Source organism: Anser anser (genome assembly GCF_964211835.1).
Source record: "Anser anser genome assembly, chromosome: 3".
NCBI classification, from domain to species: domain Eukaryota; kingdom Metazoa; phylum Chordata; class Aves; order Anseriformes; family Anatidae; genus Anser; species Anser anser.
Window position 1 is genome coordinate 39,102,380 of NC_139722.1, and position 59,066 is coordinate 39,161,445.

General features: G+C 41.2%; 1 long non-coding RNA gene across 8 annotated transcripts; it reads left to right on the forward strand.

The window, feature by feature from the left end:
• Positions 1–3,086: 3,086 nt before the first annotated feature.
• LOC310895978 lies at positions 3,087–12,379 on the forward strand. 8 transcript variants are annotated; one of them, XR_014581093.1, is made up of 6 exons: positions 3,099–3,659; positions 4,078–4,241; positions 4,410–4,845; positions 5,960–6,214; positions 11,019–11,132; positions 11,773–12,379. It is a non-coding gene; the product is annotated as an uncharacterized lncRNA (long non-coding RNA). The 8 variants fall into 8 exon arrangements; XR_014581086.1 differs by having other exon boundaries at positions 3,087–3,659; positions 4,078–4,262; positions 4,407–6,214; XR_014581087.1 differs by having other exon boundaries at positions 3,087–3,659; positions 4,078–4,262; positions 4,410–6,214.
• Positions 12,380–59,066: the final 46,687 nt, after the last annotated feature.

A 59,066-nucleotide genomic window follows, 5' to 3' on the forward strand; every position in this document is an offset into this window, starting at 1 on the left:
CTAGGAAGATGGAGGAATGTGGATGTTGCGATAACATCTTCAATTTGTGAAAGGCTCCCTCATCCTCCCTTGTCTGCTTTGTCAGAAAGTCAAGTGGCTTGGAGTTTCCAGAGACAGCCTGCAGGTAAGATTTATAAAAGTAACTGACCTCCTAAATCTGGTCTTTGGTGCTCTGTGGTAATAAGCTTCTGCAGGATTTGGGCATCTATCCCCCTGTCTATTTACTCATTTTTGGCATCCCTTTCTTTTTGCTCTCAGAACTGCAGTACTGGTACCCAAAATGTTGTACCAGAATTTCTTTAAGAGAGTGCCAAAATCCTGACCTTTTATGTTGTCTACATTTGCCTTTCTGTTCAAACCTAGCTTGTTTTGGATGGACGAGGTTATTCTTTGGTCTGATCTGGTCTGTAGCACTATGCTAATTTGTTACAAACTGAGTTTTTCATACATTTGCACATTTCAGAATTTCTGCTAAAGCCTATAACTATTACAGCTCTAATTATTCTGTCATTTGAATGCTTTTATTTCCATTTTGGCATAATTGGCTATGTGATTGTAAAATAGATACTTTATGACAGTATTTTCCTTGACAGGCTCCTCTGACCCTCTACCAAGAAAATAACGTTTATCTTTTCCTCATTACTGCAATTACATCAGGAAGCAGTAGCTCACTGAACAATATAAAAGTCACTGAGTGTTGTTCTCTAGAAAACCATTTATCCCTTTTTCCATGGCCGGGCAGAAGTTAGTAGCTTGCTTGAAGGGATTTAAATTTTACCCTAGTGAAAAGCCATGGTGGCAAATCATCCTGATGTACAGAACTTGCTAACCTGCTGTTGCTCCTACCTGGCAGTCTTGTGACAGAGGACTGACCTGCCATCAGATCACAAGCTGGTGACATCAGTGCCACCAAGTCCATTGGCAGTGTTTGAAGATCTGACCCACAGTGAAGTACATCAGTGGTGATAGGTCAGGAAAGGAGCTGGGTTCTCTGAACTGTGTGTTTACTGATCGGAAAGCCATTTCTCTCCTCACACAATTATTTTCTCTGTTTGTTTTAAAAGAGTCTGTGGGAAGTAGGTAGGTTCTGATCATAGGACCAAGGGCTAATGAAGAGGCTGTGCCATTGACAGCTTTGCCTGTGTGGGAACTGCGGAGTTTCTCGCCCTTTTGTTCTTCATTGGGAGGGATCAAATCCCACCCCACTGGCTCCAAGGTATTTTCCTGAAGTAGGAAAGGACAGTGAGCAATTTCGGGAAACGTGGCCCGGAGAAACACTTGCATCAGATCTTTCTCCTGCCATGGCTGACAAGCACATTTTCTGAGTAAGTACATGGGATTCATTGCACCATGTCATCATAAAGTAAACATAAAACTGGCCAAAGAAATTGCATCCTGAAATTGCCTATTTCTTCCTGGTGATTACAAAAGCAATGTAAAGTTACAGGTACTAACTCAGACCTCTTCACGGTAGACACCTCACATTAGATGCTGAGATGCCCCCCTTGCTATGGACACACTGCCCCGTGATGGATGTCCAGGTGAGGATCATTGCTGTGTTTTTTCTGTTCTCCCAACAATCCCTGTATTCACAGGTCCCCTGGACAGACTGTTAGGAAGTGCTGCTTCGACTTATAATGCTGGCTGAAATAAATGTTATTCATGGGAGCAGTAACATACAGTGAGTGATTTAAAAGGCAGTAATTGCTCATCTGTAAATTCTGGGGAATCACTCTCTTACTGAAAATGCTCTGAAGATCCCAAGCAAAATCTATTTTTTTTTCTCTCAACTGGAAACAGATTTGGCTGATAAATGTATAATCGCTGTGCCATGCTAAAAGATGCTTTAGCTGTCAGGAATATTGTGATAGCAGAGGCAGGAATTCAACGCAATGTCTTAAATATAGAGCCCATTTTCCTACCTAATCTGAGGGCCAGATATAAAAGGGGAAAGATTTGAAGCAGCTCATATTTGTGCTCATAAGTTGAATCCTGCTTGCATTGTTCATCATACGAGGGGATTAAAAAGCAATGTTACCACTCACCTAGGGAACACAAGCAGGGATTTCTGGCACTGGCAGAACTCTGAGAAATTTTGGTTGTGGTGCAATTTCAGTCTTTTAAGTATAAGTGCTTACCATTTCTGGCAGGAGCAGAACAGCTGGGAAACTATGACCTAAGAAATGTTATGGGATTTGGTGAAGCCATGTTGGCTGTGTTGAATCACCTCCCTACGTTCAGTGTGACTTTTTGTGGCTTCCAGGAGGATCTGTTCCATGATCTTCCCAGGCACAGAGGTGAGGCTCACAGGTCTGTAGTTCCTCGGGTCCTCCTTTCTACCCTTTTTAAAAATGGGAGCGATGTTTCCCTTTTTTCCAGTGTGGACTTCACCTGACTGCCAGGACTTTTCAAATCAGATGGAGAGAGGCCTGGAAACTTCATCAGCCTTCTCCCTCAAGACTCCGTGATGCATGTCATCGGGCCCCACAGACTTGTACATGTTCAGGTTCACCAGGTGGTCTCAAATTCAACCTTCACTTTCAGTGGTGGGGACTGCACTCCCCCAGACCCTGCCTTGAGGTTCATGGACTTGAGAGATGTGGGAAGAGTGTTTGCCAGTGAAGGCTGAGGCAATGCATCACCTGTGCCAAACAGCTGGGACTCCGAGGCTTAGGGGAACGTTTGACATCCTGCGATGTGATAGAGCTACCCTCTGGCACAACTGCAGAGCAAAGCAAGCTCTTGCAGACATTTCAGAGAAAAATGCACATATGAGTATGTAGGAGGAGAAGCAAACGCAAGAGTGGCATGCTTGGCTTCTTGCCAGGCAGGGCGGGAAGAGCCTGGCCCAGGCAATGGACACGACAGTAAATGCAGTACCTGAACCTGAACTGGAAAAGGACATCAGGTCTTTGGACTGAAAAAAAAAAAATATGCCTGTTCAATACATAAAGTATTTTCGTTAAGAAATTGTTGGCTACAGTGTAGCAGAAAATTGCCTAAATTAAATCATATGGAGCAAGTGACCCTGCAGTCTGCTGATAAATTATAATGCTCTGGTGTCTGGTCTGGGAAATAAACTAATTTCCATTCTTGCAAGGGTTGGAGACAGACATATGTATAACAGAAATACGTCTATTAGCAACCACAGAGGAAGCTATATATCTATTAGAAGAGCTGTCTGCAGGTTGCCTGAAGTACTGCTAGCTGTCTGAGCAGCAGAGCAAGATGGGGACCAGCCCTGTGCAGCAGGGACACTCCCACCCATTGGTATACCAGCACCACAGCTCTCACCACGGCAGGGGTGCATCGCTGAGCAGCAGAGCCAGGGTGTCCTGGCACTCCCACCTGGGAACAATTTGTGAAGCTCGGCTCCTGGGTAGCTTAAAGGGGAGATCAGGCAGCTGCTTGACTGCCCATCTTCTCTGCACTACATCAACCCCAGGCAGAGATCCCCTCTTCTGAAACCCTCCTGCAGTGCTTTTGGCAAAGGTTTGGGCATGTGGTGTACTGTGCGAGTGGTCCCTGAGCAGCAGCACTGCTGAAGCCTTGTTTTCGTGTGGGCTCCAGCTTGTGCCTGAGCTCCTGTGTGGATGAGGCATGCCAAGGAGGAACCCAGGTCATGGTCCATACAGGCAGCCACAGTCTCTCTTCCTTGTGTGAGTTCAGGAAGAGTTAGAGATGTGGTAGCTTTGACGTTATAACCACCCCATGAAATCTTGAAATCAGGGTATTGGGAGTGGGACAGGCAGACAGGGAAATTTATGCATATTTGTGTAAACAGCATATTTATGTAAGTTTTTATTTTTTATTAATTTATTATTTATTTTATTTATATTTATATTTATATTTTATTTTTATTAAATAAAATGTTAATTTTTATTTAAATTTAATAAATAAATATAAATAAAGAATAAATAAATAAAACTTATTAAAATTTTAATTTTTTATTAAATACTTTATTTATATTTTATATATATTTTTATTATATATTTTTATTTTTTATTTTTATTTTTTATTTATGCGTATTTATGTAAACAGCATATTTATGTAAGTTTCCTGTCCTTTGGAAAGCAGGCTAGAAATGGTGATTCCTGGGTTTGTTGCAGTTTCTGATCTTTACAAGACGATTTCAATCCAAGATCCCCATTCTGATTCCAGCTGTGGCACTGGAAAATGAAATACTTCCATTGGTTTTATTGGAGCGAGCCTAGATTTTCACAAAAGCAACAAAAATCATGGTCTGTCCCTTCTATTTCTTGGTAACTCTTTTCTATCTTTTACCATTTTTTAAACTATTTTACATTTTTTTCATAAAACCAAATAAACATTTTAAGATAATTTGAATTATTCTTTTACTGATGCAAAAGTAAAATTATGGTGGGATTTTTGCTGCTTTCATCCAGCAGATATGAACAGAAGGAGCTCTCTCTATTACTGGAAACCTTACAATATGATGCCACCTTCAGGGTCAAGAGGACATCTGTGGGCATTTACATGACAGCCAACAGCAATGTGACTTTTATTGTAATGCAATTGCATCTTCGTTTGGAAAGGAAAATAGCGGTCTCCTGTTCACTGGGATCAAACATCAGATCTCAGGAGGAGTATTTCGCAGACACAAGGCCTGGCAGTGGTTACTTAAAAAAAGAGATGACTGCTACAGACATCAAGACTGTTTTTGAAAGAACATTGTATCCTTGGCAAGATGGTATTGGGCATAATGCTGCCACATTCTTTTTTTTTTTTTTTTTTTTTTTTTTTTTAAGATTTCAGATAACATATTTACTAGAGAAACAAAAAGATTCAGTAGTGAGAAGACTGCAGAATCTTTAGCAATTTAAGGTATTTATTAAGTCTTTGAATATATTGTCATCACATCAGGTTTTGTCATGAGACATGCATGAAAATAAATTATTTGAAGAATGTTTAGCTAAATGGTTCACTTCCCTTTAAGATTTAAAAATAGGTTTTGTACCAAAGGAAAGCAAAAGGTGAATTATTCATCTATATTTATCGGTTCATATTAAAATATTAATACAGACACCTGAAAAGTAGTTCTAACCTTTGATAATCGGTCAAGGTATATGGAAGCATCCTGAAAAGTTCTGCAATTTTGAAGCTGAAGCATTCAAAATTACTGGTGTGTTTTGAATGTTTACTCCCCTATATTGAAGGCACGACTGATCAAAACGTGCTACATCTGAACTGAAAGGTTGCCAATCTCTAGGTACATCAAAGAGAAACCTTGAGACATTTCAAACAAAGCAAAAATCACATGAATTCACAGTGGATGATTTTTTTTTTTTCCCTTGATAAGCCATGCATTGCTTCAGTAATTCTGACCTTTGTGCTAAGGTTCTTTGATGAGGTACAGCAATAGGGGGTATGGCTATGTTAAGTGGTAGGCCCATGCCTCTAGTTTCTCAGGGAAATCAAGGTAACTTCTTGTTTGCAGTCCTTCAAAAATAACACTAATTTCCTCAGTCTTGCTGCTTCTACTAAACCAGTACATCTTTAAAAACAGGGACAAATGAAAAAAAAAAAAAAAGGCAGATCCATCTTATCTCCAGTTCAATCCACATGCAAGATCACTGGGAGCGGTGGTAGGCAGGGATGGGCTGATGAAACATTGCAACAAGCTCACATTCAAGCAGGAACATGTGTATAGTCCTCTCCTTAAAAACCACATACTCTCCTTGAAATCTCCAGAGGTATTGCTGCCACCTCAGAAAATGAACGGCCATGTGGTTGCTAGCAAATGTATGGTATTCACAGAATCATCAATGGCTGGACTGCAAGTCCTAATTACTGAGAAATCTTCAGGGGCTGCATCTACTTTATCAAACGGTTCCTCACAGCAGGAATGAGTCAGGGCAATGAAGCAGCTGATGATGAGTCCTCACATCCACAGCGCTGGTGATTCTTGTGTTTTTTTTTTTTCTTTCCCTTGGACTAGATTCTGTCTAGTTCTCTGGAGGAACAGTAGCCCCCTTGCATGTGGCTTGAAGCTGTCCATGGCTTTGGTTGATGCTTTGGACTCTTGTGTCCCCCCAACAAGTGGGAATACCCCTGGAGCTTCTAGGCTGGTGCCTCCAAAAGACATCTGCTGCAATTGCACCCAAACTGCACCACTGTGTGGGAAGCTGACAGCTGGGGAAATTTCTTCAAAAAAGCATTACGACAGTGAGCGAAGGCCTTGGTGTTAACACAGGTATGGATAACCTTGAAAACATTTACAATGTCATCTAGAAAATATTTATTGGCATGACCTTAAGATGTTTTAAATAGCTTGAGAACAAGACTGCACATCAGAGACCTAGTTTATCTTTGTGGATATTCTCCTGGCAGCAAAGGGGTTTATTTTTAAGATTGTTTGGACCCTGGGTAACTACTGAAGGTAACGGCTATGTATGGCATATATGAAGTTGTCTAGCTACACCAAAGTAAAAACTACTTGTGTTTGGTCTTCACAAGGTTTTTAGATGGTAAGATGGTAAACTTCAATTCGAGATATAACTAGGAAAAATAAAGCATTTTTTTATATTGGTGATTTGGTCTGCATATTTTACAGTGCTCTAACACAGGCTGTTTGCTAATAAAAACAACCACTTATACAGGTTTCACTTTATCACCTTAATGATTCAGATTGTAACTTAGATTGTTAGGGGAAAAACAAAATTAAGGTAGTTTCCCTTGCCAGGATAAATTCTGACTCAGCGATATAAGCTACATTAAATGCAGCTATTCCCACTGATTTCACTCAATCTCGCCTAAGTTTCTCATATATATCTTAGCTGAGATAAAGTATTTCCACGAGAAATGAACTGGGTCGATGTGAAACAAATAGTCATTAGTGAAGTTTATCAGTCACTCTGTCACGGTTAAACCTATGGATTAAAAAGAGAAAAGGAGATGGATAAAGACTGATCTTTAATGTTGGTGCTTGTTTATAAAAATAAGGGAGACTAACCTAAACTCATGTCAGACGAAGGGTTTATATGCTCTCATAAGATGATACAAATATTTATAAACTTAAATTTATTCAACTTGTGCAGTAATATTTTATGTGCAGCCAAGTGGCATTCAGTCAAATCCAACATGTTGTTGATTACCATGTTTTTAATCATCTGCTGGAAAATTGGTTGTAAGTATTTCTGAGATTTGGTACCACAACACTGATCCTACCTTATGGTTCATACACATTTCCAAAAATAATAAAGCTATTGCATTTTTTTTTTAAATCCATACAACACTGGAAAGCTAAACAGGACAATGCAGTAATGAATTATGATCACTCTGAAGTAGTTTTTGTAAAAAGCTAAAAACAAGTCTTCAACTTCTGCCAAAAACTAAATCAATGATCTTAAGTCACTGATGAAACTTAGGACTGTTTTCCTGTTATCCATTTATGTGAATTGATGGAGTATTTAAAGTGCAATTGCCTTTTAATGTGCAGAAATAGACTTCTGCAGGGTTTGGTAACCAGAGAGGAACCTTCTGATACTTATTTCAGAGAACCTATGAGATCTCCATCCCTGGAGGTATTCAAGATGTGCTGTAGCTGACCCTGCTTTGAGACTGGGTCTTGGACCAAGCAATCTCCAGAGAGATTCCAATCTTCCAACCTTCTTTTTTTTCTTTTTTATTTATTTATTATTCTGTGATTCTGTTTATTACGAGTTCTAAGATGTCTGATCAAAGTTTGAGGCTGCTAAACTTTAACCCATAGCCAAAATAGTGATTAATTCCCTTTACAGAAAACCTTATAAAAAAAGCCACAACTTTAATCAGTCCATCTTTTTTTTTCTTTTTTTTTTCTTTTTTTTTTCCTCCTCTATTCTGATACTTGCTATCAACATCTCTCCCTTTAAGTGGGATAATGTCTTTCAAAATAAATCTCATTTGGGATATTTCCTTTGGTCAAGGAGTCATTTCAGAAGGTTAGTTTTCTTCTTGTGCTGGTACCTAGTAAGAACAGTTGTGGAGAAGGTGATAGAAAATGCAAGTAAAGGAAAGGAGTGCTGTGGAAACTAGATACCTGTATTTTGGAGGAGCTGAGATTTTGATTTGATTTTTGTTTTCCTGCTGATTTGGACTAAAACTTTGCATTTCAAAATTGAGAAGAAAAGGGAAAAGTTTTTTTTTTTTTTTTCCATGTCAATCAAAATGTTTCATTTCTGCTTTGTTCTTTTAATTATAACCTTATACATAGCATATGCTTAACCAGACTTAGAAAACAAACAAACCAATAAAACCACAACTTAAAGCATAAGGAAAGAAAGAAAAATGCAGAATTCTGCAAATATTGGAATAATGTGACTTAATATTGGTGAACACTTTCCCCTTTTCTCCCTTCAAATCAGAATTTTGATAAAATTACCAAATTGTTATTAAGCATATTCAAGTCAGCTACGTTTGTGTTTTCCAACAAATCCGCCTTTTGACCATATCTAAGATACAGTGCAGAGGGAGAACTTGGGAGACATGGTCTTTGGGGATAACTTGGCTGTAGTTTCACCATGTTACCTAGTAAAGTGCCTCACCCCTGATATCTGCTTCCTTATTCATAAAATATGGATAACAGCAGCTGCCTCTGTGAAAGCTCTCAAGTAATGCGTTAGAAACCACCATATGTAAAAAGAGGTTCTTCCACCACCACAGTCAACCTTTGCTTTATATCAGAAACTTTGGAAGCAAACACTTTTCTTAAGAGAAGTCCACCTTTGAGAGCTGAGAGAGATCAGTCAATGTTTTAAAAAAGAGATACCTGAATTTATATGTTTAAATATATTTTGAATGTGTGCAGACAGACTACTTCCAGATGAGATTTTTCTCCATTAACATCAGTGAGTGCAGCTAAAAAAGGAATTATTTATATAGACTATCTAAATAGTTATTCCTTTAAAAACACACCAACAAACAGGTATATTTAGTTAATATTTGAGTGAGAATTTTGTCTTTTGTGATGTCTCTACAGGTCTAAAATAATATAAATGTGGGATCTTTCTGGCCCTAGTAGTGCAGAGAATGAGTTTCGTAGAGTAAGGTACAGAGGTGACTGGTGGGACAAACTGCAGCAGAACTGGTCACAACGCTTCTTCATGAAATATTGTCTTATTTCAGGTATCATTGGAAGGTACTGGAAAAGTCCAGACAGACTGCCTAAATTGATGTGCTTCTTCCCCAGTGCCTAGCTGTGAGCACCCAAACTGAGGAACGAGATTATCCCCCACAGTGAATGTTTTTCCGTCATTTTTATCCTTCTGCCTTCCCAATTCAGTTCCAGCTGTCTCCGTGTTATCTGTCCACTGCTCCTAGATCTCCTCATGTCACCAGAAGACCATTAGGCTTTGGTGATTCCCCTCAGCTCGTTACTCCCCTGCCCTTCTGGCTGCTTTGTCCATCCTGCAGTGCAGGAGCCTCTTTCTGAACTCATCATACTCCTAGACCCTCAGATACAAGGGATCACAAAATTTGTGATTACCTTTCTTTCCATTATTGTTCTTCAGGAGTTTGACCTTATCCCTCTATTATATGGTGACTGACAGTTATCCAGCACTTCAGGCATTTACACGACCGTGGGCACGTGGTGCATGCAGGCTCCAGCAATCACAAACATGGTGCTTTCCATATTTGTTAAATACCATCTCACCTCTTACTATAGCAAAGAGTTGCCTGGTAATTATCACAGAATCACAGAATTGTAGGGGTTGGAAGGGACCTCAGGAGATCATCGGGTCCAACCCCCCTGCCAAAGGAGGTCCCCTAGAGCAGGTTGCCCAGATAGGTGTCCAGAAGGGTATGAAAGAATTGCTTATTCTCTTTCCTGGTAACAAGCACGGCAGCTTAAGAACTTAAGAGATGCTTTACTGGGTCATTTTACCTAGTATCATGTCTCCAGCAGCAGAAAATAGTGAATCCTCGGGGAAAGATAACAGAGCAAGGCGAATGTACTGGCAGTTGCCCCCAGGATTTTCTTTGAGCAATAGCAGTCCTAGGCTCCTCATAAGCTAAGAGGACATAGATGGTTTGCAATGATGTTTCAAGGCTTTTTTTTTTTCTTCCATGAGCTCATTTATACTTTTCACCTTTTTGACTATGACAATGGTATAATTGCACACTGTACAGAAGAAGTACTTTTGTTGAAACCTTCTGATAGATGAATTTGCAGGATGTGCCTGTGTTCTTATATTAGGAAAAATAGTAAATGAATTATTCCTGTTCACTTCACCTATGCTACTGTTGATTTGTCTGAATACTGAATGAATTTTGTCACCCTGTACTTGTCTCTCACATCTCCTTTCACTCCTCCATCTTCTAAAACACAGTCGTCATTTACCACACAGTTTGGCTGGCTTATACAATTTTACAAAATTGCAAATCTTAATCAATCGTTATTTGTATATTTATCTCATAAGTCACAAGCAGTCTGGTTGAAGTAAAAAGTTTAAACAATGTCAGAATTTGGGTAAAGTGTAAACAGAGCTATCTGAGAATAAGTATGTGTATTTTGTTCCTCACTGAACCTGTATTTCACCTGCTTGTCTTCTAAGACTGCCATTATTTTCAGTTTCTTTTAAAACCATCTAGAAACACTCTTCTTCGTGCTATTATTATTATTATTATTATTATTTAGTATTGCTCTGGATTTCAGCTGCCATGATTAGAACTGCAAATTTGTCTTGCAGCAACCTCATATGCAGAACTTCAGTACTCAATATATAGTTATTTTGAAGTGCAAAGTTCAGGCTTTTTCTGGAAAGATTTTAGCATATGTATTTACAATATAATCAGTTCACTGCAGCTGTCCTGCAGTTTTATAAAAGTGAGATTGTCTCACTGTGCACTAATGGAAGAATTCTTGCTGACATTATATTGACTGTAAAGAATGTGCAAACCCATGTGAAGGATTATTTATACTTTGCCATGTGCTATTAATAGCAGAACTGGGTAGCATTTGGTTTTAACAATATATGAAATCACTGTCCCTCTCAAATCAAACATGTCTTCTATAGGTAATGGCAACAATAGCACAGCTGGACTTCTGCACAGCCTGAATCCCTGTGCTGGCTCTTCTGTGATTCTGAATGGTCACAACAGAAGATATCTACTGTGCTGCAGTCAGAAAGGTCAGGGGAGACTTCAGCTCACCCAGGTGTTTTCTGGTGGCCCTCAAACAGGCATCTAGCTCTGGGATGACTTAGCTCTCTTGCTCTTTACAATCCACTAATTACACTGACAAGCCTTCCATCCGCAGTGCTGGGAACAGCCTCAGGGCACATGCAGGCACCTAAATTCAGGCAGAGCAATCTTGAACCAAATCCTCACTTAGCTGTGGCCAGTGTGCAAGGTCTGCCTCTGAGCTACTGCCAGTGGAGAAAAGCAAGCATTTTTAGTGTGAAGTGACTGTAGATTGCTGACATCTAGATTGGAAAGTGAGCAATTGTGCTCTAGAAATACTTGGTGGATTCCGCGCCCCCCAACCCTCCCCCCCCCCCTTCTAGTTATACGAGGGATTTGGAATATGTTTCTTATAAAACATACAAACATTGAATCAGATGAATCATACATCAAGTTTCTAAGATTTATGTATTTATTTATTTAGTATTCTTTAAGACATACAGTATGCTTAGCAGAGATCTCTAAAATGAACAGAACTGTAAGACTGCTATGTGTCTCTTCTAACACGTATAGGTGGAATATTTGGAGCCTGTAACTTTTTTCTGTATTGAGATGCCTGTTCTCTGTTTCTTTTCAATGTATTTGCAGGTAAAGAGTGCAGTCCGGATACCATCTGATGCTGTTTGGCAGAAAGAATTAGAAAAAGAGCTTTGTATCTTTGACTTTAATCATCTTGGCAGTAGGTCCACAGGTGTTCTGTAATTCTACAATACTGCAACCGAGAGATCATAAAGTGTGAGAAGAGGAAAAGGCAGCAGAAAAAAAAAAAAAGAAAAAAAAAGGAAACAATCTTCTGAATCAGCCTATTTTAACAGCACTAATTCAATGCTTGTGATTTCTTTTTCTTATGTTAATAAACACATAAAAAGCAAGCTACCTATATGCATAAAATCTCGTTGCCAGTGATGGAGAAGAAATGATCCTTCCTGGGAGCTTTTATTAGCAAAGACATTAAGCAGTTCCTTAGCAGGAAGGCTCAGGCAGTGTATGAGCACTGTGCTACAGAACTTGCAAGATAAACTTTCCTGTTTACATTTTTACTATTACAACCTAACCATGACTGTTGTCATGCATGCAGGTTTAATAAAAATTAACAATAACTTTTGTAGCCCAAGGCCTGAAATGACAGTCTGTAAAGAGATACCTTTATTAGTTTTCCATGAGTCATAACATTTATGTGGGGTTTAATCTGTTATTTTCTTTTTCAACCAAAAAGGCTTCCACAAAGTAATCTTTTATTAGTATAGGTTGTAACATGAAAGAAAAGGACATTCTGCCTGACTTTCAATTTGTCTGTATCAGGAAAAATAAGGAAAAAAAGAAGTTGTTTGCATTAGGAGTGACAGCAGATGACATCCATTTAATCATGAGATAAATAAACTAAATGCAACCTCAAAACACTCTCGGAGGGTGGTGAAACACAGAAAGCCTCAGGGAATAAAATTAACTGTCCTTTATAACAGTCACCCTTTTAACAAGAGACCATAGGCTCTGTTTTGTTTTGTTTTGTTTTGTTTGTTTGTTTGTTTGTTTTTTCCCCCTGCATTTTCTTGCTCAAAGACTCCATTTGTTTCACCTTGGACATAGCCCTGCTGGATGTCAAATGTGAAATCCCAATGCCATTGTCCAGATGATGGTGGCAGCATCATGTACTGTTGTCCCAATCTTTAAACGGGTTTGTAGCAACCAGCCTCTGCCATTAACAGTAGGATTTTGAACAGCCTTATCTGGCACCATCCCGCCTGCTGTCTGCTTACCTACATCAGTGCTGCCAGGATCAATGTGGCAGGGAGAGTTGTCTATGGACAGATATTCATATTATTTCTTCTCTAGACCTTTGTATGGGACAGCAGAGGTGGAAGGTGCCATTTGGGATGTAAGATCCTTCACCATATGATCTAAAATGCTCTTCAGAGAGCTTTATGTCAAAACAGATGTTGTGGTTTCCAATTCCTTTATCAGGCTGCAGCAAGTACACCAATATACGGAAGTGTATTTTTTATAAGAATAATTTTCAAACTATCATTCAAAGCCTTAACTTCTCTGTCTGTTGCTACTTAGTCCCAGTTAACCTGTTACAAGACTTAACCCAGATGTCCTTCAGGTGATAAATTCTTTAAGCAGCACAGTTTTTAGCCTAGAAAAAGCAAACCCAAACTTAAAAGACTTTGACCTTCCTTTCAATGAATGATTGAAACATAACAGCACACCTGGACCTTGATGCTGTGGCTGGTAAAATCAACAGCACTCCTCTTATTGGAGCAAAATCAGGACATTACCTTGTTACTCAGAGGGGAAAAAGAAGTTGAAACAGAATTATGCCAGGTGATGTCACCTAAGAGTCATATTCTCAAACATATCCCTTTATGTTCCACCTGAATTAGAAGTACCTGCTCCCACTGACCAAATAACTCATCTTCTGTTAGCGGGAAAGAGACTGCAGTTCTAAAATCAGTCTTGCAAATAAGTACATATTCATAAAAGAATATCAGAGCTCTGCCTTTAAAAGGCAAGCACACAGAGAGCTAAAAATTGCTGTGAAAGATAACAAGGAGACTTCAGTAAAGACAGCTCAGTGGCCTCCAAAGTAAATGAGATACAGGCAGGACAGTGCTGCATGACACATCCCAGCCACCGCTCCAGGCGTGCAGCTGGCAGGCTTCCCAACAAGGCACCAAAGCAGCTGCAGGGGGCTTCTCTCTTACAGAACCACTCCAAGCAGCAACTTGTAGGCAGATGGTATCACTGCCGAAAGCTGTGAAAGACCCTCTATTGGATACAAGCACACCAGGGAACACGAGCACTTATTTCAGGGGACGGGTACCTTTTTTGGGGTAAGCAGCATCCCTCCCCACTCTTACCTTGCCAAACCCCAGGAGAAATGTATGGTAAAGGTATTACCCAGGGGAAATGCATGGCTTGGTAGCCTGGGCACCGCAGGTGCTGCTGCTGCATTGACGTGGGTTTTATGTATTTTGATGCAGAAATTAAATAAAGCCAGAGCTGATGAATATCTCTGTGGTCTCCTACTAGATGACTCTAGGCAAATGTTTGTCATTGCAGAAACCTAATCATGGGTACCACAGGCAAATGTTGGTGCTGCATAACTGCTTGCAATGATGCAAGCTTCGCTGTTTCTCCCCCAAATTAGCAGGAGTTCAGTTTGAGTTATGGTCTTGTGTATAGGCATTAAAACAATTAGCACCCTTCTGCTCAAATATCCATGAGCCAGCCTCCACGCCAGGCCTGCACACTGGAGCATTTAAGAGAGATGCAGTGTATTTACCAAACAGAACATGATCTCTTCATCTCCTGACCGATCTGATGACAACTTTGCTATTGCTGCCAATGTTTTAAAAATCTGTTGGTTTTCTTTGCATTAAGAGGTTTAAACAGGAATAGTTATCTAAGCCCCTGATTTGCTCTTTAAAAATTAACAGGAAAATACTGTAAAGGGAAAATAACTCTTTTCTGCCTTCTCTAATGTGCTGCCAAAGGCAGTGACTTGTCATTGACCTAGTAGAGCTGTCACCAAGACCTATTCTCACCCCACTCCTTGCAGAAATATTTAAATTACAGAACATGAAACTTTCGAGACCTCTCAAAAGGCAGTGGCTTTAGATCCAGTGAGAGAGAAAAGGTTATAAATTGCCTTGTCTCATTAGTATCTTGTCTTCAGCTGTTTACACAGAGCTAGGAGAATCTTCTTTACGCAGGGCAGACAGTGCCGTGAGCATATCATTCTCTCTCATGCTTACAGTCCAGTCATGGACTCATCTGGAGGAAAATGGGACATTTCTCCATGCCTCCTCCTCCTCCTCCTGTCAGAGGGCTCAGTGGTGACTTCTCACAAGCAGCTGTCATTTTCTTTCTATGGGGGCCCGTGGAGGAGACAGATCTCTGCTTCATTAGTCATATTTACCACATAGCATTGTTTTTCCAATGACTTAAGATCACCTTGCCTATGAAATAAAAAAAAAAAAAAGCCTGAATTATTAACTGTGCAAGAAGTGTGGGCTGAAGCATGTGTTTTTTCCTCCTACAGTAGTTAAAGGAAGTAATTCTCCAATCAATAGAGTGCTAAATATATTGAATCGGTGCTGATTTTTTATTTCTTCCAAAGAACTGTGAATACTTTTATTTTAAGAGCAACTAAAACAAACACATTAACATACATCTAAAGCTTCAAGTCCAACTTATCCTCATTGGCAATGTGGTATAAACAATTATTAAGGATGCCAGAAATGTTGTTTCTTGTTCTAATGTGCATGTGTTTAATCCAAAGCCCAAGGATAGTTTCATCAAGTAAAACGGGGCTACTTCTGCAGAAAACTGAGCAGGTGCATAAATTACAGAGTTGGAATAAAATCCATTTCCTACGTGTTCTGGGATTATGATGTGGCTCCTCCATTAATCTTCATTATTAATTAGCATATAGGAAGAATTCCCTTCCAGAGGTTTGTCAAATTAGTGTTTCACTGACTTCCTGCTATGTGAGTTATGTTTGTGTACTTCAACAGCAATGTGATACACAATGGGAATAAAGAAGACAGGATCAGGATCCAGTATGTCCTTTATTTGATTTAAATTTTATTTTCAGACTTTTGATTCAAAGATTTGTTAAAATTTGGCAAAAAGAGCCCAGAGAATGTAAGCTTGAACAGCAAGGCTAGGACCAACTCTAGTGGCTTCTACAGGTGAGGAGACAAAGATTATGCTTAAACATTATTTCTCGAAAATCATTCCTGAATGGTGGATTGACAAAAAGCAAATGAAAGTGAATCGGAGGAAAGAAGAGATGAAGTGAAGAGACTGAATATGTCAATGTATTTGATATGTAGGGCTGTATAAATTGATCGCCTAAGGTGAAATACACCTTACTCCATTAAATCCGTATGGTATGGCACATAGTATTCAGTCCATCGATGCTTGGTTGTAGGCACTAGCTGGGACTATGGCCCTTTGTAACCAAAGGCTGAGGATCCTCTACCACACCACCACCCAGGCAGGTCCTGTGCAAAGCATGGCAGCAACCAACAAAGGGGCTGCAGGGAAATAAGCAGACCTAGTTTTGGAGACATTTGGACCTCAGCCTCTAGCACCCGTCAAGATGCAATGCAGTGCTGCAGGAGACTGCTTGTGTGGAAAATCTTGGTGAGTCTACTCACGAAAGTGGGCAGAGGGAGGCATACTGCGAGCCAGGACCCGCACTTGGTGGCACCCACACTCACCAGCACCCCACACGGGACTTCAGTCTTGAGGGGCCCATAGGAAATACATGTGGCTAGTTGCTAATCCTCTTCCTTACCATGACACTTACAGACATATGTGAAGCTGAACAGCTCCCACAGTCCTTTATCTGTCTAGTCTCTGCATGGATACCCAGCCCCACTCTGCTATCTATGGATTTGGCTCCATATGACTTGCTCCACAGCATAAGTCCCCATGGATTTTGGCCCCGTGTCTCCAAACAAGAAGTTCATCAGCTGTCTACTGACGCAGATATCTTTTACCTTCGGCAGTTTTCCAGATTCCACATTCTGGAGCACAGCTTTAAGGAAGAGACTAGAGCGAACAAACAGTCTGTTCTTCTCATATGTTTCTTGGGAGACATGAGTTTCTAATCCCACAGATTTGGGCTGGTCTTCCCTTCTGGTTTGATTGGCTGTAGAGGACCAGAGCACTACTGGGACCACCGGAGGGCAGGGCAGGACGTGCAAACACAGAGCAATGGATCTGCCTCTGCCTTCATGGTGTACCTCTGGAGATCCTCCAGGAAAGTCATTGGTGTTACGTCTGGTTTTACGTCTTTGCAATGAAAAAATGCATATCAAATACACCGAGTGTGACCCAACCTTGTATGGTCACATACACCAGGAGTAAGGACACATTTCTGCTGAGGGCGTTTTTCTAACTATAGCACTCATTGGGAGCTGCTGACAAAGATGTGTGCTCCTGAGACTATATTTTTGTCTCATTGTTCATTGCAAGGAAGATGCCATCTATTTAGGAGGCCAGCTGGAAAGGCAGGCTGCTGGCAGGGGGACAGATATGTTGGTGTCATTCCAACCCCTGCACCTCCATTCTTTCTGTGGCTGTGGACACTTTGTTGGTTAGGCGGTACACATGGTGCTTTCATACACCACCGACGAGTTGTAAGGAAAAGCCATAAATTGTATAAGTAAAAGAAATTTAAAAACCTGATTCTGAATCCAAGCAAGACCGAGGTTTTATTTCTTTTTTGCAGCAATAGTTCAGTTTCTATCCTTGCTCTGCTACAAAACTGGACAAATGTTTATGACAGTCACAAAAAAGAAAACTGGGGCAGGCTGCACCAGGACGTCTGAGAAGCTGTTAATATGATTTTATGTTGTTATTCTGAAGGGCATTTTCTGCTGCTCTCAGCACAATGTTGTGACTGGCCTTTGCAAGATGGAAAACATGATGTATTCTTACTTCATCCTAAATAACAGTGCAGCCAGCATAAGAACAAATCCCAGGAAGGGCAAGCAACTCGCAGTTTTTGTACGTGCAAGGAAATTCAAGCCTTAGACCTACAAGAGGGCCAAAATGCCACCTAGCAAAAATGTCACCTAGCTTCAAAGTGTCACCTGGCTTTGAAGTAGGAAATGGCAACTCTGGTAAAAGCAGCTTCCTCTGGGAATAGCAGGAGGAATGGCCCAGCAGGGTGAGTAAGGAAGATAGGGTCCCATGGGACAAGTGGGGACACTGTGGTCCTGCAGGACAAGCAGGGATGGCGTGGCCACCAGGGGAGTAGAAAGGCCAGGGTGGTGGAGAGATGGCGTGTTCTCTGTCACAGGACTTACAGCTCTTTCAAGAAGCAGAGCTCTGAAAGTGCAGCTTCCTTGAGATGGTACACCACAATGGAAAAATGCAATTTAACATTGCATGGCCCAAAATAAAATGTTTAGGTCAGTCAGACACTGTGATTCAGCTAAAAGTGGTTGCAAATAAAATATTATATGGAAGGGAAGGGAAGGGAAGGGAAGGGAAGGGAAGGGAAGGGAAGGGAAGGGAAGGGAAGGGAAGGAAAGAGAAAAGAAAAGAAAAGAAAAGAAAAGAAAAGAAAAGAAAAGAAAAGAAAAGAAAAGAAAAGAAAAGAAAAGAAAAGAAAAGAAAAGAAAAGAAAAGAAAAGAAAAGAAAAGAAAAGAAAAGAAAAGAAAAGAAAAGAAAAGAAAAGAAAAGAAAAGAAAAGAAAAGAGAAACGAAAAGAAACGAAAAGAAAAGAAAAGAAAAGAAAAGAAAAGAAAAGAAAAGAAAAGAAAAGAAAAGAAAAGAAAAGAAAAGAAAAGAAAAGAAAAGAAAAGAAAAGAAAAGAAAAGAAAAGAAAAGAAAAGAAAAGAAAAGAAAAGAAAAGAAAAGAAAAGAAAAGAAAAGAAAAGAAAAGAAAGAAAAGAAAGAAAGGAAAAGAAAGGAAAAGAAAGAAAGGAAAAGAAAGGAAAAGAAAGAAAAGAAAGAAAGAAAAAAGAATAATGAATAAAAAATATCTTGATAAACCTACTTTTCTTATTCTCTCATCCTTCTATACATGTGTGTGTATTTAATAAAGATTGCAGCAAGAATCCACCTTGTGCACATCACTGATTTCTCCTCTTACTGCAGGCAGCCCTGCTAGTTGCTGAACTTTGGCCATCTGCTTGAGCCTAAGGGGCAGTGATATTAAATTAACCGTAGTCTGACATTTCTTTGATAACTGACATTTGCACAGGCAAGTCTGCCATGCGCATGTGCACACGAGGAAATTAAAGTGTAAGGTAAATAAGATTATTGTTGCGTGTTTCTTCTCAAAAGCATATTGCAAGTCATTATCTCTCCCTCTAATGACTGAAATTCTGTGTGCAAAGCCAAGTAATTTAATTTACATATCTCAAATGCATGCCATTTTTTTGTTGTTGCAGGGCCTGTACCGCATGCCTTGTGAATGAAATCATTTCATCGTCAAGAGCTGGCACAGCTGCGGGCAGATAACTCCTCTTGTCACGTTGGAAGAGAACAGATATGCACCAGAAAGTGTTGCTCGTCCTGTCCTTCCAGAGCACTCTGGGCTATTTTCGGGGAATGCTTCTGCCACTCTGCAGTCTCTGCTTCCTCCAAAAGAAAACCCTGCTCTAGATTGAACTCAGTTATTGATCTCATCGCATTCCCACCCAAGCTGACGGGAGTTTTTCTGTCTTCGGCGGTGGCAGCAAGATTAGGGCCACCATAACTGGATGAATTTCAAATGCATGGTTAGGAATCAGCAAGATGCTGAAACATCCTGTCCCTGTATCCACTGACAAGTGGCATAAGGCTGCTGGGTGAGTAGCTACCTCAAAAAAAGTGCTATATTCAGATAAAGAAGATGAGTTGATTGAAGTACCTAAACTGGTGGGTCAGGGACAAACACTGCATTCAATGTGGGTATGGCTGAGGATATCAGCATGGGATGCCAATGATTAGGAGCCCAGTCTGGTATGTCAATTCAAAGACAGGTGTCTACACAATATCCAGGTATGCACTGGGGAGCAGCTACGTACTTCTCACAGCTTTCCTGTGCTGTGAGTTTATCATAAAGATATTATTCTTTTTCTATACATAATGATGTTGAGATATCAAGTTTTAAGTACGGGGAGCAAAAAGTATTTGACAAGCACATACTGCACTTATTCTGTCATAGACTCCATCTATAAGGAAAGAGGAATAAGTAGGATTTTTTTTATTGTTATTATTTTTTCCCCAGTGCTCAAACACACAGCCTTGAGATCAGAAAAGATTGTATCGTCCACATCATTAGGCACCACAACAGTGAGAATTTAGCACTTCAGAAATGACTTTTCAGTCTGGCCTTATTGTCTCCAAGGAATTCCTCAACGTATAATTTTTCTGCAGTTGTCTCTTCCTATGTAGAAGAGAAAAGAATTTCTCTCTTTGCTGCAAGTTGCACTCCCTTCACTATCAGCTGATAAATGGTCTCAGATTTTATTATTTCTTCTTTTTTTGCTCCCAGGGTAACACCTCCTATCATCAGTGCCACCTGTGATTTCTCCACTGTTTACAGAGTTTTATTTCCTCCAGATTTAGTTCCAACTGAGGGAAGTGTATATGTATCTTTTCATCACCCGAGCCCATTAATCTCTTCTGGAACAATAAGTCTCACTGAGACCTGCTGTGGTGAGTAAGGGAGAGCGGTTTGAGGGGCTTGCTAGATTTTGGCCCTCGTGTTCTTTCCGCTCTCATCAGAAGGAGCTACAGGTGGTCAGGTCTTAATTCTGAAGCAGGACAAACTACTTGGCATATATGCTAGTATGCAGGGAAAAGATTTCACTTTGATAAAGACCTGCCGCTGATTTATCAGGATTTTTATGCCTTTGGTGTGATTTGCTAAAACTCTAGCCCAAAGATGGATTTCCAGATTACAGGAAATGTGAATACAAATCACCACTTGCACTGAGCAGTTCTGCCTGAGAGCAAGCCCTGACTCTGGGGAGAACAGAAAATGCACGTCCCAAAATGGGAGAGTCAGATCCTGGAGCAGCAGGCCTCTCTTTCTGATGCTGAAGTTGCTCAGGATGCTCAATCAATGATTGTCTCCTCAGATCCAGCGGCCACAAGGAGCACAAAGATGCAGGATAGGTGCGGTGTGGGGCAGCAGAGAGACAGGAGATGGGGGAGGCAGCAGCACCCACGGCAGCCTCAACAAGCACAGCTCCTTGCTGAAGTGTGTGACAGTGTTGTGCTGGTCTCAGCACCTGTGAGAAGTTACAGGGGGAAGGCAGGTTCAGCTGGAGAAGGAAAATCAGGTCTTGGTGAAGGACTGCACAACCTGAGTTGAAAGATCCAAACCTAAAAATCTTTTAAGCCCCTGAGGAATCAAGGGCTCAAGTTTGGTAATCCATGTATTTCAGGGCAAGTCACATGGCTGTGCGTTAGACAGCCCACTTTTTGAAGGAAAGGTAAATCAAGGAGACACCTTGATTACTTTATTACTGCTAGCACTTTATTACTGCTCCCACCACTACCTCACTGCTCCCACCAGTGAGGTGCAGTTGTCACAGGGCAGGAGAAAGCATCACTAGGAGTGGCCATGAGTAGCTGAAATACACCTTGGGTTTGGGGTCCCTTTTTCCTCAGAACTTACATGAGATCAGAAAACTGGAGAATTCATCAGAAGGCACCTGTCATCTCTGGACCACACAGCTGCTTGTTCTTGGACTGAGCAACATGCAGCAGAGTTTTACAACTTTGATACTGGAGTAAAATTAATTTTCTCCATTATAAAAGCTCTTCATTATTCAAATGAATAAAAGAAATGGAAAATCTGATGATCTGAAGCATAAGCAATTAGTAGCACTCCCATTTCCTCTCCCTGTTCTTCGAGGTGATGCTTAATACATAAATTATGAGTGTTTTTCTGGAGTGGAAAATGGGAAATTTTCTACAGTCTCAGTGCAAGTGGGTTTAAAAAAATCATCAAAAGATAGTAAGAAAGCTAACAGTAGATATTAGATATTAGTAGATAGTAGATATTCTGTGTGATGGATGATGTGGTGACTGACTGACAGCTCTCTCTGTGTTACGTGATCACACCCTTTACAAATAAGCTTTCCAAAATGGTGAGAATCTCAGGTTTTCAATGGCAGGTTCAGATGTAGGGTCTCCTTTGCTAATGATGACATCAGAGATACTTCTGATTTCTTAACATTAGAAGGAAGCAGATTCAGCTGAGCTGCCTTAGCATTATTTGATATGCTTTATATCTGCTTGTTAACATCTGGGATGATAACAGTTAAATAGCAGTTCCACCCAGTGTGAGCAACAGGATTAGCTTCTGAAGCCTGCTCAGTAACATCAAATGCTCTGTTAGTGTTTCTTTTTTATTATTATTATTTTTTGGTCATTTGGGAAGGTTGTGCAACAAGCTGGTGATGTTATTACCCAGTGTCTGAAAAATATTAATTAATATTGCATTTTAAGTTTCCGTGTCATTTGGACTGACACATCCAATTTCAATAAAATTTGGTCTTCATTTTCACCATGAAAATTTCATTTCCTGTGCTCACAGTATATGCCAGCCCATATTCTCTGCTTCACATTCTTAAACAGCAACAACAAAAAAATGGATAATGAAAATGTCATGTTCTTCTCACTATTCTTGCAATCACAACTACTTCCTTGAGGTTTTACTCTTAACTAAAAGTCTTTTTCCTTCAGTTATGAAATATTGTAACTTCCTGGGTATAAAAGGTGAATAATTTACTCTTGCTTGGAAAGAAATTTGGCCCCTCAACAGCAGAAATCTATTGCTTCGGCAAGGTTTTGGCTGATAGCTTTTTTCAGCTCCAAAAGCAGAAAAACTTCTAGTAAGTGTTGTGCTGTTTTTGGACAGAAAACAAGAAGAAACACATCCAGGTTTTAATCTGATTACTCAAACTAAGAAATGAAAACACATTTTAAAATTGTGAAAGGTGTTGACATTGTTGGTCACAAGTGCAGCTGCCCTGAGGAGTTTGGGGTTTGCATTGTATGGGGCAAAATGGGCACTGATGTCACAGTGTGTGATAAGCATTGTACAGTTACATTTTTGCACTAGTGATAAAATATTGCCTTTGCCTAAACCAGGCTGGATGTAGCTCTTAACCGTGGAAATCCTGGCAGCTCATTGCATTGTACACGAGATGAATTCAAAGCCAAGTGCAAAACAAAAACATCTGCTTATTCATCAGTCTGGTCCTGCAGAAACGATCTTACTGTATATCTCTGGGAGAGAATAGCCTCATTACGGAACCAAGCTGAAGATCTTCCCATAATCAGAGAGCCCTGATTCTCCCAGAGCTTTAAATTTTACCACTTCTTCTTCTGTGCTCATTAAACATTAAGGAAAAAAAAATTCAATGAACTAATAAATAGGAGTCTTTCTTTTAGGTGACCATCTGGTTCAGGTGGATAATTATCTTCTGACATCTGTTCAGAGCATGGACTGTATGGCAGTATTTAAATTGGTGATCTTAAGCCATTTTCTAGTGGACAAAAATATCTGAAGTAGCAACAACTTTCTGGGGGTCTTCAGGTCAAATAACGTGTCTTGTTTGGAAAGCATCCAGCAGCATTTGAATTCTAATGCTGCTAAATGGTAATGAACAAGCCAAATCTGCTTACTGGCAATTCAACTTGTCAAGAGATGTGCTGTATTCACCTATAACCTTGAGAATGCACAGTGAGGATGTTAAAAGGAAAGATTTCTGCATTCCACATCTCCATCCTATTGCCTGCAGCATTGACCATGCCCCTCCAAGAGTCTACAACAATTTTCCTTCTCTTCCAAAGACGAATGACAAAAAAAATTTGCACAAAGACATGTTAGCATCTGCTTGGGTTTTCCAACCAAACATAGTTGAGCACGCCTCAATTGTGAAATTGCAACAGTGACTCCCATATGGTCTCGTGTTAACTGTCAGTGACAGGAGTGAAAAATGCGCTGTATTTGTCAAGAGCTTTCTGATGAAATGCTCTTCACTGAAAATGCCACGTTGCTGAGAGTGAAAGTGGGAACAGGAGAGGGTCTTTATTTGATAAATACACCCAATTTAGAATGTTTTGGTTGAGAAGTTTCAACATGTCTTGCTTTAATACTTTCTAATATTTTTTTCTAGTCCAAAACAGCTTTCAAATTGGAGGTGGTCTATACTAAAAAGGAATAAAAATGATCAAAGTAGAAAGGCAAATCTAAACTCTTTGAATGACCTAATCTGAAATTGTTTTTAGAATATGATTTCATCCCAAATTACAGCAGAGGTATAAAACAGGTACCTGAGCAAACCCTTCTAAGTAAATCTATGATGAGTTTCTGGAGTTGTGTGGCTCCTGCCTCGGTGTTGTTCCCTGAGGGGGCTTCCCTGTAAATCCCCTGTAGGCAAGTGCTCAGTGATGAGCTCAGCCTTCACCTTCGGGCAAATGTGTCAGCACATCTGGGATGTCTTTTGTCCAGAGTACAGAAAACACCACCTCTTTCTTTGATGCTTTCCGAGAACTTACTGAGGAGGGTTAAGTAACAAAACCTTATAGCGTATGGAGCTCTAATCTAGAAGATGACATCTTTGCAGCCTGTCTGATCACACTTAGATAGTGTTGTCTGTACCACACTTCTTTTTTGTTCTCCCCTGAATCAGAAATATAGGTTTCTGCTCATTTTCACCCAGTCTAGAATTTCTACATTGGTCATTCAGCCTTGCTCACAAAACAGAGGCTAGGAGAAGCATTCTTTGACAGGTAGCAAATGAAGATGCTTCTGATCTCTCCTGAAATGATTCATAAAAAGATATATAATCTAGTAGCAGGGCTGAAAACGTAAGGGACGTGGTTGCCTACCTGGACATATAATGGTTGCTGTTGCCCAGCTAGAACACAACACAGCTGCTTTTGCAGGGAATCCATGCTGTGCAAGGCAAAGAGCTTGGAGGCAAAGCCTCCCGGGGCCAAATGAGTGGTTCTTCTTCAGATCTAAATGGTTGCTTCTCCATATAGGCTGAGTAGTCAGTGACCTTTGCATGTCATGAGCTGCCCAAGCATCGCAATGAGTGGCAAGGCATGGCTTCAGCAGTAATCCTCCTATGCACAACAGGCAGCAGACCCCCGAGTATTTGTCTGTTGAGAGTCGTGGCGAGGGAAGAAGTAGGCCTAGAGGTCCAAATGGAGGATGGCAGACCTCAAAGCAGTCTTTACTGCTAAAAACATGCTGGCAAGGAGTGAGAAGCAAATAAAAGCATGCTTCAAACATATTCTCTGGGAAAGGAGAGCAGGAGGAATGTGATTTTAAGGAGGAAAAGCTCTAGGTCTGTTTCAATCAGGCACCAGCTCTCAGAAACTCAAAATTCCCCTTCAACCTAGAGGAAAGAAGTTTTACAATCCCACGACGTACATGAATTCAGGGTCTGGACCACTGCCCCCCTGCTCCACATCTGTGCTAGATTGCTCCCTTGCTTTGACTTTGCTCACATAGTGCTTCAAGGTGGACAATGCCCTGGGAGAGGTTTGCCCCCTCAGTCACTCCTGCCCCAAGGCATGTAGTATATACCCTCAGCCTCATGCTATTAAAACTTCTCTCTTTTGGGCTGCAAGGCCACCTTCCTAATATTTTGGACACAAATATAAACCCTTCCCCTGTCCCACAGAGGAAATAATAATTGTATCTTAGGGTGCTGGGTTCACATACAGCCCAGAGAAGCTGCAAGAAAATGCTGGGAATAGTCACAGAGACACAGAGCGACAGAGGTTGGCAGGCAGGCATTGCTGCAAATTCTCTGGTCCACCCCTCTGCTCAAGCAGGATCACCTAGAGCAGGTTGCCCAGGACCATGTCCATTTGGGTTTCAAAGATCTTCAAGGATGGATATTCCACAACTTCTCTGGGCAGCCTATGCCAGTGTTTGGCCACCCTCACAGTAACAACATTTTTTTCTGTTAAGATAGAATTTCCCATGTTTCAGTTTGTGTGCATTGCTTCTTGTCCTGGCACAGGGCACTGCTGAAAAGAGCTTGTCTGTCCTCTTTGCACCCTTCCTTCAGGTGTTTACATACATTTACCAGATTGTCCTGAGCCTTCTCTTCTTCAAGTCCCAGCTCTTTCAGCCTCTCCTCATATGGAGGACACTCCAGTCCAGACCTTCATACTTGATGAAGATGGGGATCTTTTTTTCTGCCCCTGCTTCAGGAGGTAAATACTGCTGCCTGACTTTGGCCAGTTACTGAGCGATGAACTACCCCTCTCTCCATACAACAATTCCATGTTGTGTGCAGGAACTCCTGAGATCATATTCATGATCTGGGCTAAAAATCAGTGAGGAATTTTACCACCCTCCTCAGATTACAATGCAGTAAAGCTACCCCTGTTCTTTCTCACATACTTTATATGTGAGTATGAGAAGAAGGTTTTGTTCTGGTGCACATACAATCTCTGTGGTTCCCTGTGCTATCTTATTAGAAACATATCCTTTTTCAATTACTTTGAACTATTTAAGAAAAAATAAAAAGAAGAAGAAAAATCCATGCATGGTTTAAAGTTAGAGTAGAGAGCAAGTTGATATCATTGGAGGAAAAAAAAATTGAAAGAACTGGCTAGAAATAGTACACATTATTCTTACTTTAGGTGTTATGTGACTCCTTACATTCTCCTTACTGTTTCTCAGTACCCACTCTATCACAGTGTGCAACATTTATTAATGATAATTTCAGAATATAATCTCTCTGTCTCACTATTCAAGAATGAGGAAATGGAATTTATCAAGTTTCTGGTATTTTACCTCTTAACCAGTATGTTCACCTGCAGGGGGAAGGAGGGAGAAGACAAGAAGTTTTTAAGGTCTAGCTGTGTGTGCATAGCCATTAGGATCTAGGGTGCATGTAAACCAACTTACACAACATCGCAGACAGTGCTGCAAAACAGTATTTACTGAAAGAAAATTCAAGGCTTTTGCATAAGTCTGTTGGCAAAACTTCTCCCTAGAGAAATGTATACAACAGCTCAGCTTCGTTTTTGCCTAGTTGTGAGTCCATAAGCTACCATGACAATTTTGTAATGTGGATTTCATGGACTGAAACCCTGGATGTATTTAACCATCATTAGAGATTTAAATAAAACCAGTATCTCTTTCTTCTTTAAGGTTTATGGAAATCCCATTTTATTGCCCAGCAGAACAGAATTTATCATGCTAAATCAGCGTAGCTCTTGACTGTGTTCATAGTGGCACTTCGTTTGTCAGGGCTGTGAAATACTGCATTTTAAGGACAGTAACCATGCTATTACAATGTTGTTACTGTTCAAATTCTGCCCAAGGTCCATTTAAGCTTATAGCATGATTTTGTGATCTAGCAACATAATAACAGTTAGTACAAAGTACTTATCTGAAAGCAAAAAATGACATTAACAAAACATGCAGGTGTCTCAATTATATTCCATCCTATGTACTTTAACTTTTATTGCAGAGGTTTTGTAATCTGGTTATCCTCGTAAATGTATTCATAACAGAATCTACAGTTAATTATTTGCTAAGGTAACTTTCATCTGTTTTTACCATGTTATCACAAGTATCTAATGTCTTTTCAAATCAAGCTCACAGATTTAACCTGACAAATCAGATTTTATGCAATTAAGCAACATAGATATGTAGATAAATGTTATACTATATGCAGTAAAACTACAAAACTTCTTTCTTAAATCCTAGGGATTTATTTTGCAATGATTTAGTCATGGTAGATTGAGAAGGTGTAGGTCATTTTCAGATGGCTAAACATAAACACATATATTTTCATCACAGTGATAACCTCCTGTCTGAGCCTCATTACACAAAGCATTTGCCTATGCTTTTCTATCTCACTTTAATTGGAGGCAACTGTTCCAGCTGGACTGGCTGTCTTATACAGAAGATGATGACGTTGTTAACAGGATACAGGTTCCTCAAACCATCTGTCTCTAATGGCAAGATGCAGGGCCATCTTCAGCATCTTCCTATTGGCTGGGTTTTTCAATGGCAATGAAGATAACATTTCTGGTCGTGTTTCATCTGATCTGGTAGCCAAACACACTCAAGCTTCTCTGATAACTCCAATGTTCTTACAAAGAGGTTTAATTAATGACCTAACTTTTCTCAGTCTGTGATATCTTGTCAGTATTACACTTCCATAGAGACATGTAAAGGTAATAAAATAAAAATTGTGGTATCCAAAGGTGTTCTCATGTAGCTCATGCAGTAATTGTTCCTCTGAGCTCAGACCACTGAATTTTGAACTCCTGCTTTTCTTTTGCAATGTATGTGCTGCTGTGCTTACCTGGGATCCTGGTACAAACCTAACAGCAGTCTCAGAGCATCAGCACTCACAACTTCAAAAAACACAGGTCAGAAACCAGAATAACATGAGACTGACTTAAAAATAGAATTAACAGTAGCAGTTGACACGGACCAGCAATTTTCTACCTTCTTTAGTTTCTACTGCCCAACTTTTGACTTATTTTTGAATTTGGAAAGTCAGTGTGGGTTGCTTGCAAAGAAATTGCAGCTCTGGCTTTTGTGAAGCTTCTTTGACTTCCAACTTTTGTTGTCTTCTTCACACTCCTGTTCCAATGGACACTGTGTGAAACCTTGCTCCAGCTGCCAGCATCCTGGCAGATGTCCTCCACTCCCCTTGTACACTGACAGCTCGCTCCAGCCTGCTGGAGGCAGGTTTTCCTCCCCACTGGTTAATTAATATGCGCTTAATATTGTGATCTTCTGAAATAAATTTGCTTTTCCTTCAGGATAACAAACATCATATCCCTAAACCACTGCCTGTTCCTCAGTCACTTCAGAATGGCCCTTCTGTAGCCCATGGGGGCTGAGAGTAGGTGGCCTCGCTTCAGCAGCGTCAGCTTCCTCCATCAGGAGGACCAGGAGAGCCTTGGCAAAAAGGGAAGCCTGGGAAATGGGGGATTATGGCAAAGTCCTAATACCATTATCAGTAGTCTTGAAGGAATACATTATCAGCCATTTTTTTCTTGAAAGAAATAACACACTAATTGGGATTTTTATTAGCTTGCTTGATACATTGGCTCCTTTGCTGGAAATAGAGCAGTGGGTGCAATTAACATGTTCTTGGCTGTTGTTGGTTTCTTTCTCTTTATAGTTGTCTTGAAGAACATCAGAATTAAGAATGAAAAATTACTAAAATACAAAGCTCTAAAAGCTGTATGTAGCTTCAGCTTTCTTGCAGACTCTAAATGAAGTAAGAAACAGCTTAAGGAGACAGCTGACACTGTTGAGGTTGCTCTGGTACAAGACATGTAGTAGGAATGTTATGCTCCTAAAGAACTAATCCCATGAACAGACTTGTGAGGAACCTCTATTCTGTATTTTCTCCTGGAGGAAGTGTTTCATTGTGAAAGAGACAAGTAAGCTAAACCATAGGTATAGCAGCCTAAGTGAAAGACTGGCAATTTGGGTCAGGAGATGTGGGAGATGATGCCACGGGGTGGGTGACAACTGGATGCTGGCAAGGGCATAGGCAGATGACAGACGGAGGCAAATGGAAAGGGCTGAGGGAGAGTGAGGAGCTTTCCACAGGTTTATGTTGACATGAAACCATCTCCTTAGGGTGCTAGGGAGTGATTTGTTCCATAGCGTACATCTAAGTAGAGAAAAACACACTGTTTTCCAGGATTTGCAGTGGAAATTTGGAAAGCATTGTACTCCTAAAAGGACAAGTTTCACGCTGTTAAGATCAATTCAAATCACATGCTGGGGAATGTAATCACTATCCTAAAGAAATATGTTTCCCAGCAAAGGCTAGTTTATAGGCAGTGTACATTTAAAGATGCTCCTGATTAAAAAATATTGGACTTTGGTCTATGTGCTTCTCAAACTTTGAGAACGCTTTGAGAATCCTAGGGCCAGGAAAAGGAAAAATGAAGGCCTGTGGTCGTCACAAGACTGCATAATTGTTTTCTATCGTGTTTTCTGAGATTCCGGTTTCAATTCCTGTAGCTGAAGGATGTGTGAGTTATCTGAGAGCTGGAAGCAGTGCGTAACCAGCATCTCACTCATGGCATCACAAAGGCTTAGCAGAGACTATTGTGTCTTAGTAAAAGCTGAAAGCAAAAGAATTCAGTATGGCAGCACCATAAATGGTGAACAGATAAAATATCACAGTTACCTACAGAAGCAATTACTGAAATTTTGTTACTGTTGTTGTTGTTTCATAAATCAATGAACTATTTTCATTCTAAACAAAAGAGAAACTTAAGGACTTGATTATTTTTTAAAGGTATTGAAGTAGCAGGTGTTAGCACAATTTCCATCTGTGTGCGTATACATTTTTAACAAAAGTGAAATCTCACTGCTCTTGAAAGGAAATGTATTGCAATCAGACCATACAGGCACTTTTTAATCCTGTGCAATCAGTTGAAAGAACAAACATGATCGCAGAAGTCAAACAATTTGTGTCATTATGCTGTTTAGAACTGTCTCTTCTGAAAGGCCAAAAAAAAAAAAAAAGAAAAAAGAAAATATTAAGTACTCTAAAATGATATCAATTTAGTATAATGTGGAAATTAGGGGTGAGGTTTTGAGCAATTTATTAATTAAAACTGTTTTGAGGTGGAAACTGATCAGTTTATGTGCAGTATTAAACAATTCCTTTCCATGGGACTATCCCAGAATGCTCTTTCCTGTCCTGAAGGTTTTCTTTGTGCTTAGCTTTGAAAGTAGCACCAAAAAAAACAAACAAACAAACAAACAAAGAAAAAAAAACCACCATGAATTATACTCTTTATAGTTAATACCATATCTGGTCTCTGAGACTGTATATGTGCCACAATTAAAGCCCCTTGTTTAAATTCTAACTTGCTTGGGTGTTACATGAAATGGCTCTGGCCAAGTATTTGGACTCAGAGATATGAGCAAGCTGTCATGCAATGATGTAGATGAAAAATGACTAGTTATACAAATTTAAATTACCTCACACTTGCCCCAGAATAAATGCATGTCCAGACACCTGCCACTAATCAGATGCCACTAATCAGAAGCCACTAAGCAGTTACTCCACAGTAAACTGTCGTTATGCTGAAACCCACAGAAATACAGGCGCTTGCTCTTGCAGATATATTTCTTGAAAAACAACAACTTGTCCAGTAATTTTAGGTTTTCTCTACAGCTAAGAGACAGGTCTCAGTGTTTCCTACCTCAGTAAATACTAATTGCTGAATAAATTCTATCTGAAAATAAACACAAGCTTGAAAGATCTGTAATTTGCTTAGAGTACAGTAACAAAAATAGTATCTTACATTCATGCACAACTGGATGCAGTGCAGACACAGCAATTGTCCTTAGGTCTGAAAGAAATAGAGTTACTATCTTTGAGGCATACAAAAGCAGCTACCCTGGAGGCATGGCTCTTGTGGAGTGTGCAATAACTCCAACAGCAATCGGAAAGTCCACGGTGAAACCATCTGGACCAGCTGGAAACCAGTAAAGTGACAGTCCTGGAAAGAAACTGGGAAGGGGGAAGCACACCATAAGAGGAAGATCTGTCACTTGAGTCCCACAGGAAGCAATTAATGATCTTTAGTGAAGGTGCTTGGCTGCAAAATACATGGGGAGTCCATGTAGTTGTGTGGACCCAACTCAGAGGTTAATATGGTGGTACCCTAGAAGGAGAAAGAACAAGGCTGATGGACACCTTTGGTTGGAAACAAAGTCCTCCGTTTTCCCTAGTTAGTATTCTTCAAGGAGTAATATGTAGCTGTGAGATGTGCTGAAGAAAAGCAACCTCAATGCTCAGCAAGGAGACACTGGTCACAGACCTGCCTGGGAGGCTCATACCTGCTATACAGTAAGGAGGGAAATACACCAGGTGGGGAAGAGAGACCTTACTGCTGCCGGGTCTGTTTTCCTCGTGAGTGTGCTGTCAAACTGCAGGCACAACCTGAAAGGCACTGGGACACCTCCAGCCCATCAAGCATCGCCTGCCACAAGGCACTGTCTGCTGAGGGGCTAGTAAATGGAGAGGTTGGCCCCAAACACTGCCAACGTGACCACCTCCTTGGTGAGTGACGCTGAAGGAATGGGACAGATAGTCATGACCTTTTTCATTTTTCCTCCTGAAAGAGGTTGCTGAGAAAGATTTGTGTCTCTGACAGCATCACCTAGAGCCACCTGGTGACCGGGGCAGGATGGCTGCAGGGATTTTTGTTGTACCTGAGTGAAGATAAAAGGGAACAACATCATCATATGTACCTATCACAAATCAACAAAACAGGCAAAGGTGGTTCTGGTCTGGGAAACCAGCCAAAACTGGTCACAAGGCTGGCAGCGGAAGATTTCAGTTTGTTGGTTGGTTCATTTTTGTTTGGAGAGCAGATGAGAATTTTCAAGAGTAGAAGATATTTTCCATGAAAGTGATTTTACATGATAAAATTTCTTAGGTTAAGGAATCAGTTGAGAGAGAGCAACAAAATAAGCTACGGACTGCAAAAAGCAGACTAAGAAACTAAGAAACTGGTGGGAAGAATGCTAGAGAAAATCAATGGCTTTAAAGATAAAGAAGTACAGAAGACTGAGAACCATTAAAAAAAAAAAGTGGCAAGTTATCCCATTGCAAAGAAAAAGTAGGAGAATTAAAAGCAGACCACTATAGTCATCTCAAGAGCTCTTTAAAGACTTGAAAATCAAAAAGCTGTCTTGAAAAATATGGGAGAAAGAGTGGAGGGCTAGTAAAAGGTGTAGGCAGAGTTGAAATCAAAGAAGATAAGAATAAAAGTAGTGTGCAGACTGCAGGAAAATAAAGGGAACCAAGAAAGAGATGTGCTAACTGGATTACGAGAAAAAGAAAGACAAAATGTAGTCTAGGTCTACCATCAAACTGAAAAAAAAAAAAAGCAAGCAGCAATTCATGCAAAAAATACATAAATGTTACATGATCTCTTGGCCTCAGCTTTGTGGAAAAGGGTTAATTGAAATTATTTAATTATTGACATTCATTTAAGAAGGGTATACAGGAACAGGAAAGAAGAGAGAGAGAACTAGTTTTTGACAAGACGTATATTCAGGCTGTCTGATGAAGAGTAGTGGAAGAGGGAAAACAGGCTTACCTTTAAAAAGGAGAAAAAAGATGAACCCAGAAAATTACGTACCCATCAGCTCAACTTCGATCCACTGAAAGAATAGATCTAGGAGATAATAGGGAATGAAAAGAGCCAGCACTGACTTGTAAATAATGCATCCTGTCGTGCAAGCCTACTTCTTTTCTTTGGCAGGGTAGATGGCCTTGAGGCTGAAAGGGGCTGATATGATTCATTTTGATTTTAGCGAGGCTCTTGGTGCTATTTTATCTGAGGTTCTTCTAGCCTAAGTAGGGAAATATCCTGTAGATGCAATCACTAAAAGTGGGTGCAGGGCTGATTGATGAAGTCCTCTTCACGGGGGTTAATCAAGGATTCACTGTCACACTTCAAGGGCATTGAAGTGTGGTCCTACAAGGGTCAGAGTCATTAGCAGCCTCAAGATTGTGCTTAATAGCTGTGATGATGGAACAGAGAGCGTGATCATCAGATTTGAGAATGACACCAACCTGAGGAAAGAGAAACTGCAAGGAAGGACAGGAATGTAAAGTGGTTTTCAGTGAGGTAAAGCTCAATAAAGTCAAGTACAAAGTGCTAAATTCAGTCGGAAGACTTTCATGTATAATGGGACATATCTGGCTGACTGTCAGCACTGCAGGAAAGAATCATACCCAGCTATAGAATGAAGTGATTAAAAAAATGGGGATTTTATTCAAGGATATATAAAAAAATTATTAGTAAGATTAGATCATACTCGTGGCTGTAGAAATCTAAAGCAGAGGTCAGCGTCTTCTCAGAGTGTTATAGAGTGCATTACATCTGAAGGGTGTTATCTGGTGGAGCAATAAGGAAATGAGAAAGGGTCCAGAAGAGACCACCAAGGACGTGAAGAAGTTTACAGGCATGATTTATGTGGGAAAGAGGAAGGAAATTAGATCGTTTTGTGATGGAAAATTGAACAGACAGATGAATGAGAAAACAGTATGCAGTGATGTAATCTGCTGGAAAGGGAAAGGTATGCTCAGGTGTTCTCTTCACAACACAACAGAAATCTTTTTATTTATTATCTGTTAGAAGATTTAGGATGGATATTAGGAAAAACATTCTAGCAGGAAGGTGAAGGATTGGGCACAAGCTAACTTGGGAACTTACAGAAACTACTGCTGTATAGGTTTTAAGAACACATTAGCTAAATATGTGCTGGGAGCTGGCAAAGATAAAATCAACCCTGCCTCAAAGCAGACTGTAATGGACCTAGGGGACTTCTGACTGACTTTTCTGCAGCTGCCCTCCCTTTCCAGTGCTTTTGCCAGGTTGTCCCTCTGCCTAAGGTATCTGCAGTGGCTGTGTCTTTATCCCTACTGTCTTCTCTAGGCTTCCTAGCTTCATTGGCTCCCATTGCTCCAGAAAACAAACAAACAAACAAACAAACAAAAATGGCAGTTGATGAGTAAAGCTATGGTAGGAAGTGCACAGCACCATTCCAAGCCTTGACCATCTTCAGACATGTACAATTACCCCTCCACACCAAAGGCAGGTGCAGGATCTTCATGCATAACATCTGAACTGATGAAAGTACACAAATATTTATGCACATTAAACATCTCCACTCTTCTTTATTTCTTCAAGAATCTTGGAAGGCACATCAATGCAGCAGGTGGCAGGTGGAGCTATAAATGACGGATATCAATGGGGAAAGGGGGTAGCTGCCTTCTTCATTCAACAGTCCTTGGGTCTGCATAAACTCAGAGCCTCCTGCAGCCAAAGGCAGGATGCTCTCTGGCAGATCAAAAACACTGGAGTTAGAAATAGCAGAGAAGCCTGAAAGCTGGCTGCCAGGGCTGCAGTTATGGCCCTGGTATTAAAGCTTCAAATACCAGACAATTTGAAGTCAAGTTTTCTGCAGTCTGTGGTTTTCTTCTTTGAATTATATAAATAACTACAGAAAGGTATATCTTGGAGTTCTCTACGGACTGGCTGACATCACAATTTAATGTGCTGATTAATATCATTTCTCTATTTCCTCCTGTTATTGATCTCACAGTAACAAAATGCAGAGGGAGAGACAGCCCATAGGTATCTTTTACAGTTACCCCACCACAGCAGTATCTCAACTCTTTTCGCTATAATAGCTGTGCGTGTGCACATTCATCCCGGCAGGAAAATAGTTCTCCTGTGTTTAAAAAATAGTTCTAAGAAATTCAACAAACAAAATGCTTTAATGCAGTGATAAGATTGTGTTGTGATAGTGTATGCCTTTTCACTGTGTGTTCTTTTTTTTTTTTAAAGAACTACTTAGACATTTGACATCTGAGAAATAGAAACACCGCTTTAGAGGACACATTGCTACAACCCTAACTCTCCTCAGCCATGTCCCAGTATAACCACAGAAGACATATTTGTGCTTTCTCTTGCGCAGGGTTGAACACGATTTACCTTCATTTGCCTTATGTTCAGCCATTTAGTCCTTCAAAAAAGTCTGCCCATGCTAAACTGCATGAGCCCTTGACCCCATCAGTCTTACACACATTATGTCACACCATTACTGTACTTCCCATCGGTAAACCCACAGAGTGCTTTCAAATAATTCTCAGCGGTTATAGCTGGTGTTAATGGCATAGGAAGGAAGTAAAGTTAAGGCAGCATGGCTGTGCATTGCAGTGCAATATTTCTCAGTTTTCCAATATTTTTTGTGTTGCTGAGTTCAGTATTCTGGAAAGACAAGACTTATCACTGGGTGCTGATGAGCTCAAAAGGATTTATGAAAAAAAAAATAAATACATGGCCTCTGAAATGATGGAGTTTAAGTAACATAGACCCAAGATGAATGTTCACAGGACATACGCACTCTGTGATGCACTGCAGCATTTCAATGCTATGGCTAAGTCAGCGTGCTTTATTTCTCAGTGATACAAGAAGCTTATCTCAAAGTGGCTGCGCAGACATGGTTATTACCTGCAGCCAGGTATGTTAATATCACCCCAAGCAAAGAGTCAGAGTTTAACAAGCTCTTCACACGTACCGTAAGGCTACAGCCACCTCCTTATAGAAATATATTAGCAATTCTCTTCAGGTGTATTTCATGGCTGAATTTACAATAAAAAAAAGGATTGACACTTTAGAGGAGTTGCCATGAGAGCACCCCAAGACTGTCCCTCAGTGTTATTCACCAAAGCCAGTTGCCTGGCTGGAGACTCTTCGGTCCCACTGGGCAAGTGGGTCAGTATGGAAGCAGAGGATGCTTGGAAGTTCATATAGAAAGCCATGCTCAGAGTACCTCTGCTATCTGATGAAAAGAAATAAAGTCCTCCTTCCCTGCAGTTCAGAGGAAGTCTAGACAAGGGACTGATGGCCCCTACAAAATCTGGGGCTCAAACCTTATGTTTTGGCAAAACATCTTAAAGAGCACAGATATTTTCTTGAAAGGAAGAGCAGTCCTGAATTTGATGAGTTCCATTTCCCTGAACCTCTGCTTGTGGAGTGCTCATTGCACACGGACACTTGTGCTGTCAGATTTAACTTGCTGAAACATTTGTACAGTTAGCTTTAAGCTCAGGCACATAAGCTGTCCTGCCAGGAGTGGTGCATTTGATGAGAGATGGAATAGTATTTGACAGCAGAAGGGTTGAATTCCCCAAATCCTCAGCCAAGACTCCTGCAGAACGGCAATGAGATGAGACAGGACGTGTGCACCTTCTACAGGGAAGGTGTCTGCAAGCATAATTGCATTGTCTTGGTGTCTGCAATACTGACAGACATTGGAGCTGAATACCCCCTGTTTTCCCTGGTGGATTATGTACAGTGTAGTACCATGTTCAGCACTGCAAACAGAGAGCTGTTTTTTGTGGTTTTTTTTTTTCTTCTTTTTTTGAAAGCAGGTACTAAGAACTATTCAGAAAATCCCAGCACGTGGACTATATAAAAATTAGAAAAATAAACAAACAAACAAACAACAAAAACAAACAATTAAATCCCAGAAGGAATGAATGAAAGGATGAAAGATAGAAAGAAAGCATGAAAGATGAGAAATAAAGGATGAAAGAAAGAAAGGATGAAAGGATGGAAGAAAGAAAGGAGGAAAGGAAGGAAGGAAGGAAGGAAGGAAGGAAGGAAGGAAGGAAGGAAGGAAGGAAGGAAGGAGCAAAGGAGCACAAATGCGATTAACTCAGCAAGAACAAAATCAGGCCAAATTCATAGAGTATGTTCAGAAAACTCTACATTTTTATCATTTGAGAGGAATGGCAAAAAATCATCCTGTTTGATTCCAGTATTTGAAAAAGGAAAACAAAAAAATCAGAATCAATGCCTGGTGAATTGCTGGGCTCTCAAAGTGCTAGTACATTGTGCAGGTGCACTTACTCTGCACAAACATGTGTACTGCACAACTGATGTGGTCCTGTCTGCCCCTGGTGTCTTTGCACTGCCAGTGGCCACTCTGCCTGTCCAGTTCTTCACACCCCCTCTGCCTCCTCACTGTCGATCAGGCTTTTGGTCTCTGCAGCTATCACTCCTCTCTGACATTAGCTACAGTCTCATTTTTCTCTTATATGCTCAAATCCTACTCCTTTTCTTCTACCCTGCTCTCCCTTGTACAAGGAAGACCCTCAGCTTCTCTGGCCCTCCATCCCTGGCCCAATCTAATCCTGATCTTACCTCCATTTTAGTCTTTTTAAGAGGTGTTTATGGGGAGGTCTGCCTCTGAACTCATAACTAAGAAGAGTCTAGCAAGAGTTACACTAAAGCAATTGGAGAAAAAGGCTTTAGGAACAGAGAGGAAAATGCCCACATTCTATCTCTGGGGATGCCAGCCAAAACAGACCTGGCTGCTTTTCGTCCCATGTGAAATATTTCCACATCGGTATTACGGGCTAGATAGCCTTCCATCTACCCTTTTTAGGCTGAAAGACACACTTCAGGCACTTTTTGGTCTGCTTTGTCTTGTAAATCTCTGAAGCAACTTGTATTTTATGTTCTTTATTGCTCTTCTGACCTGCCTGCTGAAGTTTCCTGAAAATCTCCGGGTTCTCTCTTTCATGACTTCTGCATCACAAATCCAACTTTTATAAGCTCTGTTTGACCCAGACCTCTCTGCAGCTATCTTCAGTGAACTGCGACTGGTACAAAACTAACCTGTCACATTTTAGCATGGCTCCAGTTTCATCTGACTCCTTTTCAAAGTGTATTTGTTCCTTCCTAATTTATATATTTGTTTGCTCTATGTAAAAATCAGACTTTTCTTCTGTCCAGCCTGGGTGTTACCAAGAGAGTAGAACAGAGCAGGAGAAGTGCATCTGCTCCAGCCCTGAGCAGCTGGAAACCACAACTACCAGAGAAGCCTAATTTTGCTTTGGTAGCTTTGAGCTCAAAGTAGATCATGTTTATGTTGCCTGTGGGAGAGAAATATGCGTTCTGATGAGAACTGTGAGCCTGCTGGGAAAGGACAGACCCATCAAGCACTGAAAAGTCATTTCTATGGAGGGTATGCAGATTAGGATTTTCTCCAGGCTTGACCAAATTTTGAGCTGATTTTCTCAGGGAAGTGAAAGCCTTAGAAACCATCCTTGAAAATTTTCAAAAATCTAATCCAGCATTTTGGTGAAAAAATTGTCTGCATTTTTTCTGCAGCTACAGGAAGAAGAGAATGTATTTTTTTTCTAAACTGTACTTTTGACTTGGCTGAACTTCTTTTGCTGACATTTCCATATTTTAAAATCCTTCAACATTTCTAGCAATAACCAAGTGCCTAAATTTTTGTAAGGAAGATGAAGATGAGATGAAGATTTTCCCTCTTCTCTGAGGAGACAACAAATCATTTGAGAGGGGCTTTTTCCTGGAGTGATGACCAATATTCAACTTCATGGCTATATGTGTTGGAGTAGCTTCTAAGCAGAGCCCCCTTCAGGGTGTTTTGGCTTGTGCTCACACCTCCCTGAAGTGCTTGGTGGCATTCCACTTGCTGGAATGAGCTTGGCACTGGCTTTTCAACACTGACATGCCACAGCGTGGGAGGCTTCCAGAAGTAATGTGCCATTTGCTTGGATAAGAAGTACACCACATGTTACAGAATATTGTTTTCCCCATTTCATTTGTCTTACTCTTCCACTTGGTGTTTTAAATGAATTGAAATAAAAGTATTTTCTAGAATATAAACATATTACTAACATATCAACTACTTTCACAATAACAGCAAAAATAATAGAGGTATTTGTGTAGAAATCAGCATGTTCTTGTGGCTTTGCACACATCGAACAGTTGGCTGCCTTACCTGCTGTTGGTCCAGCTGTGTGACATCTTGGAAGGAGGGGAAAGCGCGTGGGTTTCCTCGCTGAGATCCTTCACTGGCCTCATTGCTCCCAGTACTGCATGTGGAGTGGTCGCAGGTAGTCCCGTCAGAGCAAATGGACTCCAGGTTGGGCACAGAGAGCTGGGGGATTCAGCTACAGTCACACGAGAAGTCCTGAAAATTGCAGATCTCTACCTGCCAAAAATCAGTATAACTGTAAGGAGAATTGTTCCGATATACAACCAATGCTAAAACTGAGGCAAGCAGAAATCTCTTCCATGCCGTAGAGCCAAGGAACCTTCTCAAATGCAAGTCCAGATGAGCGCTAGAGCAGAGCAGCTGAAGCAGCTCCGTGGTAAAGCTGCAGGTGGAGCCCCAGGTAATGAGCTTGAGTGCCTGGAACAGGAGTGCAGAATGTACCTGTCTGCAGCCTTCACTGGTCACATCAAGTACAGCTCTAAAGATGAAAAGCCCCATCTCTAGGTCATGGCAGGCTGGGGGACTTTCTTCTTCTTCTTCTTCCTCTTTTTTTTTTTTTTTAATTCATTTTTAATGTTTTTTGTTTAAGTCCTTAGTACAGAATTCCACCTGAAAGTCTGGAAGATCTAAAGTGAAGTGCAGACTAATTACTCATGGCACCCTGTAAAGTATTGTGAAAATATAATATCCATAGAGAAAGAAATCAAATTAATGAAAGATTAATGTTGTTACAGGCAGCTCTATTATATGATGTATCTACTTGCTTTTATTGAAAGCCTACAAATATCTGAAAGAAAAGAATAATGAATCATTCATGAATTCTTTTAAAAGGTTCGATGATGAGCCTATGACCCATACTGGTGAGCTTACGTTTTTATTTTCAGAGTTTTGCTTTTTACAGATTTTAATTGCCAGTGTGACATTGAAGGGCAGAGAGAGTCAGAAACCGGCTTTGTTTCTCCCATTACTCTTTACCAGTGAAACACTGAGAAGTTACAAAGTTCTTGACAAAACTTGTAAGTGATTCTGCCTCACAATTCGTCACAGTGTCTTGCTGCTAAAAGATCTTTGCTATCTAGCTTCTCCTCAGTGAAAGTTTTCACAACTCAGTATCTAAATGCAGGAGAGCACATCCCACCCTCTGTATTGGTAAAGATCTTGTTAAGCTCACTACTCTCTTCTGGCAGCCCTTAGTCGTCTGTATGGGAGTAGAGTAAAGAGGCTCAGCCTCTGCTACTGATGTTGCAGCACATATCCACATATTGTACCCTACATAATTCCAGAAAATAAACAAACAAAACCAGCTGCATTCCACTCATAGGAACAGACAAGATGTCAGATATCTTTTTCATCTAACTGGGGTCAGCAGTTTTGGTATTCCTAGGCTACATGATGTGTGACTGATGGAGATGCAACTGAAAGGGCTAAAGTTTGGAGCCTGAGAGAGGATTCTTTCAGGAAGGGGACATGGGAGAAGAGGGAGGAGGATGGACAAGGAGGGAATTTGGGGCAATCAAAGTGCATGCATAAGTCACTTAAAAGAATATCTTTCATCATGACTTACATCTATAAATATATTTTATCCATATTCCAGCTGCCAGTGACATTTCTCACTTCATTTACACAACAGGGAAAAAAAATACACATTTTCAAATCGCCTGGAATGTGCTCACTGAAGAACTTTATTTTATTTGTATAAAGAAAAAGTCATGGAGTTTATATCCAGATACAGATTTCCTTTAATGGTTTAAAGTGTCAAATTCTGGTGTGTTTCCCGGTCCATACCTGGCAATAAGCAGAGATCATTTTCAACAAGTAGAAAGCCCCAAATATGAGGAATGGGATTTATAAAAAGTTTATACAACACATTTTCTTAAACCCCTGGACAAAATGGTGCATAACATAAACAGACACAGCCAGTGAAGTGCGCCTCCTCCTGTGACAGGGACCCTCAGCCAGCCTGCAGAGCCCGCGCTGCACAGCCGTAGGGAATGTGTTTTGCTGTTCAGCCACGGACACCGGAATAACCTCTGCTTTGTTAGAAAGCTCACTCCATCTTAAACATCTTCATGGACTAGCCTAAAAGATTCAGCTGACAGAGTCACAACGCGGCCAACAACGTGGCAAGCCTTCAGACTTCAGCCGTGCCACCACACGACCTGCTGCTCCCAGCAGGGCAGGTGCCCCAGAGGGACTGCTAGGAGCGTAGGCACCGGGGAATGCGTTGTCATCGTTTGTCTCCAACCTGATCATTGACAGTGTCCTGCAGTGCTTTTGAATCTCTTGTTGTTTTTTCTTTTCTTTTTTTTTCATTTAATTTTATTTACTTATTTGTAGCATTTCCTGTTGTAATAGAGTTCTGGAGCAATACTGTGCTTAAGAAAACTGTTTGTCGTGAAATTCCAGGACTTAGGTCCTACCACACTGGGAAAGATCATGAAAACAGCATCTGGATTTTACTCCTCTCTTACAGCAGGGGAGTGTTTGCCCAGTGTGATCTCTACAGGCACATCAGGAGAACAGAATTGGTTCATCTGAAGAACAGAAAGTATGAAAGAGGGAGAAAAATCAAATCCAATAAAAGCTCTAAAGACCTGTGTCCCCTACCCAGAACAGGTCTAATTCATCTCCAGTTCACCCAGCACTGGGCTTTCCCTGCTGGCGGATGCTTCGCCCATAGGTACTAGGTCTCATTTTCTGTGTTATATTTCTTAGCCTGCCAAAGCAGCCAGCCAGCAAGTGAGTGCTCGATCTCTGCTCCTCTGGTTTGTCCTTTCAGGATGAATAAGCAGGAGACAGTTGTAAGCTATTGTCCCCCTTATGTAAATACATGTACCGAACTTCTGCTTGAATTATCTTCTTGCAAATCCATAGTAAGCATCGTGTTAAGAACCAGGTGGAGCATATCAGATCGTAAAATGTTACTGAGCCAGCTTTCATATTATGTATGAAAGGTCATGCCCAAGCATTTTATTATTCTGTAATATTCTCCAAGATGTCATATGAATTCATCAGTCTTTTATTGCAAGTCATTAATTCAATTGCAGAAAATGATGAACTGCATTTATTTAGAATATTTCTGGAATAGACAAAGACGTTTTTCACCTGCATTGTTAACAACCTTATGTTTATTGAAATACACTCAAACTCAGAGCAAACATCTGAGTGGAACTTTATTTTTCAGGAAAACATTTTTTTCCCTATAAACTAATAAATTCAATTGTTTTGGGTAAAATTTGCCTGCTCAATATACAATTGCTTCCTTTCTCCTATTTCTATGAAAATGAAGGCATCATCAAATTTGTAACTGGGTCAAACTGACTGGAAAAATAGTATGTGATATTTCTAGAAGAGGTTAGATTACAAATTAGTTAAGAGTGTCTTGAAATTTTATTTACAGAGAGAAATATAAACTAGATACTTTTTACTCAGGAAAGAAGAACTGGAGTTTATCATAAGTAATGGCTGTTTAATATTCCTTATGCATCACAGAACTGTAAATTGGGATCTGCGTGTATCTATTTATCTGTCAACCTATCTTCAGATGGCAAAATCAATCTAAGAGAGGACACCCACAGTTACATTGTACACAAAGAGAAATAATGTCTATGATCCCACTTGACTAGGGAAAGAATTCAGGATTTTGGCTCTGCAGAATGGGTTCATACAGATAGAAGGAGACAAGGGGCTGCTGTAGGCCTGCACCTCCTGGCCCACACACGGCATATCCAGCTGCACCTCCATGCAGCCCCTGGTAGGAGGTGCCATCACCTTTTTCAGCAGCCCACCACAACGTGCCAGCTTCCCATGCCCTTTGACCTAGGGCCAGGTTCTTCAAATGGTGCACCCTCCCTTTAGACTCTGGTGGTTTGGGGAGGTAGGCACCTAAGCACCTTAATCATCTCCCCCATGGGGATTTTGGATTGAGAAGAAACAGGGCTTGTCACATGCATCAGAGAATGAAGACTGGCTGAGGGAATTGGGGTTGTTCAGCCTGGAGAAGAGAAGGCTCCAGGGAGACCTTACAGCAGCATTGTAGGCCCTAAAGGGGGCCTACAGGAAAGCTGGGGAGGGATGCTTTGTCAGGGAGTGGAGTGATAGGACAAGGAGTAATGGCTTTAAACTAAAAGAGGGTAGATTCAGATTAGCTATATGGAAGAAATTCTTTACTCCGAGGGTGGTGAGGCCCTGTCACAGGTTGCCCAGAGAAGCTGTGGATGCCCCGTCCCTGGAGGTGTTCAAGGCCAGGCTGGATGGGGCTTTGGGCAACCTGGGCTGGTGGGAAGTGTCCCTGCCCATGGCAGGGGGGTGGAATTAGGTGGTCTGTAAGGTCCCTTCCTACTCGAACTATTTGATGATTCCATGAAATTCATCTTTGATCCCTGTGTTTGCTATCTACTTGTCTTGCAGCAGTGGTGGCTGGAGAAGGCTGGAGCAGGCTCTGCGTCAGGCAAGTCCTCTGTGGGGATCACCACTGTTATATATTGTCCCCAAGGAGCACAGAAAGGATTAATCTCATCCATGTTCGTTTAGATTCACACTGTTCAGTCAGACAAAGCCATTCTCACCTGTCAGTGTTGATTTAACTTGGTTTGATACTTTGACATGCTCCTGTGAGCAGCTGATGCTTGGGGTTTCTAAGGGAACCTGGTGACTTTTTGGGGTGGGCACTGCAAACAGTGGCAGCTCTCAGGTTGTAGCCCTGGGGACTCCTGTGTTCAGCTGCAGGAGTGTTGAGGGCTCCTCACCTGCTAAGTGATGGGTTTCTCCAGGCTTTCTTAAAAACCAAAGCTCATGGGAGTCCCTCAGATAACCAAAAGCTGCCTTTGCAGTTTTTTGGAGGCTGCAGCAGTTGCTGAGTGTGCACCCATACCCCATCTCCTCCCCTGCCATTGGGGAGGGGGTCAGGAAAGGAGAGGAAATCATGTACAAAACACTCGGGTGGTAGATAGCAGCCTATGTCAGGTTCTGGACACCAGGTCTTGCATCTCTCCCATGAGAGAAACACGAGCTTCTAGGGCCTCCCCCACAAAAGAAGCTTTCTAGTACTTGACCCACAGCAGGACAAACCTGGTTTTGTTACCTACTGCAAAGCACATCCTAGAGGCGAAGCTGGCCTTAGAGGAGTTTATCAAACTTAAGAGGTTGAAAATTGTCATGCTTATTAATCATTTATAATTGTAAACATTACCTTCCCCCGATACATTGTTTCCCTGCTCCCTGTAAAATTCCTCTCTCTTAGGCAATGTTATTCTCGATATTTCTTTACTCTACTGGGAAATTCCGTGCTTACTTCATTTAATAGCTCTCTTACACTCCTTTCCAGTAGATAGTCTTCCATCTGATTTCTCATGGGACGATGCCATGTATTTTAGCCCCTTGAAGCAGCTAGAAATGGCAGGCACCATTTCAAAACAAAAACAACAACAAAACAACAAAAACCCCAACAATAACAACAACAACAAACACAAGATTTGACCCAGGCAAAAGGAAGAGAGAATCTGTTCCAAATATCAGGTGAAGAAATGAAGCAAGATTTCTTCCTGCTTGAAGGTTGCATATCAAGCTAGAATATTTGTTCCCATTGGAGTGACAGCTCTGACACCTTCCACGGCTTCAGAGCTGTTGGGATGACCTGCTCTTGCCCACCCAGGAGAAGCTGGTGGATGTCATACCAATTGGTGTTTGCCCAGTTACTGGCCATGAACCTTCTGCAATAGCTTTACCATCTTCTTCCCAGCAGCTGTACAAGAGTGGGCAGCAGTCCCACAATCAAATGTGTCCAAGCACCTATCCTGGCCCTGGTGAAAAGGAGGACAGTTCCTGACCTCTTGCTACCAGAAGAGCTCTGTAAGCTGCTGTTAGCATTATCAACAAAGACAAAACACTAGCTCTGAAAATTGGAACGTGTATCTTCTTGGCTTTCCCAAAACCAGGGATTTTGAGCATTTCTGCTGTTTAAAGTTTGTAAAACTTTCTTTGGGTGTTGAGGTAGAAAATCTTACTGCAGTGCAAGGTATTATTTTTCTCTCTCTTGATCTTGCCAGACAGCATATAACTGCCAGTGAAGAGCCCACACAGTTTTATTAGCTCGTTGTCTTTATTTTAATACCATTTTTGGCCTCCTCCTTTCTAAGAAGCCAGACTTAACTTCACAATTCCCAAATAATTACTGTGTATACAAACTCAGGTGGATGTTCTTGCAGAAATTTAACTCCTCCTGCTTATTTGTAAGATGCAGGAATGAGGTCCTTTTTGACAGCATATGAAAGGCCAAATCTGTTAACATTTTGTTATGAAGTGTGTTTAGTGAAAGTAAATATAAAAGCTGACTGAAGCAGTATGCTTGATATTATTTATTACTATTCTCTGAAAAGAAAGGAAGAACTTAGGTCTCCCTGGAGATTCAATTGACATGAAATGATTTCAGCAAAAGGTGTTAAAGAGTGGGTCCACTTTGAATGGGAAGCTTGAGAAAAACTGGCAATATGGTTTTTATAGCTTCATCACTTCGTCCTCCATCCAAAATGTTGACAAACTGCACACCTCTACTGTTACACAGGGGAAGGAGAGTGAAAGCACTGTGAGAGACGTACTGAATGGGGAGAGGATTCCCTGGGCAGTTGTAAAGGGAGACAGTTTCTCCCTCACAAGTCCTGGGGGACCAACACTCTATTTTCCTGTTGCAGAAAGGACAGTTGACTGCAAACAAAACCCAGTGAAAATTCTTCCCTTTAGAAATATCTGTCCATAGCCTTCTCACCATAACTGCAAGGAGGATGATGCTTAGGGTGAATGGCTAAACAGAGGACCATAACTTCTCTGGCTCCAGGAATGCCTAAGGATCAGTGTGACAGGCTGCTGTGTTCATAATGAGGAGCATTCTCCTTATGGTACCACAGGTTGCAGTGCATGCTCTGGTGGCTGGAAAGTATTTCTGTGAAGTTGCAAGTCACACTGGCCTGCTCTTCTGTTCCATCCTTCTATAGTGCTCATTAAGCTAAGCTCTTCTCCCTGCAGGGAAAGCATAGTTCACAGAATTTGGAAGCTAAAAAATGCAATTTACTATGCAGAGCAATTTGAAACATATTCTGATGTCAGACAGAATAACAGGGGTGGTGTTACCTGGCAAACAGACAAAAAAACAACACATGTTTAGGTGGGATTTTCTCAAACTAACAGCAAAATATATATATATATATGTGTGTATATATATATGCATGAAGAGCTAAAAGATTTTCCTTCATCAAGAAAAATAACCTATGGGTTTTTATTTAATAATAAAGGGTGAAGAACCTCTGCCAGAAACATAAATGTTTGCCAGTGAGATACCATTTAATGCACCTATTAGTACTATATGCTGTTATTAGCTTGCACATAGACAAGGACCAGGAAGAGTTACTGAAGAAAGTGCAGCTGTTAAAAAATTTAGAAGAACTGGGCATATCAAAAGATGTGGTGCAGAAAGCAAGATTCACTGAATGCAATTACAATTTTGCTGTCCTATTCATTTAGAAAACAACCTGTCTCTGGCTACTTTGAAAGTTACGTCTGATAATTAAATTCTACTTTTGTATTTCCAAAATATTAGGATTATGTTCTTTATTTCATAAAATTAACATCTTTATATATTTTTTCCAAACGTTCTCCTCAAAAGAGGAGAATGTAACCATTCCTTCATCTCAGGAATACACGGACATCAAGATAGCACTAGAAACCTGCTAATAACTAAAACTTCTCATACAGATTCATAACCATCTGAATATTGGAACAAAAATCTCCACTTCTACAGACTGTGTAGGAAATATGTAAAATATGGTACTTAAACAAATACTTAGAGTTCCAGTGCTTTTTTGTATAACTAATATTTTTGGTGCAGTCACTTTTTCTCTTTACTTCTAAAACAGTGTGAGTGATGCCAGAATGTTGTGAATCTCTAATTTCTATTAAAGTCAGGAGTTCTGAATACAAAATGTGTTTTCAACATCACTCCAAGCAACTTTTTGTATCTGATTAACTATGTGATTCAAATTACCAAATCTTAGGAGCCTAAGTTTCCCATCTAGTCAGTAGAGAGGTAAATGTTTCCAGAGAACTAATTAGAGCAACTAAGTAAACAGTATGAATGGTTCCCCAATGTCATCAGCTCAATTAATGAAGAAAAATTGCTTTTCAAGAAATATGTTTCTGGATCGATTTATAAACTAAACATTTAGTATTTCCACTTTGTAGTTATTCATGAGGTTATTTATTTGTACCTCAGCATATGCTTTCCTCTAGACCTAACAAGTAAGGTAGAGAAAGCAAGTTGATATTAAAAAAAAAAAAAAACACCAAACAACAACAAAAAAACACCAACAAAAAGCACACACAGGAGAAAGAAACCTTGACTGAAACTATTTAAATGCACAGTATGGGCACTGTGACCTTATTCTCTTCTTGATGAGATCCAAGATTGCTTTATTAGTTAGACCTGAAAATTAGTAGTTATGGGTACTTCAGAGAGCATAAATTTGTAGCACTGTTTTAAACTGCAAGTAATGAATAACTTCATTTGGGAGTGCTTGGTAGCTTTATCCTTGTTCATTAATTAGGGAAAGGAACCGCTCTCCTGTCGACATGAGTGCAATCAGAAACATAATCCCCTATGAAAAACACTGGGAGGTGCAGGAGTAAAAACTCAGTGAAACTGGAGCACAGCATCTGGGGTGCCAAGTGCAGATGGAGAAAAAAAGAAAAAACAAAAAAACACAAAACATGGTTAAAAACATCTGGGCAGATAGTTTCAAGCCACCAGGTGGTTAATAGTCTGAACGGTTCCATTTTTTGGCTTACTATGAAGGTTTGAGATCAGTCAGGATTGGGAGCTTATAAAGAGAGGCAGAGACTGCACAGAAAGAACAAAACAAAGAAACAAACAAGCAAACAAACTCCAAAGCCATTCAGAGGGATCTCAACAGGCTGGAGAAATGGGCTGACAGGAGCCTCATGAAATTTAACAAAGGTAAGTGCAAAGTCCTTCACCTGGAGGAGAATAACCCCATGAACCAGTACAGGCTGAGGGCTGACTGACTGGAAACCACTTCTACAGAAAGGGACCAAGGGCCCTGGTGGGAACCAAGATGACCACAAGCCAGCATTGCACCCTGATGGCACATATGGTCTACAGCATCCTTAGCTGTATGAGGGGGACTCTTCCCAGAAGATGGAGGGAGGTAGTCCTTCGTCTCTGCTCAGCACTGGTGAGACACATCTGGAGTGCTGGGTTCAATTCTGGGCTCCCCGGTACAAGAAAGACACGGATATGAGAGGTCAAAAAGGTAGTGAGGGGAATGGAGTGTCTTTCATGATGAGAGAGCTGGGACTGTTGAGAAGAGCAAGCTGCGTAAAAATACCTGATGGTAGGCAATGAAAAAGAGGGAGCCAGACTCTTTTCAACAATGCCCAGTGGCAGGACAAGAGGAAACAGGCTTGGAACTGGAATCACTGGAACAAATGAAATTCCATTTAAATATAAGAAAAAAGTTACTGTAGGGGTGGTAAAACACTTGCACATGTTGTCTGGAAAGGTTGTGGTGTCTCCCTCTTTGGAGATATTCAGAACCCGACTGTTTAAAAACAATATTCCAGATTGCAGATGTACTGGATGATCTAACAAAAGATATTATCGCTCCCCACAGACATGGTCTAGATGATCTCTGCAGGGCCACTATTCAAAATTAAATGACTGTTATGCCGCAGAAGTTTTTTTATTCTGGGATAAAGCTTTTAATTGTTCCCTACCTGTTCTTGCTTTTGAATAGCTGCTAATGTCTTTGTATTATGGCAAGTAAACGAGACACATTGTTCTTCATTAGTAACAAAACATACTATAGAACTACATTAGTAAAGAACTGTGCTGGGAAATGGGTGCCCTTTCTTAACTGGAATAGAAGAACTCCTCAGACTGCAGCCATTGGGGCATTACAGACGTAACAACTATTCTCCTGAGAATAATTTCCATAAATTATGAAATAAAAATGGAAACTGATATAAAAAAGTAGCTTATGATATATGAAGGAGAGAGATGTACTACACTGTTTTTGTTATGATAGTAACTTTTTATTTCTCAAACCAGTTTGGGATTTAGTATAGTATTTTCTGAAACTATTTGCAAATTATTAGCAATCTATATAGCCAAGGGAACAAAATGTTACATTTGGGATTGTATGATCAACAGCACTATTGCAGCAGAAGCATTTTTCTTTTCTCCCATTTACTCCAACCCCACCCAGGAGTTACAGATTGAACAAGTTCATCAGTGGAGGGAACTGGCTGTGTTCAGCCCTAAGAAAAGAAGCCCTAGGGCGGATCTGATTGCTGTCATCAACTACCAACACTGACATTCTAAAGAAAAAGTGATAGGCTTTTCTGAGGATACACAGCAGAAAGGCAAGAGGTGATAATTTCTGGTTGTAGCAGGGGTACTTCCAACCAGACGTAAGAAACGTGTCCCAGATAAGGGTGGTGAAGCAATGGTCTGGACTACATAGGAAACTGTAAGATCTCCATCCTTGGAGAGTCAAAACCTCAAGCATAAATAGTGCTGAGCAGTCTGATCTAACTTTGAAGTGAGCTCTGCTTTGAGCAGGGAGTTGGACCAAATGATTCCCAAAAGGCCCTTCCAACCTCGAGCATTTTATGGCTCTACTGTACAATTCCAACTCAAATATTTCTTATAGATCCCATACCAATAAATCTCATTAAAAAAAAATCTAATAAAGACATGAAAGGAATATCATTGATTTCATTGCTCAATCTAGTCATGAAAGATACTGATAATATGAAAATTATGGACAAGTTAAAAAAAATAAAGATAATAGTTGTGACTGCAATTCTGTTCTTTGGGAGACATGTTTTAACGTTCTTCCTTTGTCCCTTTTCAAATGTAAGCTCCTGGAATTTACAAGGTATTATTTAAAATGACACTTCACAGCTTTTTTATTCAGCTACCTGTTATCACAATGAGACTCTCAAGTCAAGGACTATTATTTACACAAAATACATGACAAGAGAAAGTGGTGAGCTCTGTGTTCCTCACTTAGATATTTTTATCCCTGATACCTCTTTCTTAAAGATGTTATTGAAACTAAAAGATAAGATCTTTGGATAATGACAAAAGATATGAATGGGAACAGGGTATTTGATCTTAAATTTTATGGAGAAAAAATCCTGTATGACATAGAGGTTCCTGGACTGACCAAGGCTCGAGAAATCACTGGGAAATATTGTTTTAAAAAGCAGTTCGAGGGTAGTGACTTTCTAGCCTAAAGTCAGAGGGAAAAAAATCGCTTTTATGCAGGATGGGAAGATTGACAGCACCTCTGCTGTGGCTGAGGAACAAATGAATACAGAAAAAAAAAAAAAAGGAGTTACAGAACCCACTAGAAGTTGAGCTCAGTAATATTAACTGTAGTCCAGAATCAGTTTAGTAACAGAGGGAAATAAACTGACAGGATAAAATAAACCCCAAAAGACATGAAGTTATCTTGACTCTGATAAATATTTCTGTCAATCTTTTAAGGTCTGTGATAACTCTTGTGGAATCAAATGAAAAATTAAGCAGAGACTATTTGTTACTTGCAAGATTCAAAAACTAATAGCAATCCCTTCTGTTGTTTTACTTTTGCCTACATCCATAATAGTGGCAGTGTTCCCTGGGTCATGATCAGAAGTGCTTTTAGGTCACCAAGTATAACAGATGGTCTTATTTGTCAAATAATCCCAATCCAGATTTCCTTGACGTACCGGCTTGTCTCTTTGGAAGGACATTTCTGCAATCAGTGCTTTGGAGCTGGGAGTTTGTTTCAGTGGCCAGGCACTGATGGGATATGATCCTGTTCCAATGGATCAGCACACACTCAAAAAAAACCAAAAAACTTGTTGAGAGAAGAGCATTGGTGAGCATGATGGCTTGGTTTTCATTTTGGCTAGAGAGAGGAAAGACGGGAAGCTGGAGCTAGAAGGCAGGCCAGTCTGAGCCAGGGGAGGAGGTTGCCCAGGTGCTGGGACTATTTTTCCACTGCTGATGAGGGAGGTACCCCATCTGTTTTGCCTGGATCACTGACTGTTTTAAGCAGCCCTGGCAGCCAAAAATCCCTTCTGGGAGAGTGTAATTATCTCTCTCCTAGATGGATCTCATTATTGCTAACTACACCTTTCTTCGTCCATATGGATCTTCCCATGGAGCTATCCTTGAAGTCTTCAATACTTAGCTGTCCCAGCAGCATGTACCAGGGGATTGTGTCTTCATTATGTGAAGGGTTCCTTTATGCTTATTTTAATGTTGCAAACATCCAACAAAGTGTTGCATACATATGCCAGTCACTGTGTTTTCATCGAGTTTGCTTTTCTTTTATTAGGCATGAATACATTTTTGAGTTTAGCAAGGGTGCTTAGAGTAGCATGCTGTGTTTCAATAAAGTTGAAAATTTTCAGTAAAATTCTTCTCTTCTGCTTTTTAATAATGTTCAGTTCGGTAAAAAACAAGTAACATCTCTGTAACTCTGTAACAAGTAACAAGAGTAACAAGTAACAAGTAACTCTGAAATATGCTGCTTTCCCTTCTATGACTGTCTTGAGCCTGTGTGGTTTCTGCCCCTATACAAGTCTAGAAAAGGAAGTAACAAAGTATCATCTGATATACAGGAGACACCATGCTTTTGCTCAGGAGTTTTTGAAGAGTTTTTGAAGAAGTAGACAGAAAGCTGTTATTAGGACAGTTTGAAACAAATCTCCAATATGTAAGAAGTTCAGCAGCTCATTTAATTGAGTGCTTATCTAACCAATCTGCATAGCCTAATGCTCATCTGTTATTTTCCGCACTGTTATCTTCCTTCTGCTTATTTTCAATACTGGTCCCTTCTATTCCCTCCTGGTCCCTCTACTGAGAACAGCCCTGGGGAGAAAGACCTGGGGGCGTTGGTTGATGAGAAGCTCTCCATGAGCCAGCAATGTGCACTTGCAGCCCAGAAAGCCAACCGTATCCTGGGCTGCATCAAAAGTAATGTGGCCAGCAAGTCAAGGGAGACAATTCTCCCCCTCTGTTCTGCTTTCATGAGACTCCACCTGGAGTGGTGTGTTCATCTCTGGGGCCCCCAGCACAAGAAGGACATGAACCTGTTGGAGTGAGTCCAGAGGAGGGCCAAAAGAATGATTAAAGGTCTGGAGCACCTCTCCTGTGAAGAGAAGCTGAGAGATTTGGGATTGTTCAGCCTGGAGAAAAGAAGGCTCCAGTACCTAAAGGGGTCCTACAGGAAAGCTGGGAAGGGACACTTTGTTAGAGAGTGGAGTGACAGGGCAAGGAGGAATAGCTTTAAACTAAAATAAGAGTAGGTTTAGATTAGATATATGGAGGAAATTCTTCACTCAGAGGGTGGTGAGGTGCTGGCACAGGTTGCTCAGAGAAGCTGTGGATGCCCCATCCCTGGAGGTGCTAAAGGCCAGGCTGGATGGGGCTTTGGGCAACCTGGTCTGGTGGGAGGAGTCCCTGCCTGTGGCAGGGGGGCTGGAACTGGATGGTCCGTAAGGTCCCTTCCTACTCAAACCGTTCTGTGATTCTATGTTTCTATGATTCTATTCCCTACTTTTCTGCTCTAGCCTTGTTTCTTTCTGCTCCTTTCTGTTAATTTCTGCTTTGCTTTCTTCCTCCTTTCTTCTGAATACAAAGGAATTGAAGTAATTGTCTGTAATGACACAAACAAAAGCAGTATAACAAGAAAAAATCACTTTTGATAGATATAGAAGGTGATGGACCAGATAAGCAGGAGATGTACATTAAGGGAACACAACTTTTCAAAGGCAGTTCTGTCTTCACACAGGTTTTGCTGTTGGGATAATATTTCCTTAGAGTTTAGGCCCATCAGTCTCTGTCCCTGTCTCTAACAAGGTTTTATTTGTCATGGGGGATTCTGTGGAACTGCTCTTTTAAAAAGTTAGTGGCAAATGATTCAGGTAGAAGTATTTGATACAAGGCATGATATGAAAATGCCTTACTGACATTGTATTCTTCCCATATTGCTTCCACAGAACTTAACGATATCAATCAGCTGATGCGGGAAAGGTGGTCCCTCACATTGCATCTTTGGGTTAGCATTGTGAAAAGTCACAGTCTGTTTGGATCTCTCAAATTTACAGAACAACATAATCCATAATTCAACTTTATGATCTCACTAGGAAAGAAGTGAGAGCAAACAAGTGTTCAGTCCCCTCTATACAAACTAGTCTAATGTGAATTCACTAATTCATCACTTAATTCATAAAAGTTCTAACTTATAAGCTCTCTAGTTCATACCTTGCAACTCATAATTCATGCACCTATGAATAAAACAGTTACCTACCCAAGGATGGGAGCATTTGTTTTTTCTCCTCCATTACAGTGTGGGCATCCCCTCTATCACACTGGCAAGCATGAAAGCTTCAACAGTCCAGATGCTGTTGGATCAAATTAATAGAATAAGAGCATGGTTTGGCTTGGAAGGGACCTTAAAGATCATACAGTTCCAACCTCCTGCCATGGGCAGGGACACCTCCCACCGGAACAGGTTGCCCTTGAACACCTCCAGGGACGGGGCATCCACAGCTTCTCTGGGCAACCTGTGACAGGGCCTCACCATTCTCTGAGTGAATAATTTCTTCCATATAGCTAATAAAAATCTACCCTCTTTTAGTTTGAAGCCATTATCCCTTGCCCTACCGCTCCACTCCCTGTCAAAGCATCCCTCCCAAACTTTCCTGTAGGCCCCCCTTAGGGCCTACAATGCTGCTGTAAGGTCTCCCCGGAGCCTTCTCTTCTCCAGGCTGAACAACCCCAACTCTCTCAGCCTGTCTTCACAGCAGAGGTGATCTTGATCATCCTTGTGGTCCTCCTCTGGACTTGCTCTAATAAGTCACAGAATCACAGAATTGTAGGGGTTGCAAGGGACCTCGAGAGATCATCGGGTCCAACCCCCCTGCCAAAGCAGGTTCCTTAGAGTGGGTTGCCCAGGTAGGTGTCCAGACGGGCCTTGAATATCTCCAGAGAAGGAGACTCCACAACCTCCCTGGGCAGCTTGTTCCAGTGCTCCGTCACCCTCACCGTGAAGAAGTTCTTTCCCATGTTGGTGCGGAACTTCCTGTGCTCCATCTTGTGGCCATTGTCCCTTGTCCTGTCCCCACAAACCACTGAAAAGAGATTGGCCAAATCCCTCTGTCTCCCACACCTCAGGTATTTATACACATTGATAAGATCTCTTCTCAATCTACTTTTCTCCAGGCTGAACAGACCTGGGTCTCTCAGCCTTTCCTCATAGAGAAGATGCTCCAGGCCCCGTATCATCTTTGTGGCCCTCCGCTGGACTCTTTCCAGGAGATCCCTGTCTTTTTTGTACCGGAGAGCCCAGAACTGGACACAGTACTCCAGGTGAGGCCTGACCAGGGCAGAGTAGAGGGGGAGGATCACCTCCCTTGACCTGCTGGCCATGCTCCTTTTAATGCATGCCAGGATGCCATTGGACCTCTTGGTCACGAGAGCACACTGCTGGCTCATGGTCAACCTGTCATCCACCAGGACCCCCAGGTCCTTCTCCTCAGAGCTCCTCTCCAGCAGGTCGCCCCCCTGCCTGTACTGATACATGTTGTTGTTCCTTCCCAGGTGCAGGACTCTACACTTGCTCTTATTAAACCTCATTTGGTTTCTTCCTGCCCATCTCTCCAGCCAGTCCAGGTCTCGCTGAATGGCAGCACAGCCTTCTGGCGTGTCAGCCACTCCTCCTAGCTTTGTGTCATCGGCGTACTTGCTGAGGGCAGACACTATTCCCTCATCAAGGTCGTCGATGAAGATGTTGAACAGGACCGGACCCAGCACCGACCCCTGGAGAACACCACTAGTCACAGGTCTCCAGCCGGACTCTGTGCCGCCGGTCACCACCCTCTGTCCATGTCCTTCTTGTGCTGGGGGCCCCAGAGTTCAGTGCAGTGCTCCAGAGTAGGTCTTACAAGAACAGAGCAGAGAGGGAGAATCACCTCCCTCACCCTGCTGGCCACCCTGCTTTTGATGCAGCCCACCATACTGTTGGCTTTCTGGGCTGCAAGTGCACATTGACAACTCATGAAGAGCCTCTTGTCAACCAACACCCCCAGGTCCTGCTCCTCAGAGCTGCTCTCAATCCACTCCCCACCCAGCTTGTATTTGTACTTGGGATTACCCTGGCCCAGGTGCAGGACCTTTCACTTGGCCTTGTTGAACGTCATGAGGTTCTTACAGGCCCACCTCTCAAGCCTGCCAAGGTCCCTCTGGATGGCATCCCCTCCCTCCTGCATGTCAGCCACACCGCACAGCTTGGTGTCATCAGCAAACTTGCTGAGGGTGCATTCAATCCCACTGTCCATGTCACCAACAAAGATGTTAAACAGCACCGGTCCCAGTACTGACCCCTGAGGGACACTAGTCATTACTGATCTCCACTTGGACATTGAGTCAGTGACGGTAACACTTTGAGTACAACCATCCAACCAATTCCCTACCCACCGACTGGTCCATCCATCAAATCCATGTCTCTCCAATTCAGAGACAAGGATATGTTGGGGACAGTGTCAAATGCTTTGCACAAGTCCAGGTAGATGATGCCAGTTTTTCTTCCCCTATACGACCAATGCTGTAACCCCATTGTAGTCGGTCACCAGATTTGTCAGACAAAATCTTTTTGGTAAGCTGATGTATTTATACCTTCCATGTGAGAAGGTCGATATATACCATTTGCATATGTTAGTGGATTCTGAATAAACTGCCAACAATTAATATGCAAGGCAGGCTGCAAGAGACATTAAGCTGCAGGTGATAACAGCTGAATAATGACCTTCAGCACTTCCAGTCCTTTGTGTCCCGTGTTAAGTCTTACTCATGCTTTGACCTAACAGTGCTGCTCCTGGCATACATCAGGCCTTAGCATGACCCGTGCTAGCCAAAACCCAAATAGGAGTTGAGGGAACAGTCACACCAAATTACTTTGGACCCAGAAGCAGTGCTCCCACAGTGAGCAACAGAAGTGTGGAGGGATGTTGCTCAGCAGAACAATGCCATATATTCACCATTTGCCTAAGTAAATTCTCTGTATGAAGAGCAGCATAATTTGCTTCTGATTCTTATTATTTTTGTTTTACTTTTCACTACTGTTCTACTGTCTTAATTACAGTGGGAAAAACTATTCTGCTATTCTCACTCAAAGGCAATTTCCTTCTCATGTTTGCATTGGGTACATGCTTTAAAAATTTTAAGGTGTGTTTTGCCCTTACCTACCAAAACAAAATAACTTCAGCTAGCACTGTGGCAGATGCATTGTTTCACATTTCTTGGGCTTTCTACCACATGAGAAGACATCTTGTGTGGTACTGTTAGGCCAATGTATCATTTTATGCAATTGACTTTCATGTTGTCATAAAATGTTTATGTTATATCTGTTGTTTATCCAACTAAGTCCATTAGCTTACTCCTAGTATGGTAGCAAGGCCTTTTTCCTTCCCTAACACAAATTCACTGCAGATTAAAAATATGAACCAAGATCTTGAAAGGGAAGTTTCAAGCATCAAGCCCTTCAGCCTCCCTGGAAGAGGGAACATCAGTTCAGGTTCTCCTTCAGGACCCATGACAAGCTCAGAGCCAAGAGTAGCTGGGCAGTCCCCAAAGCACACACTGAAGATGGGGAGATGTTTTCTGCAACTCTGAAGTGCCCCAGGGCCCATGTCCCCCTCCTTTGGCTTACTATCCCAAATGCCTACCATAACTCGGGTCTCATCTGTCCCAAGTCCTCACCAGCTCTGGGCTGTCCTCCCCTCTCTTCCATCCCTCTCATCTCAATGCTCACAGATCATCTGTGTAGGTGTTTGCAGTCCAAACTTGATTTCAGCGTCCTCCACCAAGCTGCAGTATGGAAGGTTTGCTGAGAGGTGTACACTATGGTCTCTTCTCTTAACAATACTTACCCCATGTTATCCTGCTACTGCAGCATTCAAAATGCTCTGCCTTCACCTGTTTCAGCGTGTCCCGCTTTTCTCAGCAACCTGGGGAAGCATGGTCTGTTTCTGCCTTATGAGCATGAATCACTACAATACAGCACAGATGTGTGAGAACCTGAGCCTCTGGCTATAGCCTCAGCCTGCTGTTGCTGGTGAGAAAGTTGTATCTGTGTCTCATCATGCCCATGTCCTTCGTGTAACTTCCACAAAGATTTCCTTCCAGGTTCCCAGGCCAGACAGCATAAGAAGTTATCCAAAATAGTCCCCTGCCTTATGTGAAGTACTTGCATAAAGTTACTGACCCACTGTTTGTCCATGCCCACTCCCCTGCAAGACACTTTCCAGAGTCCCTAGAGGCCCGATGCCCACAGGCCTTTGGAACTACAGTTAAAGAAAAAAACACAGATTTTTCTTTATGTTTTATCCTCCTGTTCTCCTTACATAGCACTTTCCAAAAGGAAGTAAATTGCATAGCTGTTTGTTCAGAAGAGTCCTGTTCTCACACCTCCCTGTGCACGAGGCACCATGCAGAGATGGAGCTGTGTCAGGAGGGCATTTTCCAGGCTGCCTTGCCCTGATGTTCTCTTCTTGTCACTAGCATCCTGTCTGTCAATTCCCACCGTGGGCTCACTCATATGCTAGTAGCAGAGAAGGAAGTAACATAGGGTGCTGCCACCCCACCATGATGACACCCTTACATTGAGAAACTTTCCACAGATATTTTTCTAGCCACAAAAACCATCATTGACAGGAAGCGTTGCCTGCTGCAAGGTTCTTGAAGCAGCCCAGGAGCCATGCTTTTTCTGACACCCAACAGGGCACAGCCACTTGGAGTCCCTCCATCATATGTGTCCCTGTTGGTTCCCTCCTGGCTGGGAAGGAGCTAAGAGCTGACCCCTCATATCTCCACACCAGGAGATGCTCCCACCACTTTTTCCCCTGCCCTTTGCAGGGAAAAAATATAGACTGATACTGTATTTTTTGTGCAGCTCATCCTGAAAACACAACATGGTACTGCGGCCTGCGCTGCCCTAGCAAGGCTGGCTGAGGGATGGAGACCCCCTCACCTTCAACAAAGGAAAAACACATCCCACCCCTGTGTCTCCACACAGCCCAAGGGGTCCCCATTGCACTCTCAGTCCCTACACACCTTTGGACTGACCATGTCCTGTAGGCAGTTAAACTTTGCCCAGAATCTTGCTGAAACTTTAATAATATGCAAGTAAGTGCTAATATGTAAGTTAGCACCCATTCACATTTGTGAACTTTCTATTTTTATATTTTTATTTGGGAGGAATAGCTGTAATACCGAAATACAGAGGTTGACCCTGAGATTTTGTTCTATACATTTCCGCCCTACTCAATTTCAGGCAATCCAAAGAATTTGGAGTTGGAATCAAGTGATCTATTTCTCTCCTTGGCACCATAAGTACTCACATTAATTCAGCTGCATATGATTGTAAAAATACCCTATTTATGGAAATCCATTACATTCTGGGTGTGATGCTTTTGGAAAAAAAAATCTATAACTTGTAAAAAAAAAAAACTTTTATAAGAAATATGGGAGTCAGATATAAAGTTATATGTACAAGGAAAATGAGAAAATGCGAAAATGTCTCTTTTGTTGATAACTCCCATTTCTGCCATTCAGAATTTGTTCTGATGGATTTCAAACATAAAGAAGCCTTAGTTTTCATATCATACATTGTAAACTATAAGATTCAAGCTTCAGCTGAGTTACTTAAACTAATCATGATTTTAGAAGATTTAGGGCTTCTTTCAATTTTCAGCAGGGAAGCTGTGACAGTTATGCTACGACATAAAGAAAAAAAGAACACCAGCAACAGCAACTGCCTAAGGTTATGTGAGAAACACATTATTCCCAGAGGAGCTACCACATGGCTGCCAAGCATAATTCCAAAGCTGATTTACAAATCTGCAAGAGAACACCAGAATAAGTAAGATACAACCACCTTCCCGTGAACTCACTCTCTAGAGATCAAATCC